The following is a 72,089-nucleotide window of genomic DNA, read 5'->3' on the forward strand; positions in this document are numbered from 1 at the left end:
GGGGGTTGCCGTTTCCCCAGCCCCCCCACTTTAAAACCCTTATAACTTCGTACCGGAAGTGGTACAAACGAAAATTTTTGCGGTACATTCCGGCACATACGTAGCACAAACGATTGGCATAGGTTTTTTTTCGAAACTCCAAGGTGGGGGGGCTGGCGAAATGCACCTCCTAAACTCAGTACGCCTACGTGTACACAGCATAATGGAGCGACGTCAAACTCAAAACAAAGCAAATCATTATTTTAGATTTTTGTACTACATGAAAGTATATCGGACTGTATTTTACCATTTCCATAAAATAATAAAATCAATTGACAACACTGTTTGACAGAAATACAAATGCAACAAAAGTAGAAGTCCATTAGAATATACTTACTTGTAAGTGCAGATTTTGAGGTATCATTTTTGCATCTTTCAAGCATACACTCATGTTCAGAATCTAGATATGAATCTGAATCATATTCATCTATATCATTATAGTCCAAAATTTAATCTATTTCACAATTGTCACTAGATGAAACATCATCACTTGCAGGGTCTTCTGGCGAAAAGTCAGAATCAGTGATTTCTTCATGCAAATTTTTTCTACGTCTTCGCAAGATAGATTTTTTGATGCCATGGTGCTTCTCATACATTCGAGAAAACAATTGAAGAGTGACTTGTGTCAACTTTCACTCCGAATAATCAGTGGCATGTATCGGAAAGATACAAAAGTTACTAATAATTGCTGGGGGCCTATATGACTCGGTGCAGGAAGTAGAGAAACTTGCGCTCACATACACACAAAAAATATCACAATGTACCAAAGTGAAGTTCCAAAGAAAACATGAAAATCCAATGTTTTTCATTTTTTTAATGCAATATATTACGCGAGTTACACATTGTTAAACTTAGCTTGGGGTCATATAGGACCCAGGTAGTAGGAAGGTTAAATATATTGATAGAAATTGGCAAAATTTATCGATTGCCTACGTAGCTTCCAGCATTAGATTGGATTGCACTTTCAATGATATCTACGTATTAAATTTATAATTTAATACCTCAGTTTTAGCGTACTGATTATGATACGTTGAACTTTAAATTTTACATGCAAAGCAATAACAAGGATTTCCTGTTATTGTCGTACATTTCAAGTAATGGCGGGATTTTCCCGATGGCTAGGGCGGGAGATTCTCAATTTAAGAAATTTACTGACCGGGCTTCTTTAAGCGTATGGGAGTTCTTCCTTCAAAATCTCGCTGTTGCATAATAACACAAAGGCGAAGCAAACTTATTTCTGTGAATATGTAATATAAATACATAAAGCAAAAAATCTAAATAAAAAACTCGTTTAAACCAAAAAAGCCTGGTTTAAACATCCCCCCAAAAACGGGTTTTTGTTATTTTCAAAAACAACCATGGTTCTTGTCAACTCTGCTTACTTTTGTATATAGAAGGTTAAAAAATTCTTATTATATACATTGGTTAATCCTATGGAATTCATAATGTAAATAAGTTGAAGAAAAATTGTTTGAAATATCTTTTCGAAATTCATAGTTTATTTTCGAGGTTTTATATTATTATCAGCACCAACCACTAATTAAATGACTTTTTGTGTTATAGAGAAGCGAAACGAAGTCTCCTTTATCAATTTAAAGCAGACTTTTGAGAAAAAGCCCAAAATTTTCAAAGAAAAAGAGAGAAGCAGAAAAAACCGAGTTTTTTCCAAAAACGCCGGTTTTTTCAGAGCCCTTGCATCTCTAGCGTTATATCGAGGACTACATGAAAATACAAAATAGTACCAAAGTGTACTACACTTGGTTAGATTACATTATGTTACTTGAGGCTAGGTTAGGTTCAGTTACCTTCAAAACAGAGCCATGTAAACTTTTAGAATTTACATGGCATAAAAAATTGATATTGCGTACAAACACGGCGTCCGGATGTATGCTACAGTGCTGGGTGCGTCCGGAGGAAGCAAGCGTGTCAGGAATGGTGGGTATGCGAGTTGGTAGTGAAACAGATGGTTTTTGGCAATGATACTAGCTTCAATAGGACTTCATATTAGTAAAGCTCCACTTGTAAACAGTATAATGTGTCTTTTACAGAATTTCAACAACTGACATTCGTTATTTTTGTGTAATTCTATAAAACGCAAACAAGGTATGTCACAATCTTAACATATACGCGCTATTACCACACTGTCTTTTCCACCATTAAATCATAGCAAGTGTACTTCTCCGCCAAACAGTCACTTCCGCCTCCACATACAATATCCCTTACAATATCAAATACAGCCTACAGAAATCACTATTTCCTTCACCTAACTCTCACTTACTCTTCCTCTCAAACCAAAATAAATTCTCCAATTCACCCTGTAAAGTTCCAAAAATTGGTCCGGCGATACAACACTTACATGGTAAAGTCCTTGCCCAAGCACAAGGTACAGGGATTTAGTAAACGTTACCCTGAACGTAAGCACCAGAAGCCATAAACACAACCTATACAAACCAGTTTAGCGCAAGGTGCACGTAACCATGTGTATGGAATACTTACCCTTGCACTTTCAATTCCATACTCTTGATTTTCCTACATACGTTAATGGCACCCACGGAACAGTCGGAGTATTATTCAGATAAAGTCACGAAAATTAGCATGTTGTGCATGTTTTTTTTTTTTTTAAAAAAAACTAGATTTAAAATGTACATTTTGTAATCAGTTTAACCATGAAAAATTGTTTCAAAGGAACTATGGCTTAAATTACTGTTTGACTACTGAAATATAATATACATTTTAGACAAGTTAATTCATTTAAAATATCCAGATACTATTATAAATACAAAATATTCCATTTACTCTTATACGTGACTCGTTTGATTGGTTGCTGGAATCTTTTCAATCTTCATTCAAATAATGCACAGACAACACATCAACCGAAAACACACAATATGGCGTATGTTCATGTTACCTTATTGTCATGGGTACATTCTTCGGTACGAATTTACTGTACCCATAAATCTTCCATGTACCCACTAATTCATGGGTAAGAGGCTGAGATGCGGTGTGTACCCACTAAAGTCTTCGGTACATTGAATTCTCATTGGTACATCAGCGAAGTACCTTCTATTTCATGGGTACTTGTGCAAAATCATGGGTACTGTTTTTAGAGTGTTTCAGCAGTGGAGCAACTGACCGGTCGAAGATTTATCGTGAGTAAGTGAAACATTAATTATTCGAGCCACCTAACCACTTTTTTTATTGAAGGAAAGCAAATAGAAATGAAATGAAAGGTTGAAACAATCAAATAAAATTGAACAAATCTACTTGACAGCTTGTAATCTCTTAATGTTCTCTTAATTTGTGTAATTCAGATTCAGCAACACATTGTTTGCACAGTTTAATTAGTTTTTTTGAGTTGTATCGTAAAGTGGTTTCTTTATTATTCGTTAATATTTGTGTTGAAATTAATCATTTTCACATATTTCTATTTTACGCTCAACCGTATGTGCCCAGCTTCGGGTTTTCGATAAGATATAAGTTCGAATGTAATTGTGATTTGCCGTACTAAAGCTGGGGTGAATGCTTAGGTTTATAGAGTTTTAACAACGGCAAAAAAAAAAAAAAACAAAAAAAAAAAACACCATTACAAACACATGGTGACCATGACAGGACAAAATCATCAATCTTCGGATGTAATTGTGCCCGAAGATACTACTGATTTACTTGGTAAACACGACAGTATTTATAACAGGTATTGTAGGGTTTGCGTATAGAATCCAGAGTTTGAGTCACGTTGTATATGTAGCAAACTAGTTATATTTAATTTCCTTGGAAATTGTTCAAACTTGTGAAAAAGGAAAGAGAAAATAATAAGCAGGCTTTAAATAACATAAAGTAAATTTAGTTACTATAGAAATATTACTAGTATAAGTTTTTCGTAAGACATTAAAATATAATATTTTTATCTTTGCTCGCAGTTTTCTAACCGTCAACTCCAATATTGCGCACATATGAATAAACACCAATCAGCTGATCACAGCCGAACACACACCAATATAGACATAACCTTCTGTTTGCACCTTTATTTATACTTATGCTAAGAATATTGTGAGAAAATAATTATAGGATACGTGTTAAGATATGTTAAAATAATATAATAAGTTTTGAGAAGTGTCAAAAAAGAGAAGGTTTTTTGCAATTGAAATAATGACACATTAGTTTCACAAAGTTGTTTGTTTACACTTTGTTGTTGAAGTTAGGCGTTCGTATTTTTCACTTTTATATTGTGAATTAGTTGTTTGTAACTTAAATAAATATAGAGAGTAGAATTACATTAGAACAAATTCAAGCATTGTTAGAGAAACAGTCTGCTAAATTAGAGCAGAAACTAGAAAATAACTGTGAACGTTTAGAATATAAAATTGAAAGCAATAGAGAATGAGTAGATGAATTAATAGGCGAATGCAAACAGTCAATAACAGAATCAGCAAATGAATGTAAACAGTGCATAACCAAATTAGCGAAAGAGTGGACGTAGAATTGAGTTGAATTAGAAAGTAGACTTGATGGCTTGAGTAGTACGATTACTGATTACTGAATTCAATAATACGATTACTGAAATACGTTTGGAATTAGCTAGCCTAACCAAACGCGCTGAATCACTTAGCGAAGAATATAGGAAAAGTTTGGGCAATTACAGGGATCCATACAAGCAGTAGAGATTGAGAGTAAAGAGACCACCGAGGCCCAACAGCGTGATATTGATACTTTGAAAGAGGAAGTGCAAGGGGTAAAAGGCCAAGTAGAGAAAAATAGAAGAACACCAGGTGCCCACAGACAGAAAATGCGAGATTGTTAGTTTTTGTTTGAATAAACAGAAAAGTGCCGTACGCGAATTAAACGGATATGTAAAAGAACTCGCGGAAAAGACAGGTGAGATAGGTGAAGAAGTAGAAGGGCAACGGCAATTTCTAAAACTTAACAGTGAACGGTCAGATGGAACCGAACAAACCTAAGAAAGTTTCAGTGAACACCATAAAGCTACTGTTGAAATGATAATGGAGCATTTTGAGAAATTGCCCGCTGTTATCGTAAAATCCGAACATGATCAAAATATTACTCAGGAAATGCAAAGATTAGAGAGAGTAAATCGTGAATTATTAGTACGACAGGAACATATTGATAAATTGCGACAATTGCATATTGATACACGTACGTCACCACGTAAAGAGAATCAGTTCGATCATGAGTACCACGGCTCACATTATCAAAGTGAAGGATTCGAATCCGACGGTCCCCTAGTGTACTTATGAATATGTAATATTTGGCATAATTTGAATGAAATTTGTCGTGACATGATATATATATATATATATATATATATATATATATATATATATATATATATATATATATATATATATATATATATATATATATATATATATATATACCTTCTGCGTGTGTGTCCCCCTCCAAATATACAGAGAAATGGGCGTCCTTGCGTAGTACTATATTCTTGGGTACTTGCTAGAAATTACAGAAGGTTATTCGTTTTATACCCACCCATTTTCGATTGGGTGCTGCCACCTGGCGTATCACCTGGCATATCTTATGGTCACCTTACAAGGGCAGTGTTTGTCTGACCTGGAATACTGGCATACACAGTTAAAGATGCTTTTATCATGGAATCTGAAAAGTCCTCAAAACTTTCCCTTCTGTTCCTTCAGATATTTGTTAGAGATTTATGACCCCGTTACCTGAAAATCAACGTTGCTACTTAACTCTATTGTCCTTTTCTTTTATCTACCATTCATTGTTTTTTTCTTTTTTTTAATGCTGAATTTGGTTGTTTATGAAAGGTTACGGAAGTACGGCAACATTGAAGAGAATGACAGCGCATGTGCTGCTTAAGATCAGCCCTGGGTTGTGTGGGGGGAAATGTGTAGTGTTTGGGGCAAGAGATCTCCAATAGTTACAGTAGGTGCGTGAGTGATGGTAGTGACTGTTATCAAATGGCACCGAAAAATCAACGTCTTATTCCAAGAGATGCTTACACATACACACAAAAGCCACAACCAGTTATTGTTCTCAAATGAAAAAATTGTGTTAAAATATTAAATTGTTCGCACTAACTATCTTAAGTCGCGGCACAAGTCACAACCAAAAGTAGCATTTGAAGCAATAATAGCACGTGTATTAAATAAAATTAGTACCGCTGTACGCAACGGGAGATTGACAGTCAATGAAACCGCAATGGCATACAGAAATACCGGATTTGCTATTCCCGCTAAAACGATAAAGATAGATGGATACCTTCTGAAACACGAGAATAGCGGTATGTAAGAGTGAACCTCACTAGCGACAAAAGGTCTCACTTGAACGAAATATGAACTAAAGAAGTATACATCCGGGTTCCTTTTCACTTTCCTCCGGCTGCTACAAACAAACAAACAATTGCCTAAAGAGCGATCGTGGCTAAGGAAATAAGGTTCTGCAGAAGAAGATGACTTTAAATATAAAGTTGCTTTTGTGAACGTTCTTGTAAATCATTTCATTAAGACTGGCAACATAAAATATAAGGGAAGTATAAGAACAGTCTTTATATTCTTATTATATTTCAATTCACAATGGCTGGTGAGGCGTCTGTTAAGCTGGAATTGATGTGCAAAGAAGAAATTGCTTTTGATTTACCTCAGAAAGATCCACTCGAAGGGAAAGGGTGGACATACGAACTGATGACTGACAAGAAAGAGTTAATATTATCCACAACGGAAGGAGAGGAAACAATGGACAAGGATACAGCTATGTGTTCTTTGGATGTGAAACTAAACGTTGATAAGGTGAAATCAGAATTACCAGTAGAAGAAGATCCTGAATTTGAAAGGAATATAGAAACGCCTAGAAAAATAGTGGTTCAGGAGACTTGCGCGTCGTACTCTAATGACTTCCAACAATTAACAACAAAAAGTTTAAATTCACTTCGCCCAGAAAGGTAATGTTCAATTTTTCATATACTAATTGGCTCAGATTGATAATACGGTTACATGCGTTCGGAAAGTTTGTTGGCTAAAAGCAATACTTCACGAGAAATATTTAGATATGGGAGATATCTCGAACGTAAGTTAGTAACCTACAATTAGGAAATTGCAAGGCACAGATAGATAAGCTGTATACCAAATAAAAATAAGATCGATACGACTAATACAAATCTTATGCAGTGTAGATCTTGATAAACTAATTATTTCTTTATTATTGATCACACACTTCTCACTAATTGTTGCACATATATGGGTGTTCGACAATATTGTTTTATTTATATAGAGACTTATGTAAAATAAGAAATCGTGAGAATGGTATATATCCTAATATTTTGCAAATTTAAACGTGGAATGTATTATATTGGAACAAGAACTATGGACGTTTGTGTTTTTAGTTAGAATTTAGCTCAAATGTGTCTAGCCTCATTTTTCCGGAGGGCTTCGATAGACAGTAAAATACAAGAGAAAGAATATTTTAACCATCAATGGATGTTCATTAATTGTAGAGGTCCATACATCAAACCATTTCATAGCTGCACTCATTTCTTTCAATGAAGTCGACTTTTTACATTCCCAGGAATCATTTCTAGAGTATGGACCTAAATTTCTCAATGTATAATCACTTTAGTGTCTTAGTGAACGTACATGATGGGTGAATTATTGTACAAACAACGCTAACCAGCATGTGGTAGATGGCCGGTAAAAATAAGATTGCTATGCAGATTAGTTCATTACGCAGAATGTTGGTAAACGAGGACAGCGCAAAATTCTGTATTTAGGATAAACTTAGATGTCTTACGTGTTGAATGTGTTCTTTACGTTCCTAAGTATTTTATAGGTATCATCCTGAAATGCTTTCTTTGCTCGTATATTTGTGTTCTAAATTAACACAATATATTAGGGACGTAATTCCTTAGTTATATGAATCTTTTCCTTCCCAAACGTTTTTCTAGTTTTGTGTCATGATTTGCCACATTGAATTTTGATATTTCATTTCGCTTACAGTGGTAACTAGCTACTGTAACACCGGGTTACTTTGCACATTAGGCATTACTTCCCACAAAATATGAAAAGAGATTCAGTCATCTGTTAGTAAAACCCTGAACTGTAAACAGATTGGTGGTAGTTCATATTTTTCTCACTGGGTGTCTCTGTACAGTCATATAGTACTATGTTACTGTGGCGCCACATATTCTGTCTGTTTGTATGTGTGGAATGCGGTGAGCGGGTATTTGAATTTTGGTTTCATGGCGACGATCGTGGCAACTATTCTACAACCAACTTTACTGAATAAATAACCTAGTTCTTTTCATTTTTAGTAGTTTAAGAAATTTGGATTTGTGTTTTTTACAATTTAGAAATTTATAAGAACATCCCTAGGTGGCGACAACAAAGAAAGTTTGAATTCTATTTCAAGCGCTTTCCAATTCGATTTTTTTTTGTTTGCGCTGCTCTGAGCCTATCGTAGAAGTATGTCTTTGACATCTAGCTATTCCTAGTAGAAGAGGCAAGTAGCTCGCGAGTTTTTTTTTTTTTTATTTTAATGAATAAGGAAGTATTAATGTTTGTACTGACAAACAATGAAAAACAAGCTTTAAAATTGTTCCAAACTTCGTGATCAGAACTGCTCCTACTCTGCGGATGGTATAATTTGAGAACGTTTCATTTCTTTTAGCCGAGTGAAATAAATTGAGATCTTATTTGAATATATAAAGGAAAGTAAGAATATCTCAAGTACAAACCATGAAAAATGTCCCAACCATTCTATTTTTAACATCTTCCAAACTTTAACAGCTATTGCCAGTTATTTCGCTTCTAACTGCAGTGAATGTAATTTGAGATAACGTCTTTCTTATTAGGTGAGTTAAATAAATTTTGTTACTCTGCTTTTAGATTTTAGATGGAGTGAGAATGGCCATAGATACAAGTCCCTCAGGATTTTGTGTTTTTTTTTTATTAAGGAACAGTTTTGGAATAGAAGATTAAGAATAGATTTATCAATACAAAATAACTATGCAAAGTATCGATTTTGACAAAAAAAATCTTAATATGTTTTAAAAATGTGCCCGACGTCGGTTTCTTTTTTTTGGGTTCCCTTTAAAGGGGGGTGGTCATTATGACTACAAGTCGAATTCTAAGTAACGTTAGTTTGAATTTTTGTTGTGGGGCAGCAACATTTTATCAGATAATGTTGTCGTTGTACTGTTGAAAAGGGTATTTTATAAACAACTTTTCGTTCTTCTACATAGAGATGTAGAACTTCTCTATAGATCATCATTATTATTTAAATTCATTTCAGAACGATGTTAAAGCAAATTTCATTGTGGGTTACTGAGTTATACTCATAAAATACCAGGGAAGCGTTATTTATTTATTTATAAATTAGCCTTTTTAGAGTCCAGATTAAGAATATCATTAATACGATATTATTAAGTACATCCCGCCTTTCGAACAAAATTTCTTAGTATGATAGAAAACTACATCGTATAAGCTGCATTTCATTCTTGAATGTAGGTTTACATTAGTAAAGCACGATGATGGTTGAGTCCAAGTTTTTATGAGACAAAGATTTAAACTGCTTTAAGAAAAATTATTTTCCACTTTTATTATATTTCTTACACGGGGGAATATATTCTATGATCCAATCGAAAGTGCAGGAACGTGAGAGTAAAACTAACCAAGACAGACGAAAAGGTTATGGAGCTAATGGTTTATAGTTTACTTGTGTATCAGTTTTCTGATATATTTTGTGTTTCCACTTATTTTTCCCTTTCTTTAATTTGCACTTTTCTCAGTTTTTAAGATTTTTTCACACCATTTTAGACTAAATTCCACCAAGATATGAGTTTTCTATCATTTTGTCAGTACTTGTGTGTATTGATAGCTTTTCCCATAGTTCATACTGCCTTTCTGGACAGGTCTATATTTTTGCTCTTAAAGCCGTAAACACTGAGCTATTCCATATAAAATCAGGAAGTTCACGAGTGAAGCCTTAAAAATTAAAGTTAGAGTTTATGATTCAAATGAAATTGACGTTTGTTTGTTTTGCACTTGCTGATGGCTCAAAGCTCATAGGATACAGGCTTGGGTGTCGTTTCTAAGCTTGTGCATCACCCTTTACAAGAATTTCCATTGACAAACCTGGATTTCTTTAATTTGTACTATTGTTTTCTTTTGAGATTTTAGCCTGCATTCTCCGTTTTTTGTTGACTACTTACAGCTTTATCTCGGGCACTTGCGTAATCCTTTTTCATCCTTGTAAGTGTCTATTTCCTTTGTTTTTTTTTTCTGGTTAGTTATAACTCAGTAGTTTACGAAAATGCATTTTAAATTTTGCATCGTCCCTGAATTTTAAACTCAATCTTTTTCTCCTTCGTTTCCTTCTGCTTTTTAACCTTTAAGAAGAAATATTTGTATGTCAGACACATATGTTTTTTCTTTGTATTACATTGGCAACACTGATTCACTCAATGTATCGGTTCTCTCAGTACCTTCCAATTATTTAGTTGTATGTGTTTCGCAGTAGTCCATTGTTGGCGTAATGTCTGAGTGAACATTTATCGATGATTTTAGAAAGAGGCACACATTTCCATTATTGTTTATACTTTTGCGTGATTATTTGACCCATATTTCCTGAAGAGAGTTTTGCTTTCAAAAATTTTTGTGGTTTACTTTTATTTACCATGAAATAGAAGCTATTAAGCTCTTGAAACATACTATTTTGTTTGTATGAGATTTTATGTATTTGCAAAATATAGACCTAGTACCTCGAGAAAGAAATTTAAGAATGAAACCGTAAGTACAGCAGATCCTTATTTCACGGTAAAAATTCCAAAAATGTTGAAAGTACAGAAGTAATTTATATTATTGTCTTCAATAGATTCTGACTGAGACGCGTAATTTTTTCCTCAAAGTCAAGAATTACCTAGTGACAGTGAGGGCGATACCAATTCTGATACAGTGCCAGGTGTCAGCTCAAGTAATAACAGAACTGTCAATGTGAGCAGCCCTAGTGAAGTTTCATATGATAACGAAGGCCTTAGATACAGAGGTAAGAACAGGTTTGTTTGGAATTGAAATGAACCTCTAAGAAACCGAAGAGTTCTCATCAAAACATAGTCAGAGGGATTCCTGGTATAGTCACCCATGTAAGAAATCTGGGGAAAAAATCCTGTCTAACTTATGTAATGATGATATAATTCAGGAGATTTCAATATGAAGTTGGAAGAAAATCGAAACAAATTTGAAGTAAATTAGAGCAAAGTCAAACTCCAGATCTACTGACCTATCTGAAAGTAAAACCCCTATTGCTCTCCTAATATTGTGTTCTATTTGTAAATCAGGCAACGAAGACATGTATTAACCATTTTCAAGACACTTTCGGACGACCTCTATTTATAGCTACCATGTTCGTTAAACGTTTCCAAGCTCTTGGACTAATAGAACATTTGAACAGGGCAGCTACATGTGGACAAATAGCATATTTGCAGGGTAGTAATATGTAGAATTATACTAACTTAAAATTTTCAGTTTTTAAATTTATGTACTATTTTTATTTAGATATTGAAATATTTTCCGAATTTATATTCCAATAAAACCGAATTAATATATGTAATTCTTATTTATCATATTTTGCTCGAAGTACAACATATAAAGTTTCATTATTCTACATTACACATACGTTTTTAAAAAAAGATATTACTTTATACATGTCCGTGTCCCAGAGACACGCATTTCCTGTAAGCGAACAAAAATAACGTTCCCTATTAAGGGTTAAGATATTTTCTGACTTTAAAAATTACTCTAATAGCATACATTTTACAAAAATGGAGATCCTAAAAGAGCTGGGAGTGAATCAAAAAACTACTCTCTCTTCTTTGTCTTCAGTTAAATATAATGTTACTATTTGGATGAATCCTTCGCGATTAATTCCAATCAGTATTTTCCTAAAATCGATAAGATAAAGGGCAAGTAAAATGGAATTAAAACAAGAAGAAACAGCTGGCAATCAACAAGGATATAATCTTAAAGTTTGTTCATGGCTTTCTTTTCATTCTTCCGAATACCTCTTTTCCATTTTGTCTATTGCAAAACAACATCTGGAATTACAAACATGTATTATAACGAACATTAACAAAACGGAAGTGATGTTCACCTGTTCCACGTTATTTCGAGAGAAGATAATTTTTTTATAACAAGTTTTCGTCTTCGTTTATAAAGAGTTATAATTTGTGCTGAAGGAATGTATGATTTTTTCTTGCTTTCCTTGTTTTTTTCTTCTCCCTATATTCTTTACTATATATTGAGCTAAGTTCTGAAAGTAATTTTCTATCTTACCATTTGATGTTATCCCATGTATCTCCATTAGCTTTTTCTAATATCAATATTGTTCTCGTTTCTACCAGGGTCATAATGAGAAGCTGTGAGGGGCGTAGACGTAAAATCATAAATAAGGCGCACTGACTGTAACATAGGGACGTTATTTCATATGCGTATTTTTTATTAAACAGGCTTATCAACAGTTGTATATTCAGTATTATTACAAACTATCCTCGCAGACCGTTTAAACGGTCAAAATTGTAAATAAGTAAAACGCAGCGAAATGATAACTATTTCATAATAAGTTACTAGGTTTAGAAACACCTGCTCGACACACAGGTACCGTAGTGAGTCATCAAAATTGCCAGAAGGCCATTTTATAACATTTTATAACTTTCTCGTTTGTATAAAAAAGTTTAATCGAATATTTCTGATTCAGGCCTACACATCCGGGATAACAATGCTACCAACTTGAAATGTACAAAATATTGTTAGAGGACCAAATATTTAAACATGTACAAATTTTGCCCTGAAATCCAAATTGAAAAATTGAATATAATACAACTCAAAGATATGGTAGTCACATAGATTGATTATTTGATCTCTGTGGATTCAAACTTCAGAAAAACAATCATATGACATTTCACTATATTTGACCCAAAAGCCGTTGCTTGTAGGCAGCGCAAACCGTTGACCGCTAGGTTAGTCCGACGGTGATTTCTTCCGTCGTTTTGTCTACCATGCAGTAACATGTTTAATCACATTAGGTATTTAATCTTCTAGAATAAGAATTACAGGAACCCTGACCTGTAAACATTTTCATTGTCTCTTTGTTTAATTCCCTTTTCTTTTTTTTTAGTTTTAATAGTCGGTATATTTTTTTTTCAATTTGTCATCTCTTGGTTTATTTTTACCGTGATATGCATTTTCTGTTGATGATTGCTTTTTGCTACATAATAGGAATTGTTCCAAATATTTCTCAAATGTTCACTTATTTCTCTTTAATCCAATTTTTTATCACTTTTCCATGTCAGCTAACCAGTAATATTTAAGGGGACTGGCGTTCTAAGAAATAGTAGCTCCTTCCTCCAGTTTAATTCTTTCAGTTTATGTCTGATAGCTGGACATCGTACATGGCAACACGCATGCCCCGAAATATGACATGCCAGTATATTTCTCCAATAGGAGCAAGAAAGAGTGAATATTTCGCCATCACTTAGAGACGCACTAGATAGATTTGATAAACTACATTCACTTTGAATTCTAAGGTATGAAAATTAATGCAAACAAAATGAATATAACAATATGCATCATGCTAAGACAGAAAGCATGGACAGGACAACGAAATTTTAACTTTTAAGAATAGAAAGTCTGCATTTCCCATCTTTTTGTTTTTGGTTTTTCTCTTTCCTTTAAGGAATATAACGCTTTTAGTTTCAATAGCGAACATAGCTTACCATGCTTAACTCCCTGAAAAGCAAACTGTAGTTCCAGGCTGCCATTCGAACGAAGATTAATTAGAACGAGTCTTAGACGCTGTCGAATTGGGTGCACAATCTAAGGCGTATGCTCAAATCAGCCATAAAACTCCACACTGCCATATAGTTGTCCCCGGTTCCATTTCAATTTTTAGTTTATTTACGGTTTTTAAATGTTTATGGGTTAACATCTGGCCTCAGAAAAAAAAACATTGTATTTCTACATCAAGGTCAGGCAAATTTAATCCACTATCTTCAGAAGTTACTGTTAAGTCTAAATATATGTAGGATCAATCGAGGATTTCCATTGAGAAAAGCTAAAATATCTAAGCTAGAAGCACTTTGAATGTAGTCTTCGCGCACAATGTTGCGTATATCATGGACCGAAAGAAAAGGAAATGAACAAGCACTAAGGGTTGCTAATGAAGGACAACAGATCATGAAAATAATAGGAAAATGAAGAAATACTATGCTTTGCCATCTTATTCGGCACTCCGATGTGATCACCATGCTGATAGCGGGAAATGCAATAGAAATACCAGGAAGAAGAATACCAAGGATACAATATATAGACAGTTACGAAGAAGAGACGTTATCAAGTTTTAAAACATATCTCTCACGGTAGAGAAGAATTTCAAAATTTCCATGTTGTCCACCTATCTATGGTTGGGGTGAACAGGATGGAATCGACGATTTAAAGATTGGTTTCCCTAATTTACTGTATTCACACTAGTTCTTTAAGGATAATTAGAACGTTGATTTCATAAATCTACGAAGTCAGTTGTACCTCTTGAAGGAGGTGTACTCACCAATAATCCATGCGGGAATGACATTTCTTAGCTTTGTTATGTAATGTTCGGGCAGCGTAAATAAAACTTCGAAAATAATATTCGCAACCTCTCGCATGAATACGTCGGAACGTTATTTTTTGAAATAAACCGCGTTCAAATATCGGCTGGTACAAGCTATATTTCTGCTTGCGTTTCTTGTAGATATCTTAAATTTTATTGGCCAGTGGTTAGTGTAGGCTAGTGTTGGCGAAATATCTTCACACTTCTATTTCTTTCTTTTAACTGCGTGGATTATTCCTGTGGCCATGAAATCCTGTTTCCTGTCGTTGTTAGAATTTTGTAAATATATTCGGGAAGTTCATATAGATTTTCGCTTTTTTCCCAAAAGTTCACACATCCTTCTCTCTCTCTGTCACTTGTTTATTGCGTTTATCCCAACTTTGCTACGGCAAATCACGATTTCTTTCGTACCTACATTGTGTCATAAACCGAAGCTGGGAAGAACGGTAGACAAAACATAGATACCGTAAAAATGGAAAAGTGAACAAATGATAAAATTAAGCTCAGGTGTTAACAAACTAAAATTATCATGTGCAAATCACAAAACCTGGTTAAACTTTACAGAAAATATGATAATAGCAAATATAATTCATACAAATTAAAGAACATCAAAAGGTTACAAATGATAAAGTAGCTTTTACGGTATATATTTTCCGCCGTTTTAACTTGTTTTATTTCCCCTTTTATCTTTTATTGTTTTCGGTATTATCGAAATATCTTGTTATTTTTTTCGGGTTTGTCACACAAAACTGAGATTAGAAACGATTGGTAGGATTAAACAGTGGAGTGCATTGTTCTAAAGTAAACTCATGTTATACTTTTACGAGAGCTCCAATTGTACGGATTGAGCTTCGAAAGCTAAATCACCGTTTGAATACGTGAGATCCAATTTTTTGTTTGTTTATCATCAGTGGTTGTACGATATTTTCATACGCCTCCGTGTAAAATATTTTTTTCTAATATTGTGCAGAAATCAGCAGTGAAGTGACTAGTACATATGTTTTAGCACCCTAACATTCGTTTGTAATCTCAGTTTTGTGACAAATTCTGGCTCCATATCATTGAAAAGGAAGGAGTAATTGTGCCTGCTTGAACGATCGCTTATTACTGTCTGCAGAAGACTCCAGCGGACCCTTGGGATAATCCGACGTGGAACGCCTGAGATCCTATTAACTGCAACGCCTCTGAAGGAGTTGACCGGTCGAAGATTATTCTGATTAAGTGAAATCTTAATTTATCAATTGTGCCACACAGTACAGTATTAAAAGAAAATAAAATAAGATAAAAGTGGAAATAAAAAAAGTTAACACGGCCGAAAATATATACAGTAAAAGCTACTTTTTCATTGTAACTTTTCGATGTTCTTTTAAATTGTGTAAATTACATTCAGTATTATCACATTTTCTGCACAGTTTAACCAGGTTTTATGATTTGCACCAGAAGATAATTTTAGTTTGTTAATATCTGAGGTTAATTTGATCATTTGCTCACTTTTCCCTTTTTACGGTATCTATGCTTTGTCTACCGTTCTCCCCAGCTTCGGTTTATGATACAACGTATGTACGGAAGAAATCGTGATTTGCCGTAGCAAAGCTGGGATAAACGCAACACACAAATGAGAGAGAGAAAGGATGTGTAAACTTTTGGAAAAACAGCGAAAATCATTATGAACGTTACGATTATATTTACAAGGTTCTAACAACGACATAAACCACGATTTTATTGCCACAGGAATAACCCACGGAGTTAAAAGAAAGAAATAGAAGTTAATGATATTTGACCAACACTAGCCTCCACTAAGCACTGGCCAATAAAATTTAAGATATCTACAAGAAAAGTAGAAAACAAATTATTATTTAAAAAATAATGTGTTTTCAGAGCAAAATATAGCTTGTACCAGCCGATACTTGAACGCGTGTTCATGCGAGAGCTTGTAAATATTATTTTCGAAGATTTATTTACGCTGTCAAAACATTACATAACAAAACTAAGAAAAGTCATTCCCGCCATGCTTTCTCTGTCTCAGCATGATGCATATTATTATATTAATTTTGTTTGTATTAATTTTTCTCTCTTAGAATTCAACGTGAATGTAGTTTATCAAATCTATCTAGTGCGTCTATAAGTGATGGCGAAATATTCATTCTTTCTTGCTCCTATTGGAGAAATATACTGGCATGTCATATTTCGGGGCATGCGTGTTGCCATGTACGATGTCCAGCTATCAGACATAAACTGAAAGGATTCAATTGAAGGAAGGAGCTACTAATTCTTAGAACGCCAGTCTCCTTAAATGTTAGTGGTTAGCTGACTAAGAGAAGTAATAAAAAATTGGATTAAAGAGAAATAAGTGAACGTTTAAGAAATATTTGGAACAATTCCTATTATGTAGCTAAACGCAATTATCAAAAGAAAATGCATATGATGGTAAAAAATAATTATAAAAGGACAAATTGGAATAATATATACCGAACTTAAAATTAGGAAAGGGAAAAGAGATTTAAACAAAGAAACGATGGAAATGTTTATAGTTCATGGTTCCTATAATTCTTATACTAGAAGATTAAATACCGAATATAATTAAACATGTCACTGCATGGTAGACCAAACGCCGGAAGAAATCAGCGTCGGACTAACTTAGCGGCCAACGGTTTGCGCTTCCTACAAGCAACGGCTTTTAAGCCAAATATATGAAATGCCATATGATCGTTTTTCTGAAGTTTGAACCCACAGAGATCAAATAATCTATCTGTGTGACTACTCTATCTTTGAATTTTTATTATATTCAACCTTTCAATTTGGATTTCAGGGCAAAATTTGTACATGTTTAAATATTTGGTCCTCTAGCTATATTTTGTACATTTCAAGTTGGTAGCATTGTTATCCCAGATGTGTAGGCCTGAATCAGAAATATTCGATTAAACTTTTCTTTACAAACGTAAAAGTTATAAAATGGCCTTCTGGCAATTTTGATAACTCACTACGCTATCTGTGATTCGAGCAGGTGTGTGTCCAAACCTAGTAACTTAATATGGAATAGCTATCATTTCGCTGCGTTTAGTTATGGAGAAAGAAGTTAAGATGAATACTGTGTAGAAGTTGTGCCGTATACTGTATGAATACTGTATAGAAGCTGTACCGTATAAGAGATGTAAAGAGTATTTACCAACCATATCTTTTAAGATTTGTGTGTTTTTAAGATTGCTGAAGGCAATGGTTTCATGGTATATTCAAGGTGAAAACATAATAGTGTCTGGAGAAAAGTAAGATCATTATGTCGTTTCATTACGTTTCTGTTTTTAAGTTTGTTAACGTTGAGATCTGCGCTTAAATACAATTACTATTAATGCGAATACATTTTACTAATCCTCTGGACTTTCCTGATTGGGTATATACTATTCATTTCACTCCGTTTGCTTGTTTGGAAATAGTTCCGCAGGTGTGAATTCTTTTTGCTAATGATTACACTAGGAAAGTAGAACCCGAATCATGTTCTGGCATGTGATGGTATTATTGCCACCTCGCATACAGTTTTGATATTTCGTGACTTTTCACGTCACACTCTGTTAAAATAAAAATTAATGGTTTAACAAATTGTTCATTACCATAAACAAGTAATAAAAATATCATTTAAATTACTTTGACGATTCTCATAGTACTTAGATACAAAACTCAAAATATGTATGTTGCATCCGTTAGTGCGCTCTGGTTCTGAAACTGAGTTGTTGACCACGCGGAATTTACGTGGCATTTCACACCAGGTGTTGACAATAAGGTAACTCTGGTTAACAAAAAGAATGTCCTTGTAATCCACAAGGAGCGTAGCAGATTGGGTGTCGCTTAAGCGGGAATTTGTACGGGTAGTAGGGAGTTGGAGAGGGGTAGGTTCCGAAGAAACCAGCAGGAGGCATGCGTTTTGCTGTGATCAAATAATAACAAACCATAGAATGTATTCGTTCGATTGTATCGTTATAATTAAATTTAACGTATTTTTCGTCACATTAGGCCAGTTCGAATACTAAGATAAGTCACCACTATCAGGCACCTTTAATTTATACGTATATTTGCAATAACTAGTGATTGCATAACTTTCAAATTAGACACATCACATTCACCACAACTACTTTTTATTATGTAATCTCCATTAATAAATACCAGTTGCCATAGCAAACCGAAACAAAAATTCTATTTTATTACTGTAACCACAAATAGAGATTATCTATCTAAAATCAACATATATTCTATATGTTTTTTCTTCTTCTTCTTAACAACAGAATCTGCACTTTTAAGTAGTACCTTTCCCCAAGATAGCTACAAGAAAAATGGAAGTAATTCACAAATATATAATATCGTTGCATGATCTGAATTGGCATGTCATGAAATCAAAGAATACAGAAGAGAAAAGTTTCAGCCCGTGCGTTTTCAGTGATGTCCTTAACAAAATCATTCAAAGTGTGACTAACCGGATTTCGAAACACGAAAACATTTACCAAGACTTTGTGTGTTTCGATCCTAGGCGGATTTCTGATTTAAAAGACGTACTACCCTCAAATGCAATGACCAAATCTGTGGCATAGATAAAGGGAAAACTATCGAAGAACTAAAATTTTATGTAGATATTTAGTCCAAGACATCACAAGGAGATGTTGTGAGTGAATATGATATTGAATATATAAGTAGTGATTATGAAGAGGAAGCATGTTAAAGCGATATTGAACCAGGGATGTAGGAAATCAGAGTAAACTTGCAAGTCCTGCCTTACTTGTGCGTTCAAAATTATATATGAATATCACATGTGTGCCTTATGTTATACATACCTCTTTAAAATGTACAAGTTCCTCCTTACTATCCCTCTTACACATGTAGAGAGGAAGTTGTAAATAAGCTTTTCTTGAAACTCAATATTATAAAATAAGGATTAAGAGCGAACCTCGGAAAGACAACCTTCAATCGTTTATGTTAATGCAGTATGAAAGGGATATACTAAATAAAGTGAATAAAGATGTCTTAAGTAATAAATGATGTCATGATAATGCAGAATTGAAAAATCTCTGATATAAGGTAAGGATGTCCTTCCTTCTTGTCATGTAAACAGATCAAAGTAATAAAAGTTAAATGCTATATATGTATATGATGCACTGCCACTATATATATATATATATATATATATATATATATATATATATATATATATATAGTGACAGTGCATCAATAGTAATTAAACTGTCTGAAACCAAAGTGAACTATCATAACTCCATTTTCGAGCTGTCAACAAGTATGTGTAAAACTGGAAACACGGGATGTCAAATACCACAAAAAAGGTACATTGCCACATTTTTACATCACCTTTTCATGTGAGTTTATCTACCACTGTTTCCAAAAGTGATAATTTATCACAAATTATGAAAAACTACAAAGTTTAACCTGGTTGCTGATAGTTTGAAAATGCATTTAGTTCACTGTTTTCACTGTGTTCACTGTTTCAGACAGCTCAATTGAGGTCCCCATCATAAAAGGGAACCAAGTTATACATGACGTTTCCAATAAGTTTTATTTATAATCGGAAAACCACTCTCCGGATCACAATATGCAAACTTTAAAAACCTCATCGCACTCCACTCGAGGGTATACCAATGAGTGAATTGTGTCGTGGTTATCCTCCCAGCTTATATACAGATGGTGATAAGAAAAATGAAAAATCCTGTTGTAGGCAACACGTCAGATGTATGGGTTGGCAGTGATGTGGCACGTGCAGCGCCGGATCGATGGTGGTGGTGTGTTAGGTCGGTCTCCATACTACGTCAGGCGCAGTGGAACAGCAGTGTCCAGTGGCTGCCTCAGACGGAGGTAGTGTAAAATGGGACACCTATCAGATTTTCAAAGAGGGCAAATTGTTGGTGCGCGGTTATTTAGAGTGAGTGTGACGGCAGTGGCCACTATGTTAGGTGTGCCCCGTGGGACAGTGTCGAAGGTGATGACGGCCTACACGACACACGGGAAAAACCACATCGGGGAAGCGGAATAAAATCATGATTGACAGGTCACGCCGGGTATTAAAGCGCATTGTCACCCAGAACCGTCGTGCCACTGCGGAGCAAGTGGCGGAGGAACTCAACCAGCACCCCCCACCGTGTTTCGACAATCACAATCCGCTGCGAAATACGTGACTTGAATTTAAAGGGTCGTGTTGCACGTGCCAAACCGCTCATCAGGGACCATTACGCTTTCACACGCCGCAAATGGTGCCGCGACCATGCAGCTTGGACCGTTGAGGACTGGAAACGTGTGATATGGTCAAATGAGTCATCCTTCACCCTACTCGCAACCACGGGCCGTGTTTATGTGTGGAGAACACCCAAAGAAGCTTATGATCTGCAGTGTCTCCGCCCAACTGTGAAACATCTCGGCGGCTTGGTGATGTTGTGGGCCTATGGTCAAACTTAGCGGACGAATAACTGCCAACGATTATGTCGCAATGTTGGAGACCACTTGCATCCTATGGTCCGGATGTTGTTCCCGGACAATGACGCCGTCTTCCAGGTTGATAATACACCCATTCACACAACTGGAGTTGTTGCAGAGTGGTTTGAGGAACATCGGGATGACGTTCAACACCTTCCCTGGCCCGCCCAATCACCAGATTTCAACATAATCGAACATCTGTGGTCCGTCTTGGAAACAAGATTCCGGCGACGATTTCTACCTCCATCCTCTCTCACAGAACTGGCCGATGCCCTGCACGAGGAGTGGTGTAAAATTCCACTTGCTACCATTCACGACCTCTATGCCTCCATCCCACGTCGCATCAAGGCTGTACTGAAGGCGAAAGGTGGCCCGACACCATACTAATCTGGTAAGTTGCAATTTCGTTCTTGTGTTTCCATTTTTCTGATCACCATCTGTATTTCACTATGGAGTCAATTTCCTAGGCATAAATTTATCTACTTCAAAAGTCACTTCCCTTGCCCTCCAAGGTCTTCACCTTATGTTTGATGTAGATGTATTATTGAGTGTAAAGGAATAACATTATGTGGTTTTGAAACTTACAATTTTGGGCGTTTAAACGGTGTGCGAGGATAGTTTGTAATAATACTCCACATACAACTGTTTATCAGCAAGTTAAATAAAAAATACGCATATGTTATAACGTCCATATTTTACATTCAGTGCGCCTTGTTAATGATTTTAAGTCTACACCCCTCACAGCTTCTCAATATGACCCTGGTAGAAATAAGAACACTATTGATATTAGAAAAATCCAGAGGCCAGACTAATCCAGAGGCATGGGATAACATCAAGTGGTAAAATAGAAAATTAATTTGAGAACTTAGCTCAATATATAGTAAAGAATATCGCGAGAAGAAAGAACAACGAAAACAAGAGAAAAATCATACGTTACTTTAGCACAAATTATAAATATTTACAAACGAAGCCGAAAACTTGTTATAAACAAAATTAATTTCTCTCGAAATAACCTGAAACAGGCGAACATCACTTCCGTTTTGTTAATGTTCGTTGTAATACATGTTTGTAATTCCAGATATTGTTTGGCAATAGACAAAATAGAAAAGGTAAACAAACCATAACAAAATGATACTCGGAAGAATGAAAAGAAAGCCAAGAACAAACTTTTAGATGATATCGCTGTTGATTGCCAGCAGTTTCTTCTTGTTTCAATTCCATTTTACTCGCGCTTTATCCTATCGATTTTATGACAATACTGATGAGAATTAATCGGGAAGGATTCACCCAAATAGTAACATCATATTTAACTGAATACAAAGAAGAGAAAGTACCTTTTTGATTCACTCCCTGCTCTTTTAGGATTTCTATTTTTGTAAGGTATATGCTATTAGAGTAATTTTTAAATTCAGAAAATATTTTAAAAAGCAGAACGAAACGAAGGAGAAAAGGATTAAGTTTAAACTTCAGAGACGATGCAATATTTAAAATGCATAATCGTAACCTACTGAGTTACAACCAACGAGAAAAGAGAGGCAACGAAAATAGACAATTACAAGGAAGAAAAAGGCATGAGACAAGTGTCCTAGATAAGACTGTAAGTAGTCTACAAAAAACGGAGAATGCAGGCTATAATCTTAAAAGAAAACAATAGTACAAATTAAAGAAATCTATGTTTGATAATGGAAATTGTTGTGAAGTGTAATTCATAAGCTTGGAAACGACACCCAAGCTTGTATTCTCTAAGCTTTGAGTCATCAGCCAGTTCTACTCAAACGTCAATTTCACTTGAAATGAAAATCTAACTTTAATTTTTAAGGCTTCTCTCGTGGACTTCTTGATTTTGTATGGAATAACTCCGCGTTTACAGCTTCAAATGCAAAAAAAAAAAAAAAAAAAAAAAAAAAAAAAAAAAAAAAAAAAAAAGGACCTGTCCAAAAAGGCAGTATGAAGTATTTGAGAATCTATCAACACACACAAGTACTGGCAAAATGATAGAAAACTCATATTTTGTTGGAATTCAATCGAACATAGTGTCTTAAAAATTGAGAAAAGTGCAAATTAAAGAAAGGGAAAAATACGTGGGAACACAAAATATATCAGAAAACTGATACACAAGTAAACCATAAACCATTAGTTCCATAACCTTTTCGTCTGTCTTGGTTCGTTGTACTCTCACGTTCCTGCACTTTCGATCGGATCATAGAATATATTCCCCCGTGTAAGAAATATAATAAAAGTGGAATATAATTTTTCTTAAAGCAGTTTAAATCTTTGTCTCATAAAAACTTGGATTCACCCATCATCGTGCTCTACTAATGTAAACCTACATTCAAGAATGAAATGCAGCTTAGACGGTGCAGTTTTCTATCCTACTAAGAAATTTTGTTCGAAAATCGGGATGTACTTAATAAATTCGTATTTAAGATAATATTCTTAATGTTGACTTTACAGGGCTAATTTATAAATAAATAAATAACACTTGGCTGGCATTATATGCGTACATCTCAGTAACCCACAAAGAAATTTGACTTAACATCGCTCTGAAATAAACTTAATTAATAATGATGATCTACAGGAGTTCTATATAGAAGAACGAAAAGTCGCTTATAAAATACCCTTTCTAAAAGTACAACGAGAACATTATCTGATAAAATGATGCTGCCCCATAACAGAAACTGAAACTAACGTTACTTAGAAATCGATTTGTAGTCATAATAACCACCCCCCTTTAAAGGGAACCCAAAAGGAAGAAACCGTCGGGCACATTTTTTTAAATATATTAAGATTCTATTTTGTCAAAAAAGATACTTTGCATAGTTATTTTGTATTGATAAATCTATTCTTAATCTTCTATCCTAAAGCTGTTCTTAAATAAAAAATACAAAAATTCTGCAGGACTTGTATCTATGGCCATTCTCACTTATGTCTAAAATCTAAAAGCAGAGTAACAAAATTTATTTCACTCACCTAATAAAAAAGACGTGATCTCAAATTACATTCTCTCCAGCTAGAATCAAAGTAACTGGTAATAGCTCTTAAAGTTCCAAACATGTTTCAAATAGAATGGTTGGGAAATTTTCATGGTTTGTACCCGGGATATTCTTTCATTCTTTTATATTCTCAAATATGATCTCAATTCATTTCACTTGCCTAAAAGAAATGAAACGGTCTCAAATTATACCATCCGCAGAGTAGGAGATGTTCTGATCACGAAGTTTGAAACAAGTTTAATACTACGACCAAAATTTCTTTCATTGTTTGTCAGCACGGTCATTAATACTTCCTTCTTCATAAAAAAAAATACTTACGAGTTACTTGCCTCTTCTACCAGGAATAGCAGGATGTCAAATATGCATTCTCTTACGATAGGCTCAGAGCAGCGTAAACAAATATTCGAATTCGAAAGGGCTTAAAATAGAACGAATTGAAACTTTCTTTGTAGTTTCAAGCTAGGGATATTCTTACAAATTTCTAAATTGTATAAAGCACAAACTCGTTATTTGTTAAACTTAACTACTAAAAATGAAAAGAAATAAGTTATTTATTCCGTAGTGTATGTTGTAGAATAGTTGCAAGTAAAGGGTACAAATCCGATACAAGTTAGGAAAATATTTCCAATCCTTATTGTTGAAATATTATCAAACTTGTGGTTGGTAATAACTGTTTTTCCGCTTCTCAACACAAAGGATATAAATTGAATTTGTCTTATCCGTAATAAGTGAGGGAAACACATTTGTTACTATGTGATACAATATAAAATATACAACTATGTCCGTAGATAACAAACTAAAATTATCCGTTTCTTCTATTCTTTACGTACTCTAAATTTTGGCCCCTCATTTACGCTCTCTAAGGAACTGACGTGGAAGTGTTTCACTTCAAATCACGTTATCGCTATTCGATGAGTGAAATAATTAGTTATTTTCTACAATCCATTAAAGGATAAGAATATATGGTAAGGTAATATGGTCAACCACTTGCACCTTCGTTACTTTCTGATTATTGCTAGTGCTCCTATGTTTGTGCTCTCAACATAGAGCTTATCATAACCTGCTCTAATGCTAATCGCAAAAATCGAAATATATAGCCTACTAGGTTTGGAATTTTGCTTTTACAGAATTTTTGCAAACAATGCCTTTCGTGTGTTATTAGCATCGTGAAACACTCTTCATTATTGTTTTTTACGCTAAAAGTAAAAAGGGCATGCGAAGATAAATACTACAATCTGAGTATCGAAAAATTGAAGAAATATGTTATGCATCACATTCTAAAATACAGGGAGCTGAACTGTTTGAAATAAATATTTAATATGTTTAGCGTGTTCATTTAAGTGGCATTTTATTGCGTTACGTTCATTCAAATGGGTATCATAAAGACGGGAACAGGATTAAAACTGTACGTCAAATATTATAATGTGAGTGGTCTCTCTTGTTAGAGAAAGGACAGTTGGCACACTAGCCTTTTTTACTTTTAAAAAAGTGTCGCCTGCAGCAGTGTTTTCGGAAATAAACATTCAAGAGAGAGAAGACGAACAATCTGCATACTATACTTCAGTGGAAAAAAATTGACATCAACCTAATCTGGTATTAGCTCGAGAAATGGCTGAATCGATTGATATTAAATTTTTCGTGTCAGCAGTTAGCCAGACATGTAACTCATTTAGAAAACTTTTTATTTTTTCTTACGTTACTCTCACTAGAATGAAGACCCTACGAGTAAAAGAACAGATTTAAATTTTATGCTAAAAATGGTGAGTGGATTATGCTTAGGAGGTTTCTTTACGCTATACCAGTGAGCAAGTGATCTACGACTTACGAGATGAAAACGGGCAAATTCCGCAGATTCCGCCTTACTATGCATTTATGAATAACAGACAATGTTTTCTATATGGTACTAGTTTATATCTGTGGTTATTTTATATTGAAGCACTTCGCAAAGTGTAATCTGAGCTGTGAATAAAACAAGGATTGGTTGCTAATGGTCGTAATATCAAAATTCTTAGTGTTTCGTGTTTTAAGTGCATGTTTCTTATTTTCGTCACAAACTGATACATTTATATTTCTGTACTTTGAAATAGTTGCTTTTAACTCATATCAATATGGAGGCTAGTGTTTTAGAACAATTTGAAGCAATGCTGACAGAGGAATTATAGAAACAATTAGAAACCATTGCTCAGAAAATGGAATTGAATATTGGACGTCTAGGACAAAAATAGATGAATCTGTAAGTGATTCAATTGTGAAGAGAACCGCGGCTGCCAGAGGGTTAATGGTCTTTTGTTAAGTATCACTGAAGAAATTACTATATTGTGGAACATCCTGTATATAGGTTCAATTCACTGGAAGTTCACCATGGAAATCGGTATGTTGGTACATCACTGTACATAATGGATCACTTTTCGCTTGTTAACTATAAGGTTATTCAACCTATAAGACGATAAGCCACCTGTTGTTAAAGCCACCTGTTATATTTATAATCCCTCATTTAAGCCACCATTATACCACCATTAATAAAAATGTACATATTATTCATTTAAATTTGCAGTTTATAAGTCCTTTTCTTTCATTCACTTATTTATTTATTTATCTATTTATTTTTTCAACTGTAGGTTTCTTAACATGAGTGGATGTTTCAATTGATTTTCCAATCTTTTTCACTGAACATATAATATATTTGAAATCATAGTAAACACCTGAAACTAAATGAATATACTGGTAGACATTAACACAAAAATACTTAATTACTAAACCATAATAGAAAATGTGTATATTTCGGAAGTGTTGCCTAACAACGGTGCAAACGCTAAAGGCGAAATTCCTAATATGTGTATTTAGTGTAGTGTAATGTGTGTATATGCACCTTTTTTTTTTTTTTTTTTTTACAACAAACTTGTTCAATACTCAAACCTTTTTATTCAAAAATATTTTGTAATATTCAACTACTAAATATAAACACATAATGTAGCATTAAAATTATAATATAAATTAATGTATATATTCATACACAAAAAACATTAATAAAACAAGACAATTTTCAAAACAAGCATTTCGCAAAATAGTTATAACATTACTTGTATATTGATTATTTAAAATACTGTATCACAACTTACTAAATAACAAAAATTCTAAAGGAATGCAAAAACATTTAAAGTCTCAAGTTTCAATAATCATATTACTCATACGGCAAAACGAAAGACTCATTAAAATGTTTCAAATAAATTTAGAATAGCAGGTCAACTCACAAAACAATCCCTCTTGTCTTGCTGTTATTTAAATACATATATATGAAAACTTACATTTTTTTTTAATTATCAGTAGTACTCGCAAACAAACTTCTATTTTTACCAAATCATCAACTATAACAGGTACATAGGCATCAATACTAATGCACGGATCTTTACAACATTAGCGAGCACGCGATTTTTAGCTGATAGAATCATTACTTAATCTTATTTTCAACAAACATCTTATTGGCTACGGCAAAGTAAAACTCTACTAGCACATACACAGCAAACGGTTCCTACTCATCTATCATTCACAAGCTAGGCATTCGGGAAGCAAGAAGGAGTAACTATCTACGGAGTGATCCGCCCTATAATGGCCATTGGCATCACGTTAAAATACGCATTCATTATAACTGTAAATTCATGTAAGGATGCCACTCTAAATCAGCCTTTTGGCATCTTGAAAATAGCCCTAAATCATTTATAATGCTCAATTGCCATTTAGTTGAACTCAAACGTGGACAGCTCTAAAACACTTTATATGCAATCATTTTGTTCGCTTGACAAACGTTATCAATTTTCACGTGCTTAGTTGGGTCATGCATTACTCCCTCAACATACCATGAACAACGGGACCTACCAATCACTAGATTCCTCAACGAATCAAAAAAAAAAAAATTCTTATGTCGTTTTTTTTAATATCAGAATTCTCCAATTCAATTTAAAATCCGCTACATAGTATTACTGTTGCGTGAATCATTCGAACCGTAATCAGTGAGAGATTTATGGGGTTTGTAATTTTCAGGCTGAAGGCCACCCAAAATTGCATGATTTCTTCTTTTTTTTTTTAAAAAAAAGGGAAAATAATTATACTCAAACAGTGACTTTAGACGGTTCTTATTGTTTCAATCACTTCTCGGAACAGTTTCTGCGTGAGTCACTTGCTGGAAGTGTTCGTGCCTTTTGAGTGATGTCCTTTTTGAAAGATTGGTGGTAGTTCATATTTTTCTCACTATATGTATCTGTACAGTCATATGGTAGTTTGTTACTGTGACGTCACATGTTCTTTCTGTTTGTATGTGTGGAATGCGGTGAGCGGGTAATTAAATTTTCGTATCATAGTGACAATCGAGTTAGCAAGTGCGAATGAGAAACCATAACATGAATTTAATACAAAGAATCTGAACTTGTTGTTTTTAAATAAGTTTGAATTAGATTCGGATATTAACTCATCGCTTTGCAGCAGCAGTAATTGTGTGGTTTCATTGAGTTAGAGAAATCCTAATATGGTTGTGGTCGAAGGCTGAAGATATTTCCGACGTATGGTAAAAGTTGGCGTTTATTGGTTAGTCTTGTTTGTAATAATAACAAGTGTCCTCGCTTTAGTAAATCGACGTCTGTGCGGAAAGGAACATTTTTCAGTAATGTGAAATTGAGTATTGCGCATGTGTTCTTGCTATCTTATTTTTTCGTGAATCATCACTTGTGAGTTCATTATTCATGAATGTTCTGGTATGTCGAAACGGTGAGTGCTTTCGTTATTAATTGATATTAATTTTATTCTTGATTTGCTTTGAATTTGAGTTTTTAGCAAAGTATTTGTTTGGCTGCTGGTGGTTCCATTATCTTGGTGAGATGTAATTTATTTTTCCTCGTCATGCTGCACTAACTTATAATTAGCGATGATTCTATTTTCTAAATTTTTCGTTCTTACGTCAGCTTTATAGTACTGGTTTGAATAAATATTGTTTTTGGATATTTTTACGATACTTGAGTGGGGGGTTTAAGGAGCGGTAATCCTCATTTAGATATCAATATTGATAGTCATCGCTTCACCTGGATTGATTAGGTATAGTGTTTAGTAACATTTGGGCCCTTGTACTTATAGCAACATTCTTTACATTGTACATTACTTTGACTCGGAAAGTGACTGTAACCGATTCATCTGATCTGGTTCCGGGAGCAATTGAGGAATGATTCCTAAACTGCTCTGGTAACCGGATCAGATGAATTGCTTGCAGTCACTGTTTGACCGAAAGTGAAGATTTGCCGAAAAATCTATTATTAGTGATTCCAACATGTATAAGCTACAAACCTCCTCACAAAAATCTAGTGATTTCTAAAATAAAAAAAAATGCTTTTTGAATGAAGGTCCTGTCAAACTAGTTTTCTGGATTCGCCGCTGTTCATAATTTTTTTTTAACAAGAAATTCATTCCGGCATCTACCTAAATAGGAAATTTACCTAACGTTAAAACACAGGAGGCTCCAGTGGTAATAATTTTCTATCTAAGCATTATTTTGGACCAGTTCAAAATAACCGCGAGTATAGGCTGAAACCCCTTCTCTCAGTTTTACGTTTTTTATGACTAATACGTTAGACATTTCAATTTCAACTACTGCATCAAAGTTCCACTATACATGGTAGTCTACGAAAGTAATGTAACCTTGACGGAAATTCTTATAGATGATATCTTTCAAATTTTATCAGCCTTTACAGTGACTGCTTTCAGTACCTCTACAAAAATAAACTTTGCCGGTAAGTAGAACTGAATTTAACCACCAACATTACAGCCAAAATACAGTTACATGTTCTATCTTACGGTGGAAGTTGAAACTTCCGGTTTACTGCTCATGGTTTTCCCGACAGAAAACTGTGAAACTCTTTTCGAATTTTGTGCAAAGTAACGGCCGATGTGCCAAGTAACCCCGTCTTATGGTACTTCAAAGCAGTTTTATGCAAGACATCATAGTTTTCAATAAAGAGTAGGTTATATATCATTATTTGGTTTAGCTTAACTGGGGAAAAGGAATTCCTATGATGATGTTATTAATTTATTTTTTCTCTCTCTCTCTGTCATCACGTTAGGAATATAAAACTCGATTCGTATACTAATTTATAATAGCAAGTTAATATACATTTATAACTAACATTATGGAGAAGAGCACTATAGATGTGAAAGACCCCAAAATATTATTAAGAGTAGAGATGAGAAAATGATCAAATTGGGCCACTATCAGTATCGAATCCATAGTCTTCTGGCACAGTAAATGTTGCTCCTTGGTATTTATTTTGCTTAATTTTTATAATAATAGTTATTATTATAATTACGATAAGGAATTGCAAATGTACCAGTAATGGACATTGAGATCGCAAGAATGTGTTTTTTTATTCTCATCAGTTTCTTATTTCAAAATTCTTTCTATATGCGTTTTTTTCCTAAAGCTAGTGCTATTTCGCCAGGCACCGGTAAAATACAAGTTTGTACATTATTATAATAAGAATTTTTACCTAATACTGCGCAAAAAAATCGTATTGTGTATCATTTGTTTAATATAGCATACAAAAGATATAACAGAAAAATATATATTAATAATCAGTACCTGTTGAGTAATCGAGGACAATACATAGTGATTCCAATAATGTGTAAAAATATTTATAACAATCTTTGAAAGATTCACCACTCGAAATCGAAAATGGAATTAATAATCACTACAGTTTGGAAATACGTCTCAAATAAATAAAAAGCTAAGAAATTGTCTGTGATTCATATCTAGTCCCATTCGTTTTGTAAGATCCTCGAAAGTTTTAGGTCATTTCACTTGTCTTTTAAATGGTGTGATTTCAAATTATAACTCCTATGTTGAAAAGCTGAACGCACATCATTAATAGATCCAAATTCAAAACATGTTACAAATAAAACGATTGAGCATATTTTTATAGCTCTTACCTACGATATTCTTATCCTTTCCTAGATTGTAGGAAATAATTATTTCACTCATCGGATAGCGATGGCGTGATCTGAAGTGAAACGCTTCTACGTCAGTTCCTCAGAGTGCTCTAATCAATGGAATAAATTTAGCTGTTAGAATAAACGTATCACGCAGCTACAGTTTCACTTTCAATCGATCAGGAAGGAGAAAATATCTGTTGACCTGCTTTACAAAATTTCATCTGAACTGTGAACAATTCTACAGAAAGACCAGATTGAGAAATGGATGATCATTTTTTTTATCTCAAAAAATAGAAAGAAAGGATAGTGGTTTCGATAATCTAGTTTGATCTACTAATCCTCCTAAACATGATTTTTTTTTTAAACTATTAACTTTCGGAAAAAATTAACCTGCACAATGATGCATGTTCGGCTGGTATTGTATATATTGCTGATTCTATCTACCTGCACAGTTGTGTAGGTCAGGCTGAAAGGGTAGAAATGGTTATTAGCAATCAGCAAAAAGACGTTACATCTTCAATAACTTACTTAGCGTGAGATGAAGGAAAGAAAGTTTACATGTTATATATATATAGTTAACACTTACAGTAGAAACCGATATGTCTACTATAGACGGGTCGCGTCGCTTGCGTCAGTAATATGCATGTGAACTGTAAAACTTTCGTGAAAGGTTGGTGTATCAAAAACGATAAGATAATATTATACAATACGATAAACTAAGAATGGGCTATAATAATAAAAGTTCGCATGGTTTAGTATAGTATGATATCCAGTTGAGAAGTTAAATGTATGAGATGTGGGACTTCGGTTATGGTTAATTACTGAGTGAATGAGTTCCGTATATTTTTGAATGTATACGAAACTTTAAAGTGAAGTTAATATTTTATTCTTAAGATTTTAATTTTTACTGCTAAAATTACACAAGGAAAATTACTATGAAAACTTCAAATGAAGGTCATGTTTGTTGCAATCAATTGACTCTTTCGGCCTTCATTCATAATTTCTCGAACGTATGCTCAGTGCGTTGTACTTTCTTGTAACCAGCGAAACAAACATCTGATCACGAGGGTGCTACCTCTGCAAAAGAATGTGCAGAAAACCAATGCTTAATCTCAACTTTTAAATTTCACACATACTACAGTAAATACAACCAGGACCAATGCTTATTGTCCCAGGTTCAGGATATGCTTATGCTTATTGTCCCAGGTTCAATATTTTTCCCTAGAAGTATGTAGATATACTTCCCCGTATAAGTAGATTGCTCCACATAAGTAAAGAAGCACATTCGGAAGGAATAAATGCGTAGTTTGAAAGAGAAATGACGAAAATACTTTGTTTCCTAGTAAACAATTTTTAAGTCGTATACTACAAGCCTTTTTGCTGTTTTTGACGTTGCTCTTGTTAAAACATCTAAAGAAGTCTATAAGTTTATTTGAGGTTTACAGCTTAATTTCACAATATCTTCTTGAAAACGTAGTTCTTCTATAATTCTTTTTATGCTAGCAAATTTGTGATCACTTGAGTGCATCAACCAATGAGTGATGAAGTTCTGTACATTGCATATTAATGTTATATGGTAAATTTATGTATTATGAAACCTGCGGAAATTGCCCGTTTTCTTCTTGTAAGTCTTTGATCACTTGCTCACTGGTATAGCATAAAGACACCTCTCAAGCATAATCCACTCACCATTTTTAGCGTAAAATTTAAATCTGTTGTTTTACTCGTAGGATCTTCATTCTAGTGACAGTAACGTAAGAAAAGATAAAAAAAATTCTAAATGAGTTACATGTGTGGCTAACTGCAGACATGTAAAATTTAATTTCAAACGGTTCAGCTATTTCTGTAGCTAATAGCAGATAAGGTTGATGTCAAATTTTTTGTACTTAGGTGTAGTATGCAGATTGTTCGTCTTCTGTCTCTTGAATATTTATTTCCGAAAACTGCTGCACGTGACACTTTTTTAAAAGTAAAACAGCTAGTGTGCCATCTGTCCTTTCTCTAACAAGAGAAACCACTCAGATTATAATATTTGACGTACAGTTTTAATTCTGTTCCCGTCTTTATGATACCCATTTGAATGAACGTAACTTAAAATGCCACTTAAAAGAACACGGTCAACATATTAAATATTTATTTCAAACAGTTCAGCTCCCTGTATTTTATAATGTGATGTATAACATATTTCTTCAATTTTTCGGTATTCAGAGTCTAGCATTTATCTTGGCACTCCCTTTTTACTTTTAGCATAAAAAGCAATAATGACTAGAGTATTTCACGATGCTAATAACACTCGAGGACATTGTTTGCAAAAGTCCTGTAACAGCAGAATTTCAAACCTATTATATATTTCGATTTTTGCTAATGGCATTGCAGCAGATTGTGATAAATTCTATGTTGAGAGCACAAACATAAAAGCACTAGTAATAATGTAAGAGTAACGAATTAGCTGTTGGGTGTCCATATTACCTTAACGTTGGATTCTGGAATCATTATATCATGTATTTCAAATAAGTACATAATAATAACAATAATTTACAAACTCTATGCTTCTCAAATGTATTTGTTTATTTAGAATGTATGAGATGTAACTACGTCGCTACATATCAATATAAACAAAATTTTACTATCTCAAGGTATCAGATTATATAAAGCGCAACCTTAAATTGGTATGCTTAATGAAATCACGTATCTTGTGCAAAAATTTGAGAAGTTGTTATATCGTCCCTTTGTTTCTTTGTAATCATAGTGACAGTTTCTTGTAGCGGCAATGGCAAAAACCTCTTCCGATTTTTAAATTTTCTGACACAAAAAGTAATAATGCTAGTGACAACGGATCTCTATTTTCACTTATAATAAATGTTTATTCCATATAGCACAAAATAAGTATTTTGTATGTACCTGAGTTAACTCTGATATCGTATGTGTCGTGTCGTTCATAAGTCATTGACCAGGTAATGGCGACTGCTTTGAAATAAATGCAGATCGTGAGAATTAAATCTGCCATGTCTGTAGTTTCGTGTGCAGAAGATACATACTTCTGGGTCATTATCGCAGTGGGTCATGGTGAGTGGTGAGTTGTTAAGGGTCGCGTGCTGTTGACCCAGTATCGACTGCCCCACCTACTCAATGACCAACTCTAGCTGTGGCACTTTCCAGAATATCCGTCAGATTTTGGAAAAGTTCTAAAGGATATGTAATTGTTACATTTTAATTTAAGGTATTGCTAGTCTGCTGTTTTATTTTTGAATGGAATTACGAATCGCCATGACTTTTCTACATATTCATTTTGTGAGAAAACCTTAATGAGCAATAGAAAATAGAACTGTTTTTCGATTCGGATTGGTTTGGGTTAACAGCTTGAAAATGAAATCACTTAATGTCCAACGCTTATGCCTGTTAGGCTAAGGAAAACTATGATTGAAGCAGGTGATGATGGATGAATTGGTGGAATGAGGCATTGCGAGTGTCCCGAGAAAACCCACGACCACTATTTTGTCCGTCTCAACCTTACTTGCCTTGGAAAGGAACCAGGCACCCCACCCATCTGATTGATTAGTAGGCGGGGTCTCACTTTCGATTCTCGATGGGAAAACCTTTGAAATATACGATGCCCTTGGTGTATCCCTGCATTTCCAGGTTATTGAAATTACCTGTAGAAGGAGAATAACCGAACAGAATAGAGACAAATTTCAGAGATGCTTCCAGTCTTTTTAAAATTTAATCTTGAATTCTCTGGACTGCACTATTTTATCATGACCAAAATCAGTGACTCATGGTTAATAAAACATTGCATTTGTAAACGTTTGCATTTCCTACATAGACGAGTGAGTCTTCACTCTTACTGAAAAGAGCATTATTATGGTAGTGGCTTGAGTATTCGTTTTGTGTATTAGGGATCCGCGGTTCGATTCTCCGTGGATATTCAGAAAAGAAAATATAATTTAGAATCATCATATTTCTGATTTGTAATAAAATGCAGAATTGTCGATTTCTCTCGTTCTTACAAATTAAAGTTGAAACGACTTCCTTCACAGGGAAAAAGTAATTACATGACGTCACAGCCTACAATCTCGATTTCTACTGTCTGAAAACTTCGCTTGTTTCGCAAACAATTCATGAATAGAAACAGGTCATTTTTCAGGCCTAGTTTGAGTCATAAATTTTCCTGGAACGTCATTGTGTAATTGTTACTAAGTGTTCTTGTACTTTTACTAGAAATAATAATAATATTTTCGTTCGGCATTTACAAAAAGTTCCGTATATTCCTTCAAGAAAAATTGATAAATTATAATTATTCCTTTTTATATATTTTGATGATATAGCAATATTGCGCATACATAATCCAATGTCTTTAGTATTGTAATAACCTAACTTCTGGGCCAAAACTCTGGCCAACCCATTTTGGAAATATCTTTTACCAGCACAGATTGAGTAGGGTGAGATTGAGCAGGTTGCTTTGCGCATAGGCTTTTATGCCATTTAAAATCATAAAAAACTTACATCTTAAACTGCATTACACTATACATAATTACATTTTTACTCTATCGCATAATGTCCTCCTGATTGTTTATAACTTCTAGACTATTTTTTGAGTTTCTATAACTTTCAGCACACCCGTTATCGCAATGCTTTGATCAGTATATAAGAATAGCGTGAAGTATTTAATAATTAGAATGCTAAAGTGCTTTGAGTTTAGAGCTAAATACTGTACATTGCGTCTATAACTCATAATTAAAGTTATTGTTTGCTTTTACATATCTTTTACTACATTGTCAAATTCCTCCTCTTATACCTTTCTCTATCATCAGCGCCATATCATTATCTGTTAATAATTCTAATTCTGTATTTGTCATCTTTAACATTGCATCCCAAGCTAAACCTGGTGCTGTCATATACCAAGCTGTATCAAGACCATAAGCTTTATGACATGTTTCTCTAAAGTTCTCAAACACATCTGCTAATAACAACACATCAGTTTTCCATATAGGTCATGGTACTGTCCGAGATTATTAATTTTAAATGTTTTCCACACTTTCTTCGCATGCGTATAATTCTCATAACTTATATGTGTGTTGGTAAGCTTGTTTAAGAATGCTTTCTTTGGGCTTAATTGTCTCTGTTTAAACTTTTTCCAGTCACTAACATAATCGTACGGGTAAACACCTTTTCTTGTTACAAGGTTAAATTGTTCTTCATTAGGGTAGAAGTGTTGTGTGTGAGTCATTTGTTCTCTTGTTAGGTTTGATGATAATTTGTCTAAACACTTCATAAATCTAAACGAATATATGAATTTTTATTTGATAGTTCCAACCTTTTTCTGAATGAAATGTAGCGTTCTCTTTTATCAGGTATAAATCAATTGTTTCTTTATTACATCCAAGTTCTTTAATGAATAAATGTGAGTCGTATCCTGTTATGTATAATGATTGGCACAAACTTTTTGAATTATAACTTTAAATTACAATTATTACAGAAAGGAGCTATAAACTCTCCTGTTACATGATCATGATGTTTAACTTTATAATTCTTTTTAGTGTATTTTTCTTTACAGTAATAACCAAATTCGGATCTATTAAACTCTCTTCTCTGTTTCTTTCTTAAAGGTAACTCATTATTTTGCTTATAAATGTTAGATATCATTTTAGCTTCTTTCTGTAATTTATTTATGTACCTTTTATCTGCATTTTTACCTCTAAACAAATAGGTTCGGTTTTAGTTCCATCGCTTTTTACAATGTAATACAAAATCCAGAAGGTTTATGTTGTTGATATTTTTTTGTATATGGTTTATTTTCTAGATAACATTCTTCACATCCCAAAACCTTATGCAATAAGCATTCAAAATCGGCATAGATTACAAAGGCCATTCTCATTTTATACTGATAATTCTTAAATTTAGTATGTGTGTTTTCTTCAGGCATTATTATTTTTACTGGTTTATTAGACGAACAATCTTGCTCATGTTTATCTAATGCACTTTGTTATTAAAAGTATAACAAACATCGATCACACAAATTTTCGAGCTCTCCATTTACTTATTTGAGTACTAATTAATTTACTTAGGTCTTTAATCCAACAATAATGTGTTTTAACATTTTCTTCAACAAGTTTTTTATATATCTGACAAATTCACATGTTTTTCTTTTTTGGTCTGTGTGTGATGTATTATATAGATTGAATAGTCTTTATGATACTTTAGAAGTAAATTGAGAGAAAACTTAATACATGCAAGTGCGTCGGGACCGAAATACAGCAAATTATGGATGCGTTAAAATATTAAATAATACTTTTGATAAAGTGGATAGTTTCAAATATCTAGGATCAATATTAACAGAGGAAAATCATATTCACGGAGAATTTAAATGTCGACTAAACGCAGGGAATTCGTGTTACTATTCGGTTCAAAATCTCTTGTCGTCGCGAATTCTGTCGAGGAATTTGAAACTTAAAATATACAAAAGATAATATTGGCTGTTGTTCTGTATGGCTGCAAAACATGTTCGCTTACTCTGAGGGAAGAACATAGTCCGAAAGTATTTGAGAACAAGATCCTGAGACGAATATTCGGACCCAAGGGAACGAGAATGGGAATGGCGGAAACTTCATAACGTGAAACTACATAATTTATATGGTTCACCCAACATTGTGAGGGTTGTCAAGTCTAGGAGCCTTAGATGGGCGGGTCATGCAGCTAGAATGGAAGAAAGTAGAGACGCTTTCAAAGTCTTGACTGGAAGACCAATCGGAAAACGACCATTAGGAAAAGCTAGGCGCAGGTGGGAGGACAATATTAGGATGGATCTCGCAGAGATTGTAATACAGAGTAGAAACTGGATGTAATTAGCTAAGGATAGAAGACAGTGGAGAGCTTTTGTGAACGCGGCATTGAACCTCCGGGTTCCATAAGCTATACATAGAGAGAGAGAGAGTCTTTATCATTCGCATATACATTTATAGAAATATTAAGTAATTTTTCGACTTTTGGAATATCGCTTAGTTTTACAGGAAAATGAATATTTTTTTAGTATGGATTCTAAGTTTGACAATAGTACATCATCTTTTGGTACTCGTTCAGGATGTGAATTTGTAGGATATAAGGCACTGTATAATGAGTATAAGAAGCATTTTTCGTCTTCAGTTTTACATTAATTACTGCCTTTTTGTTTGAATCTGTTTAGGTAATTCTATGTATGATGATCCTCTGTATGGTATATATTTAACAATTGCTAGTTCAAAAAAGTTAATGTTTATAAGAGCCCAGCCAGAACTTCAAGCTTGAAACTCATCCATTCTTGTTCTTAATGCTTGTTTCATATTAGTTAGTGGTTCCTTGACATTGGTTTTTGATATATTACTCGGTTCTCAGTATTAAAATAATAGTCTTGCATTTCTTTTCCTTTCTTTTATTTAGGACAAACATAGATTAATTTTCAATGAGCCATGTTTTTGTAAGCTGCGTTGAATTATTAATTTCCAATGAGCCATGTTTTTCTAAGCTGAGTTGTAATCTGTTTAATATAGCTTTAGATGTTGTTTTAATATTATGTTCTAATGGACCTTCTGGTTTGTATTGTGTTGTGAATCTCCATGTTTCTAATTTTGATTTAAATGTAGTATTTTGACGATTTACATCGATTGGTATTGATTTAGATTTCATTTTTGGTTCTTCAAATACTTCTTTTTTAAATGGAAACAGTTTTAAAGCTCTCTTCGTACCTAATCTCTTAGGTTTTTGTTTTTCCAATATGCCTTTTTTAAATGGAAAAGTTTTGTTAAAGTTTAATCTGTTTTGTTCATCTTCATATACTTTAATACGGTCTATGAGTTCTGTTTTTCCTTAATCGGGAATAACTTTTGATCCCCTTTCCTTTACATAAGTTTTTTTTTAATTTCACTACTGTGCGCTTAATTAAATTCATAATTACTCTCTTGTTTTTGTTATAAAAAATAATTTTTAATCATTTTCGTTATCTAATACAACAGCTGATATTCATGTGACGTAGGAAATCTCGATGTCTATTAGCATATTGTATTAGAAGATGGCTTTTATGGAAATAACCCATGAAAGTTACTAATGATCTAATGAAAGCTAATTCATTTTTATTATTATTTTTTCAAATCTACCTCATCATGTTCATCACTATCATTTGTAGGCTCAAGTTCTTTGTCACTATCATTTGTGGGCTAAAGTTTTTTGTCGCTATCCCAATTTGATTCTGGTGTATATCTTTCTAATACTCCATTCTCTTTTTCTTTTAATAGCATTTCTTGTTCTTTTAATATTTGTTTTTCTAGTAGTACTGTTATGAGTTGAAGATCTTGATGAATAAGGTTAAGTTTATTCTGTATCCATTCATACTGCTTACCCATATTTATTAAATACAGAAATGAAAAAAAAATGAATACCTACTTTCTCATTATTATAAAAAAGGAGGTTATGGAAAGGAAAACTATCCCCCAACTTAAGCCATAATGTAGAGAGAACGGAGCACATGGTTATTCAAAACTTAGAAAAGCAGAAATAATAGCCTTAATCAACGAGCACAGAAATAAGTCTCTAGCAATAACTGCTGCAAATTCACAACAACCAAGTGAACAAGATAAAACAATGATGAATAAAGATGAGCTTATAAAAGACACGATTCAAAGGTTAAACCGTGAGCATATTGTAAACTACTTTCAGAATCCGGTTTGTAGAAATATAGTTATAAATGCACTTAGTAATCGAAAATTCAAAGAATGGAAACAAATTTTAGAAATAAAGAACTTACCCGATAATTTTCTACATATCTTCAAAAACAAGATACATTGGTGTTCCGTTACATCAACCCATAAACTGTCACTTTCTTTTATAGAACGTTATGAAGAACACATCAATTGGGTCAGATTATCAAACAGGAGAGAGTTAGATACGAAAACATTATTAATAAGTATAGTGATAAACTTTTCTGAGACAAATTGTGTGAACGAAGGTATGGTTCATGTTGTTATCATAATTTAAAACCAGATTTTGTACGAAACCATAAAGAACACACAAGACGACATATTCATTGGGAAATGAGTGAAGATTATGTTAATGAATTTAAAGAAAAAGTTGATTGGCTCGTGTTTGGTGAATAAAATAACTGGAGAAATATTCGCAAAAACAAGCTATTGAGGTTTGCACACAATTCCAAGAATACTTACTTTGGAGCATACTCTCTTGCAAAACAGATTTGCTTAAACTTACATTCCTAAAAACCTTTAAAGACAAACTCTGTTGGGATATAGTTTCTAAAAATTGTCGCATCTCAGAAAAAGAACTAACAGCCTTCTTGAGAGAATTTGATTCTATTATCGATTTGCACGATATTACACCACTGCTAGATGAAGCACATGTGAGAAATAACAAAATAAAGTTTACTGGTCAAATGTTTGTTTACACGATAAAAGCGAAAAATTCGTTCTCGAGTTCGAAAGCAAAGATTTAGAGTAAAAACAGCATAATACGCACTTGTTGCGATAGGAAGTTCTCAGAAAACTTTCTAATGAAAATCACAGGAAAGATCGATATGTTTAAATTGTTAAGAGTAAATAAGCATGTCACGAGTCCCTCAGAAACAAACTAATGCTACTCTTAACAGGTTTACATTTAATAGAGAACTCAGAAGAATGCTCAATATGCAAAGAAACAAAAACTGAATTATGTAAAATGACGTGTAAGCTTGTGTTCTGTGTTGAATATATGCTTACCTAGTTAAGAATTAAAAACATTTGTCCTTTCTGTAGAACAGTTATTATACTTAACAACAACAACAATGAATATCCTGTAGAAAATCCTGATTTTGATAATCCGTTTTTTTTTCTGTGGAAGATTGGAAATAATAACATCGAATATTGATGTCAAGTTTTTATGAAATGATAATCACAAAAGTTATATCGAAAGTTTTTACATAGGACTCGATGTTAACCGATAATAGAAACAATCAATTTTTTTAATTTCTTTAACCAAATTTTCATCTGATAGGGACGTCCAAAACTCATTACCCTTACCTTTACGAATATCTAATTCTTTTTGCACTACGTTGAATATCTTAATACTGTTAAGATCTCGAAACTTTTCGTATATTATCTCATGATCTGGATATTTTTCTTGTGCCTCATTAAGAGGCTTATATAGACTTCTCTTTTGGCATCTGATAGCATAATAAGGGAAAGGATAATTAAGTTTGTTCTTCTTGTATATGATTAGGCAATTATCTTTTGAATCATCGTCTGTATATGGTGCTGCTATTTTTTTAAGCCCTTGTTCTTAAGACTTAACTTTTCCGTCTGTATTTCTATATCTTGCATTCGTGTTTGGAGTAATTCGTTGTTAACTCTATATTGCTTAAAGTCTTGGATGAAATAGTCTTCGATAATATCATAACACTTATTGTAAAAATATTTAGATAACAAAAAGGCAACAGCTAGAAATATTTCTTGTGTACATAAGTTCCACATATGATTAAGGTTGCTTCTTTGTCTCCTCCTTTTATTAGGTATGTGGAAGAGCAATTCCTATAATTAGAGGAGTTGGTTAATTCTAGCTCATAGTATCTTATTAATTCTTGTGACTTTATTTTTTAACCAATTATCAAACGTCTTACCCCCATCTTGACACAACTTAGTAGCAATGAAGTATCTTGTACTCTTATCCACAATCAATTTAAAATCTCCAAAAATAGCATACCAATAAATGTCTTTAATCTGTTCGTAACAAATAACGTTTAAACTATCCATAGTACTCGTATTTATTGTTTAGAAAATATTTTTTAACATTATTTCGTTACTAGCTAGTTTTACTGTATAAGGTGAGTTTTTGAAGTGGCCCGAATTCGGTCCACTTAGTTTGTTATTGTAATATTCTAATATTTCATTTGAACCTTTATTTTCTAACTTTTTAAAAATCTTCTACCTCCCATTGCACACAATTTAGTAGCATTGAAGTAACCTGTGTTCTTATCTATAATCAGTTTAAAATCACCAAAGATACCATACCAATATCTTTAGTCTGTTCCTAACATATCTCATTCAAACTTTGATCCATACTAACCTATTATGGTTATTATTCCATAAAAATAATATTTAAATTTATACTACAGCATTACTTTTATCTATCCAGCTATTATGTGAATCATCAAATACTAACCATTTAACGTATGCTTTGTCACCTTTCTTTCTCAACACCTCCACTAAGTATTCATCTTTATGTTTCGTCTTTAATAGTTCTGGTTCGTAAAATCTACCTTGCACATCCTCTTCTTCTAAAGCTTTAATTCTATACGTAGGTGCATTAGATGGTATAACTTCGCTAATAACCAGTGTTGGGCAAAATCAATTGAAATCAATTGCAATTGATCAATCAATTGAAAGTAATTGCTCTGAAAATCAATTGCAATTGATTTCAATTGCAATTGATTTCAATTTGTAATTGACAATTAATTTCAATTGCAATTAATTCAATCATAAAATTTGCAATTAAATTTTCGTCAATTGTTAATTGTTAATTGGTCACCAGGCAATTGAAACTTTTAATTGTTAATTGTCAATTGCAAATGGTGCAATTGAAACATTTAATTGTTAATTGCAATTGACAATTGAAACTTTTAATTGTTAATTGTAATTGTTAATTGCAATTGAAATCAGCAATTAAAACTGAAGATAAGAAGATGTGTGTGTATTGTGTTGTCCACTTGTTACTGTTTTACATATTTCAAATAAGGTACTTATAAGAAATGCTGGATACCTACCATCCCTTCCCCCCCCCATGGGAAGAAAGCCGGGAAACTAAGTATTTTTTTAAAATATATTATATTTATGGTTCTATCCCCCTCGAAAGAACTCTATATGCCCGTCATGCATACAATAGGAATGGGCACCAACGAGTTCGAGCGAGTTTTCTTTAAAACTCGACTCGACTCGAACAAGACATCTTTGAGCTCGACTTGAGATCTCGGCTCGAAAAAATTCCCCCAACTCGACTCGAATTCGGATCGAGTTTCCAGTCGAGTCGAGCCAATTCGAGCTAAATTCTTTGTGTAGTTCCAAGTACTACTATCTTCAAGTATCCTATATAGACAATATAATTATCAATGATACTACTACTACTACTATAATTAATTATCATTATAACACCGTGTACCTGTATAAACATGGAATATAGGCGGTTTGTATCGGAATACTAAAAATTAGTTGACTGTTGATCTCGGTCGTCAAGAAATCTTCAGGAGGCAAGGACATCGGTCACGAAGTTCTTAGTTTGAGTTCAGGAGGAGCAAGTATTCGGGCTCAAGCCAAAAATTATTAAAAGTTATGGGACTCCAGCCAAACACGTTCAAAACTGCTCGACCCGGGTTTAGGGTTCTCAACAGTTCAAGCGGCTCGCTCACAGCTTATTCACTTATCGAGCCGAACCGAGAAGTGAGCCGAACCAACAGCTCATCCAACCGAGCCAGCTCGAGCCGATGGCTCACACGAGCCGAGCCGAACCGAGCTGATTGCTTACCCCAACCGAGCCGGTTCGAGCCATCGGCTCAGTTAAGCTGACTCGAACCCAGCCTATGGACTCGTTTCAACGGAGCCGGTTGAAGCCATTGGCTCAATTGAGCCCAGTCGGTAACTCGTCTTTACCGAGCCGGTTCAAGCCATTGGCTCAATTGAGCCCAGTCGATGGATAATCCCAACCAAGCCAGCTCAAGCTGTACGCTCAGTTGAACCGAACCAGGCCGGTTGACATCACTATTTCGGTTGGGCTTCTACTTTGGCTAAAAAATTGGACCGTGCAGTTCTCAGCCTTGATGGTAAGAACTGCAAAAAATGATATGAAGTCTTTAGTTTTACGTCCCACGCTTATGCCGGTTAGGCTAAAGGAGACAGTGATGATGGGAAATGAATGAAATGAAGAAACTGGGAGGAAGCGGGAGAACCCCGAGAAAATCCACGAGCACGGTGTTTGTCCACCACAAAGTCCAAACTGCGCGAGCTGGGATCTAAACAGGGACCTCAAGCACCGGAGGTGAACACTGTACCACTGACCCACCGCGCCCCCTGGTAAGAACTACAGTATATACTTATATTGGTGCTCACGGCATCATTAACTTGTTCCACCACCAACGAATTTCGAGGTACTTTGTTTTGCATCTTTTGTGTCGCTTTGTGTGCCTATTCCCACATTTTGTGCATCACCGGAAGTGGATCAAAATGGGCCTACAAATATGGCGGAACACATTATTGCTCTTCCGCCACCAATTAATTTCGAGATCGTTTCCTTGACATCGTTTTGTGCCGTTTTGTGCGTCTACTTCCGTTTTGTACGTCGTGGGATGTGGGTTAAAATGAGTCCCCAAGGTGGGACGAAAACGATCAAGAGTTCCGCCACTATTAAATCTCGAGGTCGTTAATTTCACATCGCGTACCCTTTTGTACGTCTATTTCGACGTTTTGTGCGTCACTGGAAGATGGTCAAAATGGGCCTCGAAGGTGGGACGAAAATGACCCACTGCTCCGCCACTACCGAATTTCGAGGTCCTTCCTTTCGTATCGACTACTGAATTTTCGTGTTGTTTCGTGCCCCCATTTCCACGTTTCGTGCGTCACCAGAAGTGGGTCAAAATGGGCTTCCAAGATAGGACGAAAATGACCCACTGTTCCGCCACTATCGAATTTCGAGGTCGTTAATTTCACATCGCGTACCCTTTTGTGCGCCTATTTCGACATTTTGTGCGTCACTGGAAGACGGTCAAAATGGGCCTCGAAAGTGGGATGAAAATGACCAAGAGTTCCGCCACTACTGAATTTCGAATCCTTCCTTTTGCATCGACTAGTTGATTTTCGTGCCGTTTCGTGCCCTTATTTCCACGTTTTATGCGTCACCTGAAGTGGGTCAAAATGGTCTTCCAAGATGGGACGAAAATGACCAAGAGTTCCGCTACTATCGAATTTCAACGTCGTTAATTTCACATTGCATACCGTTTTGTGCGCGTATTTCGACGTTTTGTGCGTCACTGGAAGACGGTCAAAATGGGCCTCGAAGGTGGGACGAAAATGACCCACTGCTCCGCCACTATACCTACCGAATTTCGTGGTCCTTCCTTTCGCGTCGACTAGTGAATGTTTCGTGCCCTTTATTTTCACGTTTTGCGCGTCTCCAGAAGTGTGTGAAAATGGACCTCCAAAGTGTGACCAAAATGACCCATTGTTCCGACACTGTTGAATTTCTAGGTCGTTTCTTTCGCATCGTTTAGTGATTATTTTTTAAAAAGTTTTCTGTGTCTACTTCCTCGTCTTGTGCGTCACCGGAAATGAGTTAAACGGGCCTTTAAAGTGGGAGTTAAATGGCTCACTATTCCGCCACCACTATTCGGAGTTGGTTCTTTCGCATCATTTAGTGTGTATTTTGTACCGTTCTGTTCGCCTACTTCCACGTTTTGAGCATCACCAGAAATGCGTCAAAATGGTCCATCAATGTGTGAGAAAATAGAGCCATTGTTCCGCCACTATCGAATTTGGGGGGTCGTTTCTTTCGCATCGTACAGTGCCTGCTTTGTACCGTTTTGTGCTCCTATTTCCACTTTAGTGCGACAACAAAAATGGGTCAAAATGGCCTACAAGTATAGCGGAATAACTTAATGCTGTTCCGTCACCATCAAATGAGGTCGTTTCCTTCACATTTTTTATAAATGATTTGTGTCGCTTTGTGCATCAGTGGGAGAGGGTCAAAATGGACCTTGAAAGTGGAATGAATAAGTCTTTCTCTGCCATATTTGTAGGTCGCCTTTGACCCACTTTCATTGGCCTCCAAAACGTGAAAGTATGTGCAGAAACGGTATAAATATGCACTAAACAATGCGAAAAAAGCGGCCTTGAAATTCGATACTGGTGGGAGAGTGGATCAGTTTTCTTCCCACATTGAATGCCCATTTTGACCCACTACCATTGAATCAGAAAACGTGGAAATAGGCTTACAAAACGGTAGAAAATACGCACAAGACTATGTGAAGGAAACGACCTCGAAATCGTTCCTGACGGAACAGCATTAACTTGTTCCGCCATATTTGTAGGATAACATTGACCCATTTCCGGTGACGCAGAAAACGAGGAAATAGGCGCACAAAACGACACAAAAATGGAAATTTAGCTTAATTATATGGAAATTTTAAGTTTGTAAGCCTAATTATTTGGAAAATTTTATACATTTTTCCTTTATGTTGGTCTACTTTACGTTGATTTGGGACTTTTAAATTTTATTCATTTTTCCACTGAAAAGTATGTATAATTCAACAAGTTGATTTGATTTTGAGTTGATTTGGGGGTTTAATGTCCCGGTCAGCAGCGAGGCTATATGAGACATGGACCTACTGATTAACGTGGAATCCGAACCACATGAGCTCCCGCCGGGAATCGAACCCGGGTCTTCCACGCCAAAGGCGCGTACGCTAACCGCCTAGCCACGGAGGAGCTCTATAATTCAACAACGAAATAATTATTAGTTATAATTATAATAATTATCTATATAATTGAATTCATTGTAATTTGGTCCATAACAAACACTTTACCATTTCGTACTAGCTGTTATGCCCGTTCTTCGAACGGATCAGATAAAATATCAATGTATTTATAAACAAACTGAACAACGGGAGAACAATTAAGAAACATTTCTAACATTGGATATATTTTGTGTGAATACATATCCAACAACATATATGTGTTTTCATTGGGAAGGCCGATGGGGGCTGAATTTGAACGTAAACACTATCGGGGGTTTCACTATAGGTCTGAGCAACCCCGATAAATATGGATTCGACACAAATTCTAGTACTTTTACATGTCCCGGTGAACGCCCCCTCAGACCCCCTTGGTTCGTATTGTGAAAAAATCTCCTCTGGCCCCCACTAACCCCCAACTAATACCGCGAAAACTATGAATGTGACACTAACATCTGCCATTTTCTACTATTTTTTACATATGCCGGTAAAAGTCCCTATAATCCTCTGGTTCCAATTTTGAAAAAAAACAATGCCTCTGGCCCGCAGCCGATTGGGGCTGTATTTGGAAGTCAACGCCTGTGGAAGTATCACCATTCATCTCAGCGACAGCGAAAACTATGGATTTGACACTAATATCGGTAACTTTCCATTATTTTTACATGTCTCGCAATTCCCCAGCCCCGGTGACTCCCGGCCCGCATAGAATGGTAGCTAAATTTGAAAATCATCGCTAACGAAAGTATCACCATTGATCTCAGCCTCCGCGAAAACTACGGATTTGACATCGGTCATTGTGGATTATTTTTACATGTCTCATGATCCCCGTTATAATGCCCCCGTTTCTTATCTGATGGGGGCTAAATGTGAAAGTAAACGCGGTCTTGAGTTTCACCAATGAGCTCAGCTACCCCGAAAACTATGAATTTGACATTAATATCGGTCATTTTCGATTATTTTTTTACATGTCTCGGAATTCCCCCCTCTGGTGACCCAAGGCCCGCATACAACAATGGATGAATTTGAAAGTTATTGCTAATGGTAGTGTCACCATTGATATCAGCAACCGCGAAAACTATGGATTTGACACTAATATCGGCATTTTGGATTACTTGTACGTTTCGGCATTCCCCCCCTTCCCCCGTTGACCCACGGCCCGTAGCCGAATACGGTGAATTTGGAAGTTAATGCGATCGGAGTTTCACCATTGATCTCAGCGACCGCGAAAACTATGAAATCGACACTGATATCGTTCTACTTTTACATGTCCCGGTAAACGCCCCCCTGAGACCCCTGGTTCGATTTTTTTCGAAAAAGCTTTGCCTTGGTGTGGGACCTGGACCAAAGTATCTTTGACCAAAATTTGGTAACTCTCGGTCTACTTGTCTGGTCCCCAGGCCGGTCCCGGTAAACGTCCCCTGGAGACCCCCTAGTAAGGAATTAAAAAAAAACTCTTCGTCTTGGTCTTGGGCCTAGACCAATCTACCCGTGACCAAATTTTGAAAAGTTTCGGTCCACTCGTCTCGTCCACAGGTCGCACAAAGATAGACACCCGAACAAACTCTATTTATATTAGAAAGGTCAGATCTGCCGTTATTGTATTAGTGCGGTGCTTGAGCTATTGATCGTAAAAATTCAAACTCCGATGAGTGATAATTTTATATGCTTGTTTTATTACAAGTTTAAACTCTTTAGTCAGTAGAGAAGAGGGCGTGAATCATGGGTCAGAGTTGATGACAATGGGTTTTGGTGGGTCTGTGGGTCACAGTGGGTAAGAGTGGTTTATGGTGGGTGGTGGGTCAGTGTGGGTCACGGTGGGTCGTGGGTCACGACGGGTGGTGAGTCAATTGGTCATGGCTAAAGTTTTCATTGCCCCACGCCCTCTCTGAACTACAGTGTTGAAAATTAATCAGTAAAAATCAATTGCAATTGATCAATCAATTGAAAGTAATTGCTGTGGAAATCAATTGCAATTGAATCAATTGCCAATTAATTTCAATTGCAATTGAATTACAGAATTCAATTGCAATTACTTTCCACTGCAATTACTTTCAATCAATTGATCAATTGCCGTTGATTCTCCTTTTTTAATGGCCAACTGCAATTAACAATTAACCATTACTTATTTCAATTGTTAATTGCAATTAACAATTAAATTTACAGATTAATTGTTAATTGTTAATTCAATTGAAATTTGCCCAACACTGCTAATAACAAATACTTCTGTTGACCAATTAGGTGTATATCCTTTTTCAAATAACCCTTACGATTTACTTATTTGCTTATTCTTTTTATTCACTTCTATAGGCTTTAAACCAATGGTTCTATGCATACGATTATTATACTTGTTAACTAGTGTTGGTAATATTTCTATCCATTTATAATCTCCTTGTGTTGTAAATTTTTCCACATGTTTTGTTTAAGAGTTCTATTGAATCTCTCAACAACAGAAGCTTTCTTACCCCAATAGGTTGAGTAATGATTAATCTTATTTTCCTCCATCACCTTCTTAAATTCTTTATTGTAAAACTCTTTGCCTTGATCAGTTTGTAAGTTACTAGGTTTTCCCGTTCTTAATATGGATTCAAATGCTTCTGTAACATTTTTACCGCTCTTATCTTTAACAGGAACAGCAAAAGCATATTTCGTAAACACATCTATAATCGTTAGCAAATACTTATACCCTTTGTTTAACTTGGAGATACCTTTTCACATGCCACTATGCATTTCCACAAGATCTGCTTGCCATAAATCATCTATACCTTTAACAATAACATTTAACCTAGGATAATTCTTTCCGGAACGTTTGTGAATTTCTTCTATAATGTCTTCTCTAATACCTTTACCTTGTTCGAGTCAATCTTTCTTTTTAACGAATTACGATTTAGTAACACCACATACTGAACCAATACCTTTCTTACTATATCTTCCATTCTGTTTTTTTTCTATTCTAATAGTGTTTTTCTTCGTATCTGTTGATTTCTTACACTTAACACAATACATCCGGTTTATTATATAGAAATTTAAAATTCATCATTACCTAATACTACCCTCCTAACATTATCATTATCACTTGATTCGTTTTCGTATTCATCTTCATCCTCTCTTTCTACATACATAATAAGCATTAATGATTTGCCTTGTTTCAAATCAGAATTTTTGGATGGTCTAATTGTTAACTGATCATTGATATTAAAGTGTAATGGAAAAATTTCAAATAGAATGTCATTTAAAAATGTGTCTATAAGTTATGAATTGAAACTTGATTCTGTATGTATTAACTACTTCTATAAAGAAATTTGTAGGCAGCAGCTAAATTATATACACAAATGACTGGTTTCTCAACATCATCTTTTGCCAATCGACATGGTAATTCTACAGTTTCTTTTTGTGTAAACTCTTCGTTTGCATATTCAAGCTGCTCTAATGTTACAAGATCTTGTTTATCGATAGCATTAGATACATTAACCAATCATTTATTCTTAAAATCAACCCAGGATGTATAATTTGACGTAAAAACTTCTTTTTTACTTTTAATGTTAGGTGTAAGTTTTAGATGTAAGTATTTTATGATTTTAAATGTCATGAAAGCCTATGCGCAAAGCACCCTGCCCAATCTCACCCTACTGAATCTGTGCTGGTCAAAGATATTTCCAAAATGGGTTGGCGTAGAGTTTGGCCCAGGGGTTAGGTTATTACACTACTGTTCTTTACTCAAAGAAAGGGTGTAACTTCGAAAGGGTGTTGTGATAAAGACACACTCTACTTAGGTTCTGTTCGATTTTCACATTATCCAGTAGCTGACACCTTTTTCCTATCTTTTCTTTGCATAGTATCTCATAACTCAATTCGTCCTTATATAGGGTTAAAAGAATTTATTTTCATTTCCGTAACTTCAGTATGTTTATTTACATTGCTGTAGGACGTAATATTGAGGTCTGAAATATTCAATAATAATAATAATAATAATAATAATAATAATAATAATAATAATAATAATAATATAGGTAACAATTTCCGTATGAGGACACATTGTATTAAAATCTGTAAAATCGCCCTTAGCGTTAGCCAGAAGTTACAAAATAGTCGGGATTAGAGAGAAGTGTCAGGATCAACAGGACATACCCTCCCAAACGTCCCTACAACTAGCTAAATGTTATAACGGAAAGTTTCCCTAGTACTAGTTAAACGTTATAACGGAAAGTTTCGAGGCAAATTTCGTTTAGAAAGTATGGATTCTGAACTCACAAGAGCCGTAAGAAAATTTGTTTTTAAGTAATGGTTATGCCGGCTAAGCTACAGAACACGTCGATGATGAGAATGAAAGAAATATTGAAATAAAGAAAGTTCGAGGAAGCAGAACACGGAGGAAACCTATACACACGTTGTTTGTTCAGCACAATGCATACTAGGCGGGAGCTAGGTGGAACAGGTTGTACCATTAAATTTACAACACTTCAATAATAATAATAATAATAATGCTATTAAAAGTTTATAGTTGCACTAAAATTCGACAAAACTTACTTAAACGTAGGGGTTTCGAGGAAGGGTACAGCTACTCTAATTTAAACGAAAGCTTTCTGCTAATATTTCGTGTAGAAAATATTCTACTTTACGTTTCCAGGAAAATAACTGTAATAGAAAGACCTGAATATAATTGTACACTAAAGCTTGCAATAAACTAACGTGTGGAGTTTGCAGATGTAATTATAAAAGCCTTGCTACAAAAATATATACACAGACCATAAATCAGTGAGCTCTGAAGTACAAAGTAGCAAAATAATATATAAGATTCAGTCTACATAGCAATTGTTGCTTAAAGAGTGGCATATACTATTTCTAGAATCGAGATAAGACGAGAAATGTTTACGATACTTTTCGTCTCGTCTCGATTCTCATCTCCAAAGCATGACGATAGAGAGAGTTAGCCTTGTCCCGTCTGTAATTAAAATGTTAAGTCTCACCTCGAATTTGTTTCGTTTGTTTTTAGAATCGAGATGAGAAATTCATCTTTTCATGGGCAACGTTACACAAAACCAATTTTTTTTTTGATTTCTGCTTGTAATGGTATGACCTGAGCGATAATAAATTTTTAATTTTTAAATATTTTTCAGGATAATATTTATTATCACTATTATTATTCCTGAAAATTTGATAGTTGAAGTGTGGAAACAAACGAGTATTTATTTATTTATTTATTTATGTATTTATGACTTCTTTTACGTGGCGAAGTTAAGGATCTGCAGCCTTCTCCGAGCACTTAACCACGTTAATACATTATATATATTTAAAAAAACACAAATATATAGAAAATATTAACAATTACAAAAGAAAAGTATTGAATCACATAAAAAAACAATATACAACTTAATTTAAAAAAATGGTTAAGCACTTCAAAAAACAAAAATTGAAAAATAATATTCAATAGGGGAAACAAAAATAACATGGAGAAACCAAAAATTGCATATTGCATATAGCAGTACTAGAGGTATGAATAAGCTGTACAAATTAACATAGGTTACCTATTGGTTGTGTGTTCATATGTGTGTTATTAATAATCTGGTAAAACGAAGATGCCTCATGTGCTACCAGTGTCCTTATCTTTACTTAAGAGAAGGGAATATACCGATTTTTTTTTTTTTTAATTTGGCGACTGTGGAAACCTTGTGTATTAATTGAGGTAAACTGTTCCAGAGGCGTGTAGTACTTACTGTGAAGGATTTTGAGTATGAATCAGAATTGTGACTGGGGATGGAGAGCAAGAAATTATCTTGTGATCTTGTGCTTCTAGTATGAAATCTCATAAATATAAAAATCTACATGCTAGATACGATCGTTCTGACGTAGTAAGTATTTTGTACAATAGGGTAAGATTATGTAAATTTCTTCTTCCGACTAACGTCAGCCATGACAGTTTTTTATAAAAAGATGTGAGATGTTCCCTGTAAGTTATATTGAAAATAAATCTATTGCAGGCATTTTGCACTCTTTGCAAGCGCTTTGATTGATTTTCTGTTAGATCAGAATAGACTGAGTCGCAATAGTCAAGATGTAGGAACACCAGTACCTTGACAAGTTTGATCTTCAAAGATATTGGTAAGAAAATTCTTAGTCGATTTAACGTATGTAGGGCACCAAACGCTCTCTTACAAACTCCATTTATTTGATCTGACCAGGAGAGATTTTGATTTATTATGACTCCGAAATTTTTGGCAGCTGTAGAGAATGGAATAGCAGTATTGGACAATATTATATTTGGGAGCTGATAGATATTAATAGAAGAAAGAATTCTTGGGGAGCCAATTAAGATGCACTGCGATTTTGTTTGCATTTAATTTTAACCCATGAGCCGTAGACCAGTCGCTGATTTTGTTTAGCTCAGTATTTATTTTCTCAATCGCATTATTAATATCTTATTGGAGAAAAGAAGCATATAACTGAAAATCATCAGCGTAAATATGGTATTTACAATAGGTGAGAATTTCAGGGAGATCATTAATGTAAAGGGCAAAGAGAAGGGGACATAGTACGCTACCCTGCGACACTCTACTGTTGATACAATGCCATGCCGATATGTGATCCTGATTGATCACTACTCTTTGTTTACGTTCGTGAAGGTAAGAATGAAACCATTTAAGCACTGATTCAGAAAAATTAAACAATAATGAAAATTTTTTAAGTAATATGTCAAAATCAAAGGTTTGAAATGCCTTACTATAGTCAAGTAGAGTAAGGAGCGTCAGTTTTCTGTTATAAATAGCCGATCTTATATCCTCCGTTATGTTTACTAGTACAGTGCATGTGCTATGATTACTTCGAAAACCAGATTGAATTGTATCCAATAAATTATTTGTTGTTAAGTATTCCCGAATTTGATCATTTACAATATATTCAAAAACGGTTGAAAGCTCGGGAAGGACACTGATTGGACGATAGTCTGCAATATTATCAGCGTTGTTCTTTTTTGGAAGTGGGGGGACCTTAGCAAGTTTCCATACTGTGGGAAAAGTACTGTTGCAAGAGAGTAATTAAAAATGTCAGTGATAGGATTAAGTACATGCAGTAGAATTTTCCTGACCGTGGTTATTGAAATATCTATACCAGTGGCTTTAGATTTAATTCTTTGGATCGCTTTTAATACATGTGCAGTCTGTACATGAGAAGACGAGAACAGAGAGTTAATTTCCGAAACTACAATATTATTCATTGTTTGCAGTTTCGTGGAGGCTGGTACCATACAGGTTTGACAGAAAAAAAGTGTTCAATTCATCTGGCGTATAGTTAACAGCGTTCTTGGCTATGTTTCTCCCAACACCTAATATTTTAGCCATTTCCAAAGAACTGCTCCATTATTTTGGAATTCAAGTATTTAATAGGCAAAGCGCCGTTTTGCCTTCCTTACTTCTTGAGTGCAACGGTTTCTTAACCTCCTATTGTTTTCGAATTTCGTATTAGGATTTATGGTGCTATCACTGGAAGGATCACTATTTTTAACATATCTCCTGTATGCTCTATAAGCTTTATCTCCGCACCATTAACGAACGTAAGTCATCGGTTTAGCATGGTGATGGGTGTTGCGAAACACGTTTCTTAACTACAGGGGCGTGTCTATCATAGAAATTTATTATTAAAGAATTATTATAGAAGTATTCAAATATTTGAATGTGATAATGCGTGTGTTATCGCTGGTCAACCAGCATCAACATTCCTAAACTACAAAAAAAAAAAGAAAAAAAAATGCTCGACGTGTATTCGATCGAAATGTTCCAGATTACTGGCCAATCGCCTAGACCACTGAACTACAATCACTACGCTGTAAATGATTCGTCTTTAGTCTGGTTACTTTAAGTTTCTCTGCCTCACCTTGGAAAGTTGTATATTATTTTTTTCTTCGTTTCAAAATGTCTTTCGTATTCCTCTTATGATGATATAAGTGAATGATTTTCGGTAGGATTTATTTTAATAAGTTCAGTTGTTCTTAAACCTTTGATACGCAAGTTTGTTTTTTCTCCACATGAAACTACAGATAAGACAGATTTAATTCTCGTACTGTGTATTTGTTTCAAAGCAGCCACGGTCAAGGAGTTATGACAGCCACGGTATAAACGATGGCTCAATTTGATATATTGAAACAAACTACAGCCTCTTATTTTAAGAATAGAAAGATATGGAAACTACTCAGTGGTACTCCATTTCATATTTGTACAATATTTCATGTAATAAAAAAATTTGAGTGTAATTTTATCATGAAATAAAGAGAATGATTATTTTTTTTGTTGCTACTTAATCATTATCTCCATTCACATTTCCTTATTTGTTGAATTTGTTACAGGCGCGATAACGTATTACCATTCCACGGAGAAGACGATACGTGTATTACTATAAAGGAAACCATTTCTCATTCAGATGAGGAATCTCATACTTCGATGCAGTTTGGCAAGGGGTTTCATCCATCACTTTTGTCAAGGCATATTCTAGCACAGGAGAGTGAAAAGCGTCATACCTACCGAGAGAGTGAAAAACATTTTAGTCAAAGTTCAACTTTGTCAAGCAATAACTTAGTGCACACAGGTCAAAAATTCCACATCTGCCGCGTATGTGGAATGGAATTTAGTGTATGTTCATGTTTGGCTACGCACATGTTAAATCGTACAGGAGTAAGGTTACACACATGCCAAGAGTGTGGTAAGTCATTTACTCGACGTTCAGATATGGCTAGACACATGTTAATCCACACAGGAGAAAAACCTCACACGTGCGAAGAGTGTGGTAAGGCATTTAAACAACGTTCCAATTTGTCTTCTCACCTGTTGATCCACTCGGGACAAACTCCTCACGCGTGCCAAGAGTGTGGTAAGGGATTTAAACGACGTTCTGATTTGGCAAAACACACGTTAATCCACACAGGAGAAAAACCTCACACGTGCGAAAAGTGTGGTAAATCATTTAAACAACGTTCTACTTTGTCTTCACACCTGTTGATTCACTCAGGAGAAAAACCTCACACGTGCCAAGAGTGTGGTAAGGCATTTAATCATCGTTCCAATTTGTCTTCACACCTGTCAATCCACACAGGAGAAAAACCTCACACGTGCCAGGAGTGTGGTAAGGGATTTACTGTACGTTCACATTTGGCTACACACCTGTCCTCCCACACAGGAGTAAAACCTCACACGTGCCACGAGTGTGGTAAGGGATTTAGTATACGTGCAAATTTGGCTACACACCTGTCAATCCACACAGGAGAAAAACCTCACACGTGCTACGAGTGTGGTAAGGGATTTAGTGTACGTTCACATTTGGCTAGACACATGTTAATCCACACAGGGGAAAGACCATACACGTGCCAAGAGTGTGGTAAGGGATTTAGTGTACGTTCACTTTTGGGGTATACACATGTTAATCCACACAGGAGAAAGACCATACACGTGCCAAGAGTGTGGTAAGGGATTTAGTGTACGTTCACGTTTGGCTACACACACCTTAATACACGCAGGAGAAAAAGCTTACACATGCAACGAGTGTGGTAAATCATTTACTCGACGTTGCAGTTTGGCTAGACACATGTTAATCCACACAGGAGAAAGACCATACACGTGCCAAGAGTGTGGTAAGGGATTTAGTGTACGTTCACGTTTGGCTACACACACGTTAATCCACACTGGGGAAAAACCTTACACATGTAACGAGTGTGGTAAATCATTTAATCAACGCTCCAGTTTGTCTACACACCTGTCAATCCACACAGGAGAAAGACCTCACACGTGCAGAGAGTGTGGTAAGCGATTTAGTGTACGTTCACATATGGCTAGACACATGTTAATACACGCAGGAGAAAAACCTTAGACATGCAACGAGTGTTGTAAATCATTTAATCGACGTTCCAGTTTGGCTTCACACATATTAATCCACACTGGAGAAAGACCACACACGTGCCAAGAGTGTGTTAAGGGCTTTTGTGTACGTTCACATTTGGCTAGACACATGTTAATCCACACATGAGAAAAACCTTACACATGCAGCGAGTGTGGTAAGTCATTTAATCGACGTTCCAGTTTGGCCTCACACAGTAGTAAAGCATCACACGTACCAAGAGTGTGGTGAGGGATTTAAACATCGTGCAACTTTTGTTACACACGTTAATTCACAAAAGATATAAAGCTCACACTTGCCAAAGTGTGGTTAAGTATTTAAATGAAATTCAGAGTTGGCTACAAGCATGTTAATTCACACCCGATCCAAAATCTCACACGTGCCAAAACCCTGGAATGGTATTTATTCAACGTTCATACGTGTTAAGCCAAATAGGACGTAAATCTCACACATGGAAAATGTTGTAGATGATTTAGTCTACGCTCAATCCTTGCAAGGCATTTCAATACACAAGTGACAAACCAAAGAGATGCATAGAACGTAGCCTCCTATTTACTCAAGGTTCACATTGAGCAAGAAATTGTTAATCCACAAAAAACAAGAGACTCACACGCGCGGAGTGTAGAAATACATTTACTGGCTAATCGTATCTTAAAACACATAGTTCACTAACGACAGATATGCGAAGGAAGTTCAATATGATTTAGTTTAGAATCAGCTTTGGCAAGACATGTAAATAGACATGGCATATAGAAAAAAATTTGGCAGAAATATTATATGCACGATAAATACACTGCTAAAGAGGTCTACAACAGAATTAAATATTAAAGGAGTCAGACCACATTAAGCCCTTCAAATGTACCTGCCCTTTGGAATGGAATGTAAGTTGTGAAGGACAAATTGTTAAGTCCGTATTCTGGGGACAGATGTTAAAGGAAATTGGTTCCGCCTCTACTCCACGAATAGCTCTTCTGCTTTGCCGCCACAGTGATTGCTGCATAGTGTAAAGGTGCCTGACGCCGACGAAGATTCAAATGACGATTTCGCAAAGGAACATTCATGTAGAGATAAGAATTCCAAATATAGTCCATGAGAGTTCTTGTATGTCAGGGAGTTAAAGGCAACAAGTTTAAGCGACATCCATAGTGTGGGCGCACCTTCCTCATCAGCTACAAGTGTAGATCCTTTCTGGACTACTGGACTACTTCTGAACACTAGGACTTTCTGGACCATCTGCATTTTGCTGCATCTTGCTTGTCGATACATGGTTGCGCAGTTCCCGCTTTTACGACAATTTTTCATGCACTTGGCAGAAAGTTTTATGCAATTTGAAGATAAGACGCGATCATAAACTCAAGTCTTTGTCACTTTTACAGGGGTTAAATTTTGCGTTAAAATCGTATTAAGGTTGTATGTGTCAAAAAATGACTAACTAATAATATTGAAAACGATTACATTCCATTTGTTGTCGTCTTTGATTTCAAAGCGAGATTAATAGCATTTTTATCCAAAGTGTTAATGACTTTACCGGAATTCGTGGTGTTTTGCGAAAAGAGGGTCTGTACCAAAATTTCGACGCAAATATCTTCTACTCTTTTCCGTCCACAGTCGTTTCTCAAGCGCGGGATGATGATATAAGGTGAATGTGCATGTGGGATGATAAAAATGAAGTTCGAAGCTATGTTTCGCATTCCTTACTTATTCTCTTGTATACTTAGAAGTTTTTGAGTATACTGACTAACCAACTTTTCACTCGTTTTATAAGAAAAGTTGTTAATCAGGTTTTAAATTTTATTCAAAAACGTTCAGTTTACCTTATAAAAATCTGGTACTGTAAGACAACGTCACACCTATCAAAACGAACCAGCATAGAAAGTTTTACACCATTGTATTAATATATCGGTATTTCAACACTTTTCTATAAATTTTAAAGCGTGATCCTGTAAAATCAAGCAATAATGAGTTAGCAACTTCTGATTTGAGTGCTTCATATAGTTCGCGTTCAAGCTTGCAAGACAAATTTTAATATACACAAGTGGAAAACTTCACATATACGAAGAGTTTGGAATACTACTTGGTCTATACTCAAGTTCTGGAAGGATATTTTAATACACAGATGAAACTCTCACACATATGACAACACACAGGCGAAAAGAAGATTTATATGGAGCTCACGTTTTACAATGCACAAGAGAAAACATACTATTAAATACTAAGGAAAAAACTAAAGCGTTCTACGTGAGTAGAAAGGGCTTAATTAAAGTTTCTATTTCCCAACAGATTATTAATACAGATGGGGAGTAACTGCTCAGTCAAGACTATGAAGAACGGTATAATCGAAGTTCAATTTTGAGGAAACATGCTATCTCATACAGGTCAAAGATGTCTGTGCATAATTGTGAAAAGCGTTTACATGAAGTTTATATTTTGTTAGTGGAAAGACATTGTAAGATATGTGAAACTAATTACTAAAACATCATGTTTGTACATAAAAAGTATATTCAATTTACACACGTGATAAAATATACAAATGCGAAACATCTTAGTTATCAAAAGTGCGATAAAATTCGTTCAATATTACGTATCAATCTCACGTACTGCCAATTCAGGTTTCCGCTCGCGACGACGGTAATTCGGCCGTGATTGATTATTCACATTTTTCAGCATTGTGCATGATGCAAAAAGTATGTTTTGGAGCATTTAGGTTTAGTAAATCAAGACAAATCATTGTTGACCAAACGTATAAGTTTAATTAAACTATAATACTGTTAAATATGAGTGAAAACACTGTACAAAACACAAAATAACAGATTCGAACCTAACCAATATCCATGTCAGTGAGCTTGTTGTGCTAATGCTGATATTTATTGCAGAGAGCAGTAATGATTGAATGCTTTTTGCATATGTTTTTCCACAATATGTAGACTCAAGGCGGGTTCAAAGTTAATCAACATCCACTTCACTGCTCTCTTTCTGAGGTTGCTTGCATGTATTGCAAGTAGTGATAATTGTTGACTGCAATCTGAACATGTATTTTCCACAATCATTACATTCAAGGCGAGTTCTGTTGCTTTCTCTTGACCTGCAGGTGTAGCAAATATCTCTTCGGATTGGTTACACTGCTTCATCATCAGTAGTTAGTTTTCTGTATTATGCTAAGCACACCAGCAATTTTTTTTTCAAAGTTGATATTTTACGATGAGCTTTCAGGTTTTCGTTTATTAATTCTAATGCTAACACGTATAGATATGGGTTTGTAATATTTTTTAGGTTAGGGCAGTTAAAAATGAAACAGCGGATGAAAAATAATGAAACTTTTAATTACAATTTTATGTAAATGAGAAACAAAGAATCACGTTTTGGCTCCCTCTGACGGCAGATTGGCCGTCCACCCTCCACTACCAACTTTGGGATTGTACTGAACGGGAAGTAATGCATTTGATAATTTTCTCGCAGGGGATTGATATGTTTAGAGTAGCGAGATATTGCTTTTGCATGACACATTACTTTCTAATCCACATTTACAAATGGAAGAGAATCGGGCTGTTTTCCAAGAACAGGGAAAACAGGTTTCCCTGAAACATCTATTAAAAATGAGCGAAAGTGGAAAAGAAATAATGTATGTTTTCGAATACAGAAAGGTCCAGCTTATATTGTCCTGGCCAGAGGCTTTCAGGCCGGAGTGAAAATAAGAGTAACTCATACTCTGGGGGAGTGATAGATAAATGAGATAAGGTGGACGACTAAACGGATTGAACAGGGAGGTACGTCGATTATGCAGTTGAGAGTTTATTAAAATGTTCTGTTCTTCCCTCAATTTGTGCACCTGATATAACATTGTACTATAAAAGACTTATGCTAGAAGTTTTAGATCTAGGTCTGATAAGAAACCAAAGTTGTTTAGTGTTGCTGATGCTGGTGTCTTTTTTTTTAAGATATAATCTAGGTGTTTGCTGCATCTCAATAGCTTTTTTGTATTAAGTGGTATATTAGAAATTATTTTAAGATATGTATTCATTTGGAAATGCACACCACAATTCCCAAAGTTTTTTTTTTTTATTTGGTAATGTATAGCGACTCTGTTCGCCGTGCCTCATTGGAAATTTCATTGTTTTTACTTTTTTGAACAGTAGAAGGTATTTATTGTTGCATTAAAAACATGAGGGAAAGAATCCTCTGCCTCGTCTATAGTTCAATTTAGTAAAAGTGTCCACTGTATCACCTATTGCACTTTACAAATTTCACCCAAAGGGGCCTTCCTTCAATCAGGTACAATCTTTCTTTTTGAGTTGGATTGCTGGCTTCCGGGATTGGGGTAAGATAGGGAACGGGCAACTCGCGGTCTCGGAGAAGGAACTCTTTATATGAGATGACAGATTATATCAGAAAAATAGACATGACATAATTTAAGCTGCTATTTTTACGCGCGTTATGAAAATCGTACAATCCCAAGTCGAGTACTTGAGTAGAATGTTCAACAAAGGAATGTCATTTGTGTGATGTTATCCCATGTTTACTGTAGTTCCATATGTAAGCCCAAGATATATTCACCAAAATGAAGAATTTTGTCACCCTGTGACAACATTTGGAAATGATTCGTGGCATGTTTCAATTAAACTTGAGGACTGTTCGTATATTGTCTGCAGAAACACCGGACGGAGTTTGTTTTGGATAGACTTACTTGGGCTCAAATAATTTCACACTCACGTACGAGATCATTCTGTGCTCTGTTGCCCTATTTATTTTAATACTACAAACAATCCGCCCCTGTGGTCTTGTGGTCGTTTATCTATGTAGAGAATTGGTTGAGAAAAGGCATTCCACTGTTCCTTACCAATACTTTCAGACACGTTTCAATTACCACTAGACAGCCATATTCCAGCAACTAACTAATATTCATACCACAGTCCGTAAAATTGATTATAATGCATTGTACATTTAGATAGTATAGTTTAAACGTGGTTTTGTTCACTGCACTTTTGATCAGCATTCTTCTGTACATCACCACATTAAACGCAGAATATGGAGCACCTGACGGCACACTTCTCTAGCGTGGGATCACGTTGTTCTAGTCACTCTCATTCTTTTCTTGCCATCTGGGTTGAACATTGTAAATTATATTATTTCAGTGTCCTGTAGCAATAAGTGAAAACGGTATATCACTGCATTGCCAGCTGGAGATATTGTCAAACGCAGACTCTAGCCGTAACCTTACTACTGGGTTCACAATGGAAATGAAAAAGCACAGAAATAGCACAAATATTTTTCCCGAAGCAGGAGCACGAACTTTAACTTTTCTACGGTTTGATGCCATTTTTTTTAACTTTATGCATAGACTATCCTAAGTACATACAAAGATTTCGTATTGCAAAATTTAATACACAGATTTACGGTGCGGATAGCCGCATGATCCATAATTTATCAAAATCTTTTGATCCTCTAACCAAAAGTTTTCCAAAGAGCTTTCCTTTTTCGATTACCTAGTCCTACTCTGGAGCTATAACAGTGCATAACTTTCCCCATATTACAGTACGATATCGAAAAACTAAATCTCACCTATATCAGCAAACGCTTCCAAACTCAGCACCCTTTATTCATACAATATCTATTACCTCACTTTAGATCCTAGACGAAATCGCTATCAGCACACCCCTTGTCCCTAATGTTTACGCCCTGTTAGTACATTTTACCCTCGTGACATTCATTGTTCTTAACCCTACAGTGGTAACGTGAAAGAAAATTTCATGAATGGTAACACTTTGCTTTCTGGACCCAGGACCATTTTTACTTGATAAGATATGAACTAGGATTTAAATTTCTATTATATTTACAATATTAAATACAAACACCAGATAGTGGATACGCTTTAAGCGAAACTGTACATTCACTTTATTGAAGCAATATCTTTCTTGTTATAATTAAGTTCGATACCTATGTGACTATTTTATTGCTTAAATACCAGCACTCAAAATAAAATATTTATTAACTAGAAAGACGTAAACAAGGATTTCTCCTAATAGGGGTGTATTACACATAAGTAAACTCATTATGTTCACTGTTAACTCATTATATTCCATATCGAATAGGCGAGACGTCACGAGAAACTAATCAATTTCTTTATATTCATAAACTATTAGCATTTGGCAACCACACTCTTCAAAACGTTCATCTTTCGCACAACCATGAATATTATACGTTAGCACGCAGCTCGCAACATTCTTCACTTCGATTTTCACGCCACTTACAATGGTTCGTACGTGCAATTTCATGTATCTTCACTCGAAATATATATTTAACTTCATAGTGATCATATATACCTAGGTATTTGACTATGACTTTTATTTCTATTTCTCAACATTCTCTTCTACTTACTTCATAAACTCATATTTGAACAATTATTATACGAGGAAAAATTTCACACATTGCTTATCAGTAAAACGCATCACACTTCCAAATTTAATTGCAAATTTACCGGCTATCAACTCATTCGACACGATAAGAAGCTTCCGACTCGACGCGCCACCAGCGCCGTGATAATAGTATTTTATCCTTACACATGGTATAGTATTGACTCTCCATCTAATATTACAGAACATCTAATCATAACTATTTATTACAGATCTTTATGTGTCACAATGACAGTCATCTACGTTCGACCAGGTCGTCCTGTTCCCCTCCCATTCCAATATATTTCAAATAATTTCCGACATTACCTGATCTCTTCCAATATTAACATCCATAGCCGCTCAGACCGAGAAAAAACAGCTTTTAACAATTTTATCCCTGCCTCCACTACATGCTTCATTCACCCATTACTAAAACCAATCCGTTCCTGATCTAACACTACTCCTGACATAGTGATCACATGGTCTCTCGCCCACAGTATTTTCATCTACATTCTAGATCCTCTGAAGAGTTAACATGTGCCCATTACACTCACTCAAAAAGTTTCCACTACTTCTTCTTCCGTCTGAGCACGTCCTCTGCTAATATTTCGCTACTAAACTTACTAAACTCATACACTGTCAGCGACCTATCCTCCTTTTACTAAAGTGAATTCAACCCTTTGAATACAAAAACTGGGTCAATTTGGCCCAGATGATCTTTTATAAAGAATATCAAAAAGAGATAGTGGGCTAATATTTTTGGTATTCTTCCATTAGCAACAATTTTTACATTTGGAAATCATTTCAGTAGAATTCATATATAAAAAAATACCCCCAAAAATGGCAGAAAGTGTAGCTGGGTCATTTTCACCCAGTTTTGGATACCCCCCGGCACGGCCCACAAAAATATATCGTTTCATTATTATTATTATTATTATTATTATTATTATTATTATTATTATTATTATTTTGCCAATTTAATGAAACCTGGAATAATCACTTCTCCGTTCTACCGAGCTTTGATTCGGGTAAGAGTAATAGTAAATATTATTTTATGAAACTCCTTTTTTCCCCACTCTTTCCCACGTCCACACGTTACTACATATTTCCTTCTCAGCAATTGTTATATTTTGGTTCAGTTCCCTAAAATATCTGGTTTTATTTTTAGCAAGACACGTGATTCTTCACCCCTTAAAAGTACATAGGTTGGATAAAAAGTACTGGCAACCCTGCCGGCACGCGCCAGTCTAGTGACGGAGAACCACGAGGTGGCAGCACCGGAGAAGACAATCTCAGTTGAGGAACTTAGGTGAGTGGGAACGCTGTTGAGTCAGTCAGTCAACGAGAGCAGTGGCGTCAAATTGGTATCGCGAGTGGAAGCGCTCTAAACACAATGTTCACTAAACGTGAACAGCGTTCGTGGATCAAAATTGAAGTGGCACGTGGTCGTAGTGCACGAGAATGTTTTCAGGGACTGCGGAAAGCCTGTGGTGATACAGCGTTGACATACCTCACCGTAGCTCGATGGGTTAAAGTGTTTCGCGAAGGCAGGCAGAACGTGTAAGACCGACAATGTTCTGGACGACCTCCAGTGGACAACATGACAATTCAGCTCCTTGCATCCTTGCTGGACGTGGATAGACGGTGTACTGCGCGTGAGTTATCGGCAGAGGTTGGGGTGTGCCATAAAACTGTGCTTCACATTTTGAACGACATCCTTGGTTTTCGCAAATTTGCAGCATATTGGGTTCGACATGTCATTACCGAGGTGCAGAAATGGTACCGATATGCACTGGCACAAGAATTGCTCGACCGCCACCAGAGGGAGGGTGACAATTGCTTGGGCAGGATCGTTACCATTGATGAAACCTGGGTTCGATCCTAGGAACCATATTTGAAGCGCCAATCCAACGAATGGAAGCATCCCGGTCCCCCTCGGCCAAAGACTGTGCGCCCTAGTCAGGGACTAGTGAAGGTGATGTTGATAGTGGCGTATGATGTCCAAGGGGTTATCCTGCACCATGCTGTACCAGCAGGGCAGACTGTGAATGCGCCATATTACTGTACGTTCTTGCAACACCATCTGCGTCCCACACTTCGGAAAAAGAGACCTGGTCTTTTGGCATGGACATCAATCATTTTGCACGACAATGCACGCTGTCACACAGCTACTGCCGTGACGGACCTTTTACGTGCCTGGAACTGGGAGATTCTGGAATTTCCACCATATTCGCCGGATATGAGTCCGTGCGACTATGACCTGTTTTCCAAGATGAAGCAACCACTTCGCGGACAACGATACAACACCAGACAGGCCATCCTCAATGCCGTAGGGCGGTCGCTGCGAGACATAGCCAGAGTACAACGTGCTGACGGAGTACGGCGCCTTCCATACGTGTGGCAGAAGGTTGTGGACATGGGAGTGATTACATTGAAGGAATGTAGAACGTATTTTCCCTTCTAATACAGTCATTTGTAAATTATAACAATTGTGTCATTACTTTTTATCCATCCCTTGTATGTAATCTGTCACAAGCTTGTCTGCAAAGCGCATTGCACCAGCAAACCGCTCTGTAAGGACTGTCAGGTGTAATCAAAATACAGTGTGTGACAGAATTTATTCCTAACAAAGCGTATTTCTATGTATAAATCTCTAATGTTACAGTACTATAATTCAGGTATTGTTTGAAAGAATCAAAAGCCGCCACTGACAGTGTATACAGCGTATGAAATTTACTGTAAGAAGCACGAATGTGTCAAAATAACCCACGCTTAGTACTTTACCTAACATTTTAGGTTTGGTTCTCTAAGGGTTAATCCACTCTAATCTCTACCACCAATCATTCAACTCGCAATTGAGTTTTCATCCCTCAAACCGCATATATATCACCTCATCATCGTAAAATAACTCCCACAAAATATTCAGTTATTTCCATACGCTGATGATACAGCTTTTTTTGCAATTTGCAGTATTATACACTAAGTAAACAACGCCTTACAACCAATAATACAGACGTTTGGTCTGTGGTGCAATAAATGGCTACTAAAATCCAATGCTGCTAAAACCCAAACTACAGCATTTCTGGCCCCTAAGAAACGCTCCAGATTTCACAGTAATTCACTTTCATCACTGTTAATGACAACTGTTTTACAATCTCCAAAACTGTTAATACGTAAGACTCACCATAGATAGACACCTCAGATGGAAGACTTATGTCCAAAGACTTATTATATGAATGCCAAATTGAAATCTTATTTGTAGAACGGATATGTATCCACATGTGCAAAAAATTGCGCGTATACTGCCACTCACGATTTTCCGCGTTTATTTCATTTTCCGTACGTTTATGGGTAATATTTAGTTATTAGTTTGTGGTAATAATAGAAAGCAATCTATCTAAGGAGATATTTTCAAAAAAATATAATAAAATAATAAAAATATGAGCAAAAGCAAAATTATGCTCGGTTCTGTCTTTACTTGCAACGATGATTTCTATGGATTTTTCAGTAGAAGAGCACGATTGCGGAGGGGATTCAGTAGGGGAGTCAAGGAGTTGGATCAAGGAACTGGACAATGTAGCAAAATGTTGCATTCATTGGTTAAAACCTAGTGTGTAGGTTGGCTGCCAAATATAAATTAGCTTCTGTAACTAAGATGTCTTTCGAAAATATAGAATTAAACAGAAAAACTCTTATCTTAAGGTTCGAAGCGATACGAACCATGGTTATTAAGATTATTTCTTAAGAAAAAAGAGCAAACACAGCGTTGCCTCCGTGGTTAGGTGGATAGAGTGGCGGACTCGTTGTTATTTTATTATTTTGACATCACAACGAATCCCATCCCATCCCATATATTTTTTTACAAAACATTATAGGAAGTGTATAATTGATATATCCTTTAATCGATGTATTTATTCAGTATTAGAATACGTGTACTATTGGAAACAGTTATTGTTTTCACTTTATGTTCTTGTATGTTACACCTCCCCTACCCGTTCTTAAACAGCAGACAACTCACTTCGGATTTGTGTGTCAGGAACAGGAAAAAGAGCATACGCGACCTTGACAGTCTTTCCAGTGTTACCCATTGTTATATCGACATGACGTTATATCGAATGACGCTTGTTGTCATGAAAAAAGATTGAAAGGAAAAAAAGCTGATGTCAAATTATCGTTTGTGTGTGTGCTTGTGTTTTTTCTTTTTAGAGTATTGACTTTCTCTCTATCTTTCCTTTTTAATATCCAAAAGTGCAAGAAATGCAATCAAAGTCTGTGTAAGGAATGTTTTTGTTGAACGAAACTAAATTATAAAGATCTATGTATGCTGAACACGAATACTTCCAAAAGATAGAATGATAATGAACGATAATCATACCATATTTCAACATTATATAGTAGCGGGAAAAACTGATATTAAAATTAAATAACAAACAGGTATAAGTTTTTTTTCTAGCATGGCAACACATTAAACGTAACTCATTAAATTTTAGGAATTGCAAGTTATCACTTTACGTGTCATTGTATTCCTATTAGTTTTCACGTTCGAGCGACGAAAGAAATTGTAGCAATAGTGATAAAAATCGAATTCGAGATTTCAATGAATTCACGTTTCACGCCCCACATATCGAAAAAGTGATTTTGATGTATGTCCATCTGTTCGTCACGTTTTTACATGCAATCAAATAGAGGCCATACTGTTCGACGTATCTTGAGCGAGTTATAGACATGAAGTTTCAATAACACTTTATCGTTTCGAATTCTATATCTACCTAAAAATAAGGGCAGTTTACTGAAGGATGAAAATTTAAAATAATTAAATTGTCTCAAAAACAGCTGTAAAGATTTTCTTATTTTCTAGAAATATAGTATGAATCATTGCTCTGAAAAAAATACGTAAGGTCTAATTTACTGTATGGGATGCGTTTTTTCGAACAATCTTCTCAATCACATTTCATAAATAAATGTATCATTAATAACGTAATAATATGATACAACTCGTTTGTCCAGAAAAGATACACAGGGGATATTTTATTCTTGGAAACGACTTTTTTGACGATTTTCTCAGAAAGTACTCAGACGCTTTTGCTCATAGTTCACATACAATTATTTCCTTAAGAATTCTAATATATGGCATAAGTTATTTCTAAGAGAAATATGACCACTCGGTACTTTAATTTTGGACTAAGTTGCTTCCAACAAAGTTTTTTAAGACACATTATTTTTTCGCATTTCCCAAATAAATGTTTCAGTAATAGCTGCAGCCTAACACGAGTCAGTTTAAGAAATTCGAGAAAATTCAGTGCGTTTCATCCGTACCCATTCTTAAATATATTTTTAAATGTTACACCTAATCACAATTTTCCTAACAAAATCGAAGGTTCTTTTTAAATGTGCTTTGTTGTGGCCAAATGGTTCAATTGCATTGGTTCTGGATTTGATTCCCGGTGAGAACTAGTGTATTTTTATCGAACGTTAAGATATAGGTGCAAAGAGAAAAGTGTTTAAACAAGCCTAATCAAGCTAATGAATAATACAAAGAAATAATATAATATTACGAAATTATAGAAGAAACGTTGTTAACATTAGATATTTGCGTGTGAAATGTCCCACTGATGACAGTCAACTCCAAAGGTGAGAAAGTGAAACATCCAATATCAGGTTAATCAGTGGTCTCTAGTTAAAGGTATCCTACTAGGAAGTGATTGAGATACCAAAAAATGTTGTAATTGCTGGGAGACATGTTAGGAGAATACATTGGGTGAGAGAGTTTAACTCATGAATAGTCTGCACCTTCGTTGAGTATTGAAGTGCGTAGGTCTATATAGGTTTGCATTGAAATGAGTATTAATACACAATATCTGTTGAATATTACGGAGGCTTGTGGACAGGTTTGCAGTGCATTTCACGGAGTTCGATATTGTAAGGATCCTAGCGAACTCCTGAGCCTTCCCCACTGTAAACTATAACTTAAATTCGTGCTTAATTAAAAACTATTTGTTTAAATTTAACACTGTTAACCGTTATCACTTGTGCACTACGGGCAACAATCCGCTAGTACTTCTTCAGTTTTGCCCTTTGTTTTAGCGCCATAAACGTTTTTGTTCATAAATTTCTTTGTCTATGATTTTGCATATACGTAGCGTGGGCATTAGATTTTGACTTCTACTTCATATGCATCTAATTACAAACACACGTATAGAATGAACACAATAAACTTGGAATATATAGTTTGTGTACAGAAAATCATACACGAGGCGCTGCACGGGAGAGCAGTGTGCATATTTTTGGCAGTCGACTTTCTAAGAAATTTATAATAATAATAATATTAATAAACAGAAAACGAAACAGTTATTTACATAATTTATTTATTTAAGTATGTAAGTGCAATGTACTTAAGTTTCTCTCTCTCTCTCTCTCTCTCTCTCTCTCTCTCTCTCTCTCTCTCTCTCTTTGAAGGCAACAACCCTTAGGGTACCAAGACGTAGGAAAGGACTTGTGGCACTCACGACTATAGGGTGGTGTGTGTTTGTTACATCGGCTAATCTTGTTGTTAGTCAAATTTTTTGGACCGGATGAGTTATTCACGGTAGAATATACAAGAAAATATACCTTTCTTATACTTTTAAAGTAAATAATTACACTCATTCCCTCAATGTGATAACTGTATACAGATAACTAATCCGTGGAAGAATCGTTGATAATAATAAATAAAATAAACTCGACAAATATTCTTGTAAATAACAAGTAAAAGTTTGCGTTACACTGTTCATTTTGCTGGGCACGCCAGTGTGCCTTGTTATCCGGTTGTGGCACACTGGAATATAGGGTATGGCTTTATATTTTTCCCAGCTATTTTAACTGCTTCAATGGAAATGAATCTATAATAATAAGAGAGTGAATTTAGTCTTCCTATCCTTCGATTTGAAAGTAAGGTCCACTAGAATTGTATATATAAAAGTAATAATACTCAGAATTATATACAGTAGTTTGTTTTATTCGAAATGACATACTTCCTGCAACTGTTTGGGTTGGAATTATTTGAAATCAAATCTTTAAATTTTACGATCTACGGTTATACCGGCTAGGATAAAGGACACGGTGATGATGAGAAATGAATGAAATGGTGGAATGAAGAAAGTGGGAGAAAAAGGGAGAACCCCGAGAAAATCCTTGTTCATGGTGTTTCTCCACCACAAAATTCACTTGGTGCGAGCTGGGGTCGAACCAAGGATCAAATGCACCAAAGATGAACGCTTTATCACTGAGCCACCGCGGCCCCTCTGAAATTATTTATAGGAGAGATGACTACTTCATCAAAACTTGATATCGAACACATTTGTTTTAAAATACCAGCTTTTTGTGAAATATTGCTTAATATTCAAGAAAACCTAAGTCAATAATAATAATAATAATAATAATAATAATAATAATAAATTGAAAATTCTCTGGACCTAGTGCATTGGCACAATTCCAACAATTAAAAAGAATTTGTTTCCTTCTCATGTAAATGTACAAGGACTTGATCACTGTTGCTTTCAATATACGAAGAAATTGTCCAACAGTCAAATGAGATGCTACATAAAATGCCCTATGCAACATAATGTAGTATAGAGCCATCATTTCAGGTTGTCTAAAGAACACTTTCGTTTTAGCAAGAAAAGATGAAAATAGGAAGTACTCAGTTTTAACCTAGAAGAAAGTTTGCAGACTTAAGGGAAAATGCACAGAGTTGTTGGATATTCTCTAAAACTCTAAATCTCTAAAACTCTGAAATCACAGATCCACATTGACTGACTGCTAAGTAAAACTGCTAAATCTGACTAAAGCCAAAGAAAAAGTCTTAATGACCTTTGTTACAGTTTCAGACATATCATTCTCATATCAAAAGTACGATAGAAGTAAACTATGAATAAAGTTGAATTTAGTTTTGGAATACCAACAAATGATTTTGCTAGATGTAAATTTTGGGAAAACTTTTTATAAGGCTTTAGATTTTGTTTATTGGTTTGTTTGTTTATTAGCTTCCCCATGCCGTAAAGGTCGCCAATACCTAGTGACTCACTTGACGGTAAACGGCGATCGTCGATATAGCGACGCGTCGAAGGATTACCGCTAGTGTGCCAAGAGTGGCAGGGATTCGTCGAGTCGAAGGAAATATCGGGGGTATTGAAGTTACCACCACATAACAGCGAGAACTTCATTTTGATCCGCGCTCCTTTGATTTATCACGGAGAATGTCAAAGGGACAAACACGAACTATCGCCAGTCACATGCATGCGGTTATTATTATACAATATTTTCCCTGACGAATTGTTATTATAAGGACAACACTTGAGCTCCGGGGGTCAAGAGTAACTCGTGCTTTTGCATCATGAAGTGAAAAATCTTGAGATGGGTGTGTATAATTGTATGAATTTGGTTGGCAACTGTCACCGATCCCTAGCAAGTGAACCGTATGGGAGAACTATGAAAAAAGTAAATAGACGCTTGTCATTTTGTTATAAAATTACATGACGAGTGCATTTCATCTGATTCCAAACAGTTATTGTCAAATACACACGGTTAAAGAAGCACTCTGATTAGAAATATTAAAACGACTTCAACGATTTATCACTCTACAAGCTGTCTTCGTAATCGCCTCCGTGGCGAATTCGGAAAAACACGCAACTAGTAACCCTAAGGCTGGTGTTTCATGCCGAGCTCAGGGCACTTCTTTTACTTTTTTGAAAGTGTGTTTAGACTCACCTTGATGCAAAGAAATTACGCATATAGGCGATTTAACGTATTTTAGGGGAATAATTTTGTGGTTCGTTGGCGTTACGTCGCTTCTCTGCCGGTAGTGGTATAATTTTCAAAACGGAAGTGGGACCAAATTTTGGCTGCGGGACCGCCAATTATTGCGGACGTGTCGCTAGTTGCTTATCGGTGGTCCACCGACGCTTACGGCATGGGGTTGTCCCCTCACAAGTGAGACAGATTGCAATCGACCAAAACTGTTTTGGAAAAATGGGAAACATCTTCCGACTTCGACTTCCGAATGATTCGTTTAGGATCAACTCGAATGAAGGCTGCGCCACGGGGAGGTAGAACAAGTGAGGCAATCGCTCCAAGCACTACGCTCTTGAGCCTCCGTCTCATTGAAGACTTAGACTCTTCAGGGTAAGTAACAAGCTTATTACTTTATAACTAATACTCAAGATTTTGATTTTGAGTATTAGATTCATAAAAACAGCAAAG

General features: G+C 35.2%; 1 protein-coding gene across 1 annotated transcript; it reads left to right on the forward strand.

Moving 5' to 3' along the window:
- Positions 1-6,201: 6,201 nt before the first annotated feature.
- LOC145690940 (uncharacterized) lies at positions 6,202-56,180 on the forward strand. Its single transcript, XM_081766399.1, has 2 exons — positions 6,202-6,973; positions 54,926-56,180. Exons 1-2 carry the CDS (start codon positions 6,609-6,611, stop codon positions 56,037-56,039), a joined length of 1,479 nt encoding a protein of 492 aa, XP_081622525.1. The 5' UTR covers positions 6,202-6,608; the 3' UTR covers positions 56,040-56,180.
- Positions 56,181-72,089: the final 15,909 nt, after the last annotated feature.

The sequence above is a fragment of the Thermobia domestica genome, chromosome 7, assembly GCF_964235325.1.
Source record: "Thermobia domestica chromosome 7, izTheDome1.hap1.1, whole genome shotgun sequence".
Classification (NCBI taxonomy): domain Eukaryota; kingdom Metazoa; phylum Arthropoda; class Insecta; order Zygentoma; family Lepismatidae; genus Thermobia; species Thermobia domestica.

Coding starts and splice junctions, on each gene's coding strand:
- LOC145690940 (XM_081766399.1), top strand. CDS start 6,609: ATGGCTGGTGAGGCGTCTGTTAAGCTGGAATTGATGTGCAAAGAAGAA. Junction 6,974..54,925: donor AATTCACTTCGCCCAGAAAG/GTAATGTTCAAT, acceptor AATTTGTTACAG/GCGCGATAACGTATTACCAT.